We start from the raw sequence: 71530 nt of genomic DNA on the forward strand, positions 1-71530 counted from the left end.
CCACAGCCGAGGTCTGCTGTGCTGAACCCATGTAGGCTCCCTATCAGCTCATGCCGTGCTGAACTCGGGACAGGCAAAAGCAACACTCAAGGGAAGCACCACACTAGGGACGGCATGAGGCTCGGCTTCAAACCCATGGTGGTCTGCTGGGAAGCAGTCCAGGGTGGGAGTTGGAAAGGTTTCAGACTGACCGCCAGTGATGATGATGGGCAGTAGGGCCTGACTTGAAGAATCCGGGTACACAGCTGCACTCGAGTCACGCTCCCCTGACCGCGGTCAGGACTCAAAGACTGTGGCATCCTTTCATGTACCCACAGTAACCACCAGCATCGCTTTCTTAGATGACAAATAACGATTAAGGATCAAGTAAGTTGCTCCGATGAGAGACAGCTTGATCATCCACAAAGGCCTAATTCTTCCCTCCCACCCGAGCCCCGGAGCTGGCTCCTGGCCAGTGGAACTCTGAGAGAGGCAGGGTGCAAGGAAGAAGTGCTCTAGAGTAGAAATTAGAAAACACGGATCCTACTCCCCCATCTGCCTCTGACCAGCTATGTAAACTGGGCAAGTAACTCTCCCTGTCTGGGCTGAGATTCCTCATCTATAAAATGATGGGGTTAGCATGTAATACTATGGTCCCTCAACATCAAATCTTCAGTGTTTTCTGGATTCCATGAAATTAGCTAAAGAGGCCGGTTTGCTGGAAATGTAAAGTACAGAGTTGCCTCTCAGGAAAAACTTTAAGTTCAAAATGAAAGCAAAGAAGGAAAAGAAAGAAATGAAAGCAGGAGAGTCATGTCAACTTGAAACTCTCTTTGGTCATAAGAATAGCAAAGCAATGAGTTCAGATAGTTTGGGAGGAATAGAAAAGTACAAACTGCAAAACAGGAAACCCATTCTTGGCTGGCTGTCAAAGAGCCATGAGCTGGTGAAAATTTAGATCCATTTTCATTTTAAATTTCTTAAAACTAATAAAGCCCCCAAGTTAGTGAATCATTGAGATGCCTGCTACCGAAACACAGAATTATTGTTCCCGTCCCAGGCTTTTTAACCACTTGATTTTTCAGTCCTATTTCTGATAGTGAGGTGGTACAAGGAACTGCTGGTTCCGGCTTGTCCCTGTGGCTGGCACCAGCCCTCTACCTGCTTAGCAGCATGACCACGTGTTTATGGTCAATGGTCAAACGGGGCCTTGAATTATAAACCCCCCCAAATAGCATTCCAGCTCTTGAATTTGCAGGGACCCAATTTCCACATCTTTGATTCCTCCAGTGGCTACAGTAAGCACTCAGGTGTTTACCAGATGATTAAGAACAGTACTTACCAGACTCCTCAGGTATCTCAAACTACATAGCCAGGTTAATCCATCCAAGCTATGTTTGGACTACAAAATCATTTTTCAGAAAGCCATTATCCAGAGACAGAAGAGCTTACAGAAATGAGTTTAACAAACACCGAAACCAGATTTCCACAGAGAGCAGAAAAATAATTTATTCCAAAGGAGGGCAGAAATAAGAAACTCATCCTGAAAATATACTTTGGTATAATTCTGGTGGGACAGATTTTCCCTCTGAACATGTTCTTCTACTGACTGCCCCACTGGAGTCTTACTGTCATGTAATAGTTTTTAAACACTTCGCTGATTCTCATGTTGTGAGCAGGCAGGAGCCATCTTCAAATCCACAGTTTCCCAGGAGAGAGTAATGTTATTTCTTAGAAGAACAGCACTTTCTATCTCCGAACAGTACATAAACATTTTATAGAGGCAACACAGTTTAGATTCAATAGGCACATCATTCATCAAAGTGTAAAAAAGGTGACAGGAAAAAATACTGCATTGTAGAATAAGATATTCAAATGTGGTGGGAACGTTTAAGGCAGCTGACAGCCAAAGTGGGCGAGTCAAGGAAGGTGGTCTGGGTATGGAGGTGATTTTGCATCTAGAGGAGTTCTCTTCGTGACCTGCAAAACAAAACTGTTCCAGTAACTGGGCCTTTCCACCAACCTCAGGAGGGCAAAAGGGTAACACCGAGAAAGTCAACCAGGCCAATAATTTTAAATACACAGAGGCTCCCTAAATGAAAGTGGGCTCAGTTAACGTGCAAGTTCAGGCAGGTTTTGCAGGGCTGTGACAATAAGTCCAGTTACCAAGGACAATGCTAAACTGAGGATCCCAAGTCCCAGTTTGACCGTGTCATAGAAAGCAGGAAGAGTGGAGCTGACTAAGACCCGTTGCACTGGGACCTGACAAGTTCCCTTGGGCTTCAAGAATCTGTATTTGTACTTCCGCTCCCACAGGCGGGCAAGCTGGTCCCTGCGTCAGACTCCTAAAGAGCAGGCTCCTTGCTACTCGAGATGGCTCACCGTTCTGGCCACCCCAAGTGTAGGTGACAAATGAGGATTTCTTCTAGAAGCTTAAAGCTGCAACACCACCTTTGCAGAGCTGGCAAACATTTAAAATAGGTATCTTCACACATCAGACTGCTAACAGCGGTCACAAAACTCCTTCACGCAAGGCTTATTGTATAACGTCTTTATAAGTAAAGCCATATGTGCTACTTTTGAAGTTAAAGAGAAAAGATAAAGAGAAAATAAAAGTTAAATAGTGTCTTTAAGAGGTGATTTCCATACAAGCCTCGAGTTAGTGGATAAGAAAACAAGCTGGTTGTGGCCCACCATTTTCCAGGGTGTTAAGGGAGGTGCAGGCGGAGTGAGGGGCTAGTTAAGTGGGGATGAGGCACGGCTGCAGCAGGCAGGTCTGGAAGGCTGGAGGTCGCAAAGCCCACAGGGAGACCACACGGGCCCTTGCAATTTCCCAAGCCAGTGGGCACACACCCTGGAGAATCCCCAGTGCCGGGTGATTAAATGGCGGGTTTCCCAAGGCTCCGGGGCCATGGTGCCCAGAAGCAGACATGAGACTGCTTGCTGGTAGCTCTTACTGGAGCAAGCTGGGTAGGCCAGCCGCCCTCCATGGTGGAATGCACCGGACTGCCGGGGACCCACTAGGGCAGGACAGTGCAAACAGTCAACTGAAGATGTAATTTGAGGACCATTTTTACCACGTACTAAGGAAAATAACCGTAGCAGGCTAGGTAGGGGCAATGACCAGAGCTACCGGTTTCTTCCATGGCTTCATGAAAGCTCTCCTCTAATCTCACGATCATTTTCTCTTCTCTTCCTTAGGCCAGCAGAACAGCCCTCTGCACAGACCTGAGTTCCAGGCAGATTATTAATTTACTTGAGAATATGTGAAGCAGTGAATCCAAATGTTTCGTGTGTCAAGTTCCTATGAAGAGCATATGGTCAGGGGACTTGCCTGCTGGCGCAGTGGTTAAGAATCCGCCTGCTAATGCAAGGGACACAGGTTTGAGCCCTGGTCCAGTTAGATCCCACAAGTCACGGAGCAACTAAGCCCGTGCGCCACAACTACTGAGCCTGCACTAGAGTCCGCACGCCACAACTACTGAAGCCTGCTCACTCTAGGGCCCGCGTGCCGCAACTACTGAGCCCACCTGCTGCAACTGCTGAAGCCTGTGCACCTAGAGCCCACGCTCCACAACACGAGAGGCTACCACAGTGAGAAGCCCGCAAACTGCATTGAAGAGTAGCCCCTGCTAGTCGCAACTAGAGAAAGCCTGCGCGCAGCAATGAAGACCCAACGCAGCCAAAAATAATAAATTAATTAATTTTTTAAAAAGAGCACATGGGGGCTTCCCTGGTGGTGCAGTGGTTGGGAGTCTGCCTGCCGATGCAGGGGACACGGGTTCGAGCCCTGGTCCGGGAAGGTCCCACATGCCGCGGAGCAACTGGGCCCGTGAGCCACAACTACTGAGCCTGCGCGTCTGGAGCCTGTGCTCTGCAACAAGAGAGACCGCAACAGTGAGAGGCCCGCGCACCGCGATGAAGAGTGGCCCCCGCTCGCTGCAACTAGAGAAAGCCCTCGCACAGAAATGAAGACCCAACACAGCCAAAAATAAATTAAATAAATAAACAAATAAATAAATTTATTTTTTAAAAAAAGAGCATATGGTCAGACTTCCTCACTGTTTAGGCCTTTCTGGATGAATGAACAATCAATCACAGAAGGGGAAAACAGGTCTTCACTTTTGGAAAACCACACAGAAAGAGGGAATAATCTTCCCTCAAGCTCAGTGATACCAGTTTAAGATTAATGTGAACGAGCATTATGCTCTATGGCATAGACTTGTGGTTTGATTCTGGAGTGAATTAAAGAAGCACATATATATTCTAATCATCTCTCTGATATGAAATAGCCATTCTGGGGTGGAGGTGGGGAACTCAACCAAAGGGTCCATGTTCTCATTTTGTAAAATAAAGGAATCACAAGGCTACTTTCAGATAAAACTGAGAATGAAGACAACATAAAAATATTAAGGCTAGAATCAAGAAATCTGTTCAGGGAAGGATGATGAGTGAATATATCTATTTTTTAAACAAAAAAGAAGAGGTCTCATTTTTATCTTTATTTTTTCGTTTCAGATAACTTCGTAAAATAATTCCTTCTTTACTCTCATGGTAAGGTATGTATTTATTGTAGGAAATTAACTACAAGAGGTATTTAAGCAACCTATAAAGGCCTGAGTGTTTCACAATTCAAGGCAAAAACAGCAGAGCTAAATACATTTAGGAAAGAAGAGATCTCTGGGAAGCCAAGTGGCCAGGAAAGGAAGTGCAAAAGGATTTGCAAGCTGGACACTCAGAGAAAACATCAGAAAGAATTAAGAGAGAATGGGCGAGTGGAGACAAGAAACCAGAATGTTCGCTGAATAGTGTGTTTACTAACCTGCCTTCTACATTGATGACTGCGGTAGGGTAGTGAGGCAGGAAAAGCTAAGTAAAGCTAATTAGGTCAAGAGCATGAAAATGGTATGGCTGGAACCAGTAGGTCACGGAAGAAAGTTGTGCAGAGAGCAGCGAAGGTGGTTGGAAGGCAAACTAGGCAGGCCTTGACCACCAAGTTAGAAAGTGGGACAGAATCTGCAGACTAGTCATTCTTATCTTTTGTGGCTCATGGGACCTTTGGTGACCCTGACAAGCTGTGCTGACAACACGTTACATACAGCATTCCAAGCGGCACGTACCCATTAAAATCAGGGACCTTGGGTTTAAGAAAAAGCCCTGCTGTAGCCCACGGAGAGCTACTCAGAGTTTCTGGGGCAAGCAGGATGTGTTTCAGGAAGTACTATGTCAGGAAGATAAACAGGGTGGTGGTTTGTAGATACCTTGAGTGTAGAGGCCGGCAGACGTGATGAGGAGCCACTGCAGTAATTCAGAGCCGCAGTGACTGGGTCAGATAGTAGGGTCCCCAACAGAGGAACAGAGTAGAGAGGCAGACACAAGTGACATAACAGGCTCAACTGGATTCAAGGAAGAGGAGAAAGAAGCGATCGAATGGGTCCTAGGTGACAGGGAAAACTGTGACAGGCTTTTTAACCATAAAACACCTTCCACTGTTCTAACGTTTCACAAGTATGGCTTAATTCCAACCTCTCAACAGATCACAAACCCCTTCAGAGTCCACAGCCTCCTCTGAAATCCCCACTCAGTGCTATGTACCTCGTGACGCTCAAATATTTTTGGAATGCATAGAAAAACAGCTTCCTCGGGGCAGAGGCCTAATTACCAATAGTCTATTCCTCTCCGGTCCAGACTTTGAATAAAATAGAACGCCAGCCCTTTCAGGACTGCGGTAAACCATATAGGCTTATCTCAACTTATCACCATGAAGCGGTTAACCAACTAACTTACAGAACACTGGTCTGAAGCCATTCCAAGGAGATTCTGTACAAGCATCACACCCCCAAAGCTGCAGGAAAATGGAACATTGGAAAAACAGCAACCTTGACGGGATAGTTCCATAAGCATCTCAGGAATCGAGGCTCTAGAGGCAGCTGAGGTTGGCAGGGGGCAGAGATGGTGTGAACATAGTTCTTCGAAGTACTGGGTAAGATTTCCAGCCAGTAAACATAATGTGCTATAACTCAGCCTATCAACATATGAAAGAAAATCACGGCAATTCAAGTGTTTAGAGTAGCAAAGGACCGGCTAGCTGTTCAACCGTGTTGTTCAGGATCAATTCCATTTCATCTGTATAGAATTATTGTCTGAAAGCTTTCATGACTGCTCCTCATTTTTCTCTGCTGAGTACCATGCCTGGCTTACACCTCCTACTTTCCAAATCTGGCCTCTTAAAGAATCACATACAGAACTGAACACTTTTCCTTACCAGCTGAGGACAGGCCTAAATCTGGTTTCTGCGCTCCTTTATCATCCCACAGTTGTGTAAAAGTTCAAAGTTCTGAAGGGAATTTAGCTCATTCTTTGAATTTTACCACCAAGAAAAGTGAGGTCCTGTCTTAAGAGTTCTGTTTATGGGCTTCCCTGGTGGTGCAGTGGTTAAGAATCTGCCTGCCAATGCAGGGGACATGGGTTCGAGCCCTGGTCCGGGAAGATCCCACATGCTACGGAGCAACTACACCCGTGCGCCACAACTACTGAGCCTGTGCTCTAGAGCCCGCGAGCCACAACTACTGAAGCCTGCGCGCCTAGAGCCCGTGCTCCGCAACAAGAGAAGCCACCACAATGAGAAGCCCGTGCACCACAGTGAAGAGTAGCCCCTACTCGCCACAACTAGAGGAAAGCCCACGCGCAGCAACGAAGACCCTACACAGCCAAAAATAAATAAATAAATAAATAAATATTTTTTAAAAAGAGAGTTCTGTTTGCTCCAATGTTAGGATTAGATTAGATTAGATCTCCTGATGTGGTAACTCCATAGGACTAGAGGTACAGTACTACCACAATCACTACCTCAAACATGGAATCAATGTGACATGATGCTCATAACTAGGGCTGCCTGGCTGTGCTCTATTTCCTGCCATTCTGCTTTTAAAGGAACAACCGTTAACATAAGGGTTTCAAGCAGTCCTAGTTTGTGCTGTGGACCAGAGTGCAAACATTAGGAATTCATCATTTAGGTTACAGACAACATGAAACTGAAAAGAATGGGCAAATGACACCAGATCCACACACACAGTGTTATTCACTGTGGGCCCCATTTACTTATGGTAAGAGATGGAAATGAGGCTCAGAGAAGGTAAGTGAAAGGCAATGCTAGAATGAAGATCTCACTCTGAGAGGCCTGAGGTTCTCAGCTTTAAACCCCAATCAATACCACCACCTAACATTCACTATAGTTAAGAGGAAGGACAGAAAACAGAACTTGATGGGGAAAAAAGGTGGGGGGGAGGTTTTATATATATATATAAATCAGATTTTTTTAAAAAATATCTATATAAAAGGGAATCAAAATCCCTTTAGGCAGACAGAACTCTAAGGGAAAAAGAAGGCTGCCTACCTATCAGGCTGGCAAAAATCCAGGCTGTGAGGAAATAGAAATTCACATACATTGTTGGTAGAAATGCAAAAATAGTACAATCCCTATAGAGGGGCATGTAGTAATACCTGGAAAAAGTATTATACCTTTAACACAGAGTTCTATTTTCAAGGACTCTAATCTAAAGAAAACTGGTAAAAATACAAAATGTCATACACACAGGATGGCACTGTGGCTTTATCAATAATAACAAAAGACTGGAAATAATGCAAAAGGATATCAATGGCTATAAAAAGAATTAAGGAAGATCTCTATACACTGATAGGATATATTGTCCAGTGAAAAAGAGCAAGGTACAGAATAGCTATGTAATATGATATCTCTTCTGTAACAGCTGTGTGTGTCAGGGAAGGATGGATACACACACACACACACACTAAGTATTTGCTTATCTCTGCACAATGAAACACTGGAAGGATATAGACTTCTATGAATATATCTTACTTAAAATTTTGACTCTGGAAATGTTTTACATATTCCAAAAAATGTAGCCAAAAAAAGAAAAAATTACTATAAATTGAACACAAAATAAATAATTTTAATCTAACTGTATAACAAATTGATAACCACCAGAGGAAATAATTTCAAGTGACCACAGAAAACAGCATGTTGTTCTTTATTTGTTCTAAGAACAAATAAAGCAGCAAAGAAATCCTAAACTGCATTCAATAACCTTATAGTTAGTAGTTACATTGGTGTAATTTTGAAACTATTTTATATATATTATATGATAATCAAATTAAGTAATTAAGTTACTGTCTTTAGGAGCCAAGATTTTCAGCATATGTGAATGATATTCAAGTATAAAACTGAAGAAGTCAAATAAAAACCCTGTAATGTTAAATCTGAATTAGAAATACTGACATGAACCCGTGATTTTTTTTTCTTTTTAAAAATCCATACTTCCTGGCTTTGTCCACTGTAAAGGCTTAGAAGCAACAACACCCCAACAGAAATGAATGCACCTAGCAATCAGATCATGGTTTATAAATACCACTTCCACTGAAAGAAAAACAGGGCCAACTGGGCTTGAGGACTGACTAGTGAACCAGGGAATCCTTTCAGTGGGAAATTTATTAGAGAAACAGCTGATTCCAAGTCAAGAAACATACAAAAGAGGTCTGGGACACCCTGATGTTGCCAGAAAGAATACTATCAGAGACTAATATCAAAGGGACATAGAAGCCAGTCTAGACAGGTGCCCACAGGGCCAAAGAAAGAACAACTGAATATAAAAAGGATAATAAACATTTAATTGATTAAAATTGAAAAGGAAAGAAAACCTCATTGAATACCCCAGAAGTAACTTGGGCACCAAGTTACTCACTTTGAAAACTAAAAGAGGGACTTCCCTGGTGGCACAGTAGTTAAGAGTCCGCCTGCCAATGCAGGGGACACGGGTTCAAGCCCCGGTCTGGGAAGATCCCACATGCCGTGGAGCAACTAAGCCCATGCGCCACAACTACTGAGCCCATGTGCCAGAACTACTGAAGCCCACATGCTCTAGGGCCCATGCTCTGCAACAAGAGAAGACATCGCAACAAGAAGCCCGCACACCGCAACGAAGAGTAGCCCCTGCTAGCCGCAACTAGAGAAAGCCCACATGCAGCAACAAAGATCCAACGCAGCCAAATTAAAGTAAAAAAGAAAGAAAAGAAAATTAAAAGAAAAAGATTAAGTGTGTATCCCACCTTTCTTACATGATCTACATTTCAAGGTTAGTAAATAACTCTAGTTGATAAGGAAAAGTTCATTTTTAAAAAATTTATTTATTTGTTTGTTTATTTATTTATTTATTTATTTATGGCTGTGTTGGGTCTTTGTTGCTACGTGCAGGCTTTCTCTAGTTGTGGTGAGCAGGGGCTTCTCTTCATTGTGGTGTGCGGGCTTCTCATTGTGATGGCTTCTCTTGTTGCAGAGCACGGGCTCTAGGCATGAGGGCTTCAGTAGTTGTGGCACATGGGCTCAGTAGTTGTGGCACGCAGGCTCTAGAGCACAGGTTCAGTAGTTGTGGCGCAAGGGCTTAGCTGCTCTGTGGCATGTGGGATCTTCCCAGACCAGGGCTGGAACCCATGTCCCTTGCATTGGCAGGAGGATTCTTAACCACTGGGCCACCAGGGAAGTCCAGGAAAAGTTCATTTTTATAGAAATATTTCACCTAATCAAATATGGAAGTAATAACAAAAACTAGAAAGTCACCATTTTTGCAATTTCTACTGCAATGCTTCATTCAGGCTAAGATCATCAGTGGATAAAATCACTGGATAAAGGTTGACAGAGGCCTTTACACCTGGAGGGACCAGAACCCACTGATCACCTTGGCATCTCTAACGACCAGACAGCCAGACATCACGTCTCTCCTGACAGAAGGCAATGTGAAGTTCACAGAACCACTGAAATACCCTTGCCAAAAAAGCTGAACGTGAATCTAGTCAAACATTTAGCACTAACCTCCAGTTAACATAGTAATGGAGACTGAAGAACCAATGAAATGACAGGCTTTCTGACTCTTGGCCAGTGAATAAATCACTCCACTACACCACTCCTTACTTCCCTGATCCTCAGAAGCAAACGAAACCTGCAATTTTGAGACCAATTTTCAAAAAGCATCTGTCTCTCTCTGTCCAAAGCATTCACAGATGCCCTTCATCTAAAATCTGTCAGCCACGTAAAGTTGCTAAATCTCAAAATACCAAGTACAAATAGTCACATTCCTGATCTGTGTCTGAAAGACCACATGCAAACGTAATTTATTTAACTGGCTGGGTAAGAATACAATTTAAAAGAATCTTATGGATAAATCCTTTGGTAAAAGTGAATGGCCTAAGTTCCAAATCTATTTCTGCAATTCAGATTGTGTTTGCTTTCAGCAGCCTGCCCTTGCCAAGTGTTAAAATGAGGAAAAGTCCAGGTAAACTCTAGCTGACCAATTGACAACACTGATGTGAAAGGTCAAGGGCATAGTCACCTCAATGACTGAGCACTGGCGAGCAGGTCTTCTTACTCAAGGCCAATGATGCTTGAGGTACCAGATGGTTTCATTTTTCAACTGCGGTCCAAAGAGAGGGTTGAGTTGGGCCAGAATTGCAATCAGCCAACTAAAAAAATAACGGGGGAGGAAGGACAACAGAGAGTGGTGAAATCATGTTGGAACGGGACCATTTTACATTAGGATGAGAAAAGTGCTTTAGTAGAATTTAAATCTATTCTGTTCAGACCAAACCTTCAATACACTTAAAAGTTCATAAAGCACATTGTGCTAATGGAAGCATGTCTTGTAAGGAAAGCCTTCACAGAACACACCCTCCCTTCCTTTGATACATTATTGACAAAGCAGTGAGGCTTCATCATAGTATGTCTCTTTTCTCTCTTTCTTAATTCCCTTTCCAAGTAGTCAAGATTTCCTGAATTCATATGATATCGTCACCTCAGAGTGTTTTTGCCTAATCTCAGCTTATCATCATCACAACTTCTGGGCTCAGGAAAAATCAGTTTACTTTACTTTATCCATTCTCCAAATGCTAAGACCCACAACCAAAACGACACATCCATTTTTACTGGTGTAGCCAAGGTTAAATTTCAGCCCACTGTCTCCCAATTAGACTATATCACTTGAGCACCCCTTCTCTCATCACCATCACCACTAAAACGTGTTACATATCTTTTGGGCAGTAGTGGAGCTGAACCAAATGGGCATCTAACTCCCCCTGCTTCCTTCAGATCTAAGTAACAAGGTATTCCTCTGTATCACAGACCGATTATGGAGGAAGTGTGATGGTGTTACATATTTACCTCAGGGTTGGAAGTGCAAAACAGCACATAGCCAAAATTGTCTTTAAAGTTTTCTTCTACTGTTCACAAAGTTCTGAATAAATGGTTTTGTATCTGATATAGGAATTCATATACTCAGTGAAGTTTGAGAATCACTGAACTAAGACCAAAGCAAAGAACAAAAAGAAAGACAGTAAAAGATTTGCAAATCATGTATCTGATAAGGGGCTAATATCCAAAATATACAAAGAACTCGTACGACTCAACAGAAAGACAGCAAATAAACAGCTGGCTATTCAAACCATTCCATGTTTTACTTTATTAAACAAATATTTAATGTGCACCTGCTGGGCTCCAGGCCCCAGCAATACAAAGGAGAAAATGAAATGCTACTGCCCTCACAAAGCTTAACGGGACGGAACGTCAGGAAGGAAATAAAGTGAGGCGAAGGAACACAGCACGATGGAGGTGGTACTCCTTTGATGGGGTGGTCAGGAAGGCCTTTCCAAGAAGGTACTGCTGCAGGCGAGCACAGAATGAAGCAGAACACACAGTGCCTTTAATTCCTATTCAAAATACATGAGTTTTTGTTTAAATTAGAAATTAGAATTGCTCTCGTCTGGGGGGGAGGGGGTCTGGTAAACAGGCCCAGACTCCAACCACTACTGATCTTGGAGGATGGATTTTAGCATCATAATCTGATACCGCTGTCCTCTCTGCATGGGATACAGGGACCTGCTTTCTAAGGGAAAGGAGCTATCCTGCCTCAGCTATCCTGTAGTCTCCTTCTACAATTTTAGGACTTTAAATTCCCCTAGAAGAGGGGAGCCAGCCAAACGCACCATTGTCTGGCTGGATCTCTTTTCTTCCATTTGCTGTAATTTTTAGAACTCTTCCAATAAAAGGATCAAAAAGCTGATTCTGATCAGCAATGATCAGACTGCTGGAGAATCTACCAGCGCCAGCAGCTTCACCTACAGAAGCAATGTCCCCGCCCTCCCCACCCCAGCCCAACAGAAGGTGGTTCTGTGACAGGAAACGTGACACCTGAGGACATCCAGCCAAGACAGCTATCTCAAGCTGACTCACTTTATAAACAAAAAATTCAGATGAGACTCTCTGATCCGTCCTTAGAACTACAATATTTGACGCAAACAAAATACTCATACTTGTAGTTGAGGTTTAACATCTACCTGAAAAAAAGAAAGAGGAGGGTAGCATAGGCAGACACACTGAAGAGCTGTGACTGCAGTGAACAGTAATGGTGCGGAGCTGAGAGGCATGGAAAATTCCACACAGACCCAGGACTTTCCCGATCCCAGCAGGCAATGGAAGCAGACAGTACAGACAGTCGTCCGTCCTTTCAGGACAGACTGAAATACTGGCCAGTGCTTAGAAATGCTGAATAAAAAATACGTTAGAGCCTTGCCTCTGTCGCCTCTCTTTACCAAAAATGTATGATACTGAATAAAAACACCATCTCCCAGTACTTTGTACGATGTGGGATAGCGATGCTTCTGAATTCTGACTTCACATTATAATCACCCAGGGAGCTTTAAAAAAAAAAAAAATGATGGTCTACTTCACAAATCATCTTTCTTTTAATTCTCCCACCACATGGTTAAGGAAATTGAGGCAGAGAGAGGTGAAATGATTCGCCTGTGGTCACAACACTGATTAGGTGGTAGCAGCTCCTGAACCCAAAACCAGGTCAGACCAATGTTCTTACACAAGTTACCTTCTGTACAAAAGTTACCTTCTGAAATAGTTTAACTGACAACAGTTCTGAAAGCATCAATCAGTTTAGCTAAATCTAAACTGTCTGGGAGTTAAGGAAACAAAGAATCCATCTGCTAACTATAGATGAAGCCCATCATGATTGGTACCTGAGGTAAAGAAGAAATATCCAGAAGCAAGAACAAAGTCCACTCTGCTTGCTCAGATCAGTATTCGGAAACTTTTTTGAATTTAATTTTACGCCCTATTTTTAATGTTTCAAATCAAGTAAAACATCTTACTTAAAACAACAACAACAACAGCAAACCAAAGTTCAAGAAAATTCCTTGGGAAACAGCCCAGGTCAGTTCATTTGAAATTTCCTGGAGGAAATTCCCCCCTCTGACCAGATGAGCTCTGTGTCTGCCCTTCTGATTACTGCCTGACTTCAGATTTTTCTTTAAAGCTGATAAACACAGTGGTGAGAACTGGAAGGAGAAAAAAAAAAAAAAATCCACTCTGAATTGATGGAAGTGGGTGGAGAAAGAGATCATATTCCAATGAATCTGTTACTTCACGTGTCCAAGAAAATAGAACTAAATGTACTCTTCATATTTGCCCAAACTGTTCCACATGTCTCCACAACCTGAAGTCCAGCCCAATAACTAACCTTCTGAGCTTATTCAAACTACCAAGGCGGCTATGGCAGGGTAACATCTTTCAGAGAACTGAAGAGCTGGAATGCACCAGAGGTCAAGTTCACCGTCCTCATTTTAACAGCAAAGAAACTATGTCCTAGGGAGCTTAATACTCCCACAGCGAATCAGGGATAGAGCTGGAAAGGGAACCCAGGACTTCTGAGTCCCGTGATACCAGACTGCTTCCACGGGGTATTAAGGATGAAACAGATCAGGCAGCCTAGGAGTTCCTCTTTTATTCCATGTTCATTTACCAATGCCATGCTCCATCGTCAGGCCCTAAGGATGCCCAGAGGAATCAGTGAGGGGCCAACCCCCCAACCCTGCCCCCAGGGGCTCATGAGCTTGTGAGAGACAAACCAAGGGTGGGGGCAGAGTATGCTCTGGAAGAGCGAGGCAGAGGGTACTTCATCTACAAACACTCCTGGCCACTTATCTTGAGCTCAGCTCTTGATTATTAGAATTCTTCAAGCACAAAATACGTCCTCCCCACAGAAAAGGCTATATACTGAGCTTTCTCAAATCCTGCTTTGTTCTTTTGTTCCACATTCAGATATGAGAACAGAGAACAGAGGCATGGTTACTTCTCAGTGATGCACAGGTCAAGCGGATAACTGCTCAGCTTCCCTGCTGGAATAGGGAAGTCCAGCTAGGACCTCTCTTCTGATCTGCTGTCCCTCCAGCGAGGGTCATGATAGGAGTAACCTCTACCACCTCCTTAAGAAACAGCAGAGAAGTGACTTGCCCTGTCTCTACCGAGATGACCTCTGTCAAATATCCTTATCCCAATCCAATGACGCAAATTCTTTCAAGGGCAGCAGTGTTATTATACACTATTAGAAAATATGGGATTCAGTATTAGACAGGGTTGGATTTTAATTTTAACTACATCAAATATTAGTGGAGTGACTCCAAGCAAGTGAGCTTACAACCCCGAGCCTCAGCTTCCCCTTTTGTAAAATGAAGATAATAATTCCTGCCTCAAGATATTAAGAATTAAAGGAGGGACATCCCTGGTGGTCCAGCGGTTAAGACTCCACCCTCCCAATGCAGGGGGCCTGGGTTTGATCCCTGGTCAGGGAACTAGATCCCGCATGCTGCAACTAAGATCCGATACGCGGCAATGAAGATCCCGCGTGCCACAACTAAGACCTGGCACAGCCAAATAAATAAGTAAATATAAAAAAAACAAAAAGGGCTTCCCTGGTGGCGCAGTGGTTAAGAATCCGCCTGCCAATGCAGGGGACACGAGTTCGAGCCCTGGTCCAGTTAGATCCCACATGCCGCGGAGCAACTAAGCCTGTGCGCCACAACTACTGAGCCTGTGTGCCACAACTACTGAAGCCTGTGCACCTAGAGCCCATGCTCTGCAACAAGAGAAGCCACCACAATGAGAATCCCACGCACCGCAACAAAGAATAGCCCCACTCGCCACAACTAGAGAAAGCCCAGGCACAGCAACAAAGACCCAACGCAGCCAAAAATAAATAAATAAATTTATATTAAAAAAAAAAGAATTAAAGGAATAATATATGAAAGTGCTCCGTGTAGTAGCTGACAAATAGGTGTTCAATAAATACTACTTATTCCTTCTCTTTCTCTGTGAGACAGCTAAAAATGCATTCAAGCCACAGAATGAAATACAACCTATTTTACTTTACAAAGGAGTTTCTCATGCTGCACTGAGTCATGCTCATCTCCACCTCCTCTCCCGCACCCACCTGCTCTGCAGTAGGCAGAATTCTAAGATGTTGCCCAAAATTCCCATCCCCTTGCGTACACACCCTGTATAAACAGGGGATGGTGGATATGTAGGGACAGTCACTGCCGTGATTAGATTATAAGATACAGCTGGCTTGACAGAGAAAGACAAATACTGTATATCACATGTGAAATTTAAAAAATAAAACAAACTAGTGAATATAACAAAATAGAAACAGACTCACAGATATAGAGAACAAACTAGTGGTTACCAATGGGGAGAGGAAGCGGGGAGGGGCAATATAAGGGTAGGGAATTAAGAGATACAAACTATTATGTATAAAATTAGCTACAAGGATGTACTATACAACACAGGGAATACAGCCAATATTTTATAATAACTATAAATGGAATATAACCTTTAAACATTGTGAATCACCATGTTGTACACCTGAAACTTATATAATATTATACATCAACTATACCTAAAAAAAAAAAAAAAAGATACAGCTGGCTTTAAGGGAAATTTCTATCAACAGATGTATGGATAAAGAAGATGTGCACATGCACGCGCACACACACACACAAATGGAATATTACTCTGCCATAAAAAAGAATGAAATAATGCCATTTGCAGCAATATGGATGGACCTAGAGATTACTATACAAAGTAAGTCAGACGGAGAAAGACAAATATCATATGATATCACTCATATGTGGAATCTTAAAAAAATGATACAAAGGAACTTATTTATAAAACAAAAACAGATTCACAGACATAGAAAACAAACTTATGGTTACCATAGGGAGAAGGGGAGGGATAAATCAGGAGCTTGAGGTTAACAGATACACATTACTATATATGAAATAGATAACCAGCAAAGACCTACTGTACAGTAGAGGGAACTATATTCAATATCCTGTAATAACCTATAATGGAAAAAAATCTGAAAAAGTATATATATGTGTGTGTATATATATATGTATATGTATAACTGAATCACTTTGCTGTACACCTGAAACACGGTAAAGCAACTATACTTCAATTTAAAAAAAAAAGAAAGAGAAATTACCTTGAGTGAGCATGACCTAATCAGGTGAGCTCCTAAAAGGGACAGGACTCTTCCTGATGAAGGACATTTGGAGTGTGTGAATCACTTATTAATTCATTGCCAACCATCTTGCAACGCACCCTTTAATATGTGCTCTGTAATAAAAAACGGAATCCCTTTTTCTCCTTTAAAGTGAGCACGATGTTAAGCTTTCTCAGCAGGGGTAGCTGGAGGGACACAGCATGGGCTAGAAGTTGGGGGAGTGGGTATGAGGACATTTGGTGGAATCTGCACAGGCTCTGGCCCAGAACACGGCTGCTCTTTGATCTAGAGACTTGGCCTGGAAATAACCTTTCTGCAGCCCTCTCGACATGAAAACCAGAGCCCCTGCTTGGCCTACATGCTTTGAAGTCCTCCTGCTCACACTGGCACAAGAATTCCCACTACACACCCAGGCCACTGATCTCTCCAGCCTGCTCTGCTACCTGCACTCAGAGGGTGGCCAACTGCTTGCCCAGCAACTCCAGACCAACTCCAGCCTGGCCAAACTAATGAACTTCTCTGCTATCTGGTCGGCTGAACTACACCTTCTCCAACAAGGTCTGAATTCTTTCCAAGTTTGTCCTTGCTTGGGTACTCTCCCTGAGCCCTAGGGTACCATATGGAGTTTCCTTCTATCTTATAGTTACTCTTCTGCCATAGTGAATAATTACATTAAACTTCCTGTGTTTAACCTACTGTGTGGTTGCTACCTCCTTATTGGACCCAGACAGCTACAGGATGAGGAGGATTTGACACAAAGGAAGATTCTCTCTTGCTAGCTTTGAAGATGGAGGAGCTACATGGCAAGGAATGTGACTGTCATCTAGGAGCTGAGAGCAGCCCCCAACTAATACCCAAGCCAAGGAAATGGGACCTCAGTCCTACAACCACAAGGAGCTTAATTCTGCCATAGCCATGGGAGTTCGGAAGAGGACCCTAAGTTCCAGATGAGAAGGCATAAACTTACTTTCCATTAACCTGATGCTAACTGTATCTCTGCTATGGCCCTTTCACTACTACAATACAAAAATAGGAATATGCCCTATTTTTGCCAGCTCTAAAGTTGAATTATCTTTTCCTTTCTATTCTCCATACTTTCTTTTTTTTTTTTTTTTTTTTTTTTTTTTTTGGTGTGGTACGCGGGCCTCTCACTGTTGTGGCCTCTCCCGTTGCAGAGAACAGGCTCCGGACGCGCAGCCTCAGCGGCCATGGCTCACGGGCCCAGCCGCTCTGCGGCATGTGGGATCTTCCTGGACCAGAGCACGAACCCGTGTCCCCTGCATTGGCAGGCGGACTCTCAACCACTACGCCACCAGGGAAGCCCCATACTTTCTATACTAGGCCTTTCAGTTCAAATTCTCTTATCTGCCAAATTATAAATAAAAAGATTATATGGTCAGAGTAAGAAAAATAAACCTTTTAATATAGTAGATAATAATATGCTGGGCCAGGTACCTAGATTTCCTTTCCACTATTAACAATCAAGACATCCAAATATTTTACATGAATACATGAGAGAAATGTAAGCAAGTCTCAGACCAAAAAACTAAGTGAAGGCAAGTACCCAGAGAGGAAAATTAAGTGACTACAGGTTGCGTTCCATACTTTGAGAGCATACACTAAACCAGATTAACTTCAGCTTTTATTTTCAGACATCACAGGGCATGAAAAACAGTAGACAAAGCCTAGGGCCCATTGAAGGTAGAAAGTCTAATGAAAGTTTCACCCACACACCCCAAAAAAGCTAAGACCCCAAAGGATTCTGTCTCAAGATAAGGAAAAAATCAAACAACCCCCTTAAGTGGAATGCTAGGAGAATCAACTGTCTCAAATACAAACACCAAGAAGGAAGGAGAAAAACACTGCCACTGAGAACTGGTCTTCATGAAGGCTGGCCAACTATATGGTTTTAAAAAAGAACATACCAAGAATTTTACTTAATTTAATGCCACACTCGTGATGGCCTTAGGCGCCTGGCAGAAGCAATGTAAATACTTTCTGGAAGAGCCCACCCTCGTAACAGGCCCCAAAGAAGTCATACATATAAAACTATAAGGAAAACAGAGAATTCCCTGGTGGTCCAGTGGTTAGGACTCTGCACTTTCATTGCCGAGGGCCCAGGTTCAATTCCTGGTAAGGGAACTAAGATCCTGCAAGCCGTGTGGCACAGTCAAAAGAAAAAACCCAAAAAAACACTATGGGGAAAATGGACAGATGGCAGTCAAATATAACTAAATGCATATGGAAACAAGACACCATGAGTGAGAGATAGAAAAGAGCAGACACAAACCTAAAGGGACTTCAGAAAATGGAATTATCAGATATGCACTAAAAATAAACTGTCTACTATGTTTTAAGAAATAAGATTCACTTAAAACACGTGCAGGGAGAAAGAAAGAAGGAGGAAAGGGAGGGAGAGGGGGAAGGAGGGGATAGGGAGGGAGGGAAAACAAAACTATAAAAGCAGCAAAAAGAACTCCTATAGAAATGAAAAATATAATACCTGAAAATAAAAAAAGTCAACAGGTAAAGTTCTGGTTCTGGTAATAGCAGAGTAGCTTGTATCAGACTCATTCTATAGATGGCAATTATAAACTCTGAACAAAATATGAAAAACAACTAACTGATGGTACTAAAGAGTGTCCAAAGCAGGTAGAGACTAGAAGGGATTCAATCCTTGAAAGAAGGAAGGAAGCTTTATACAGCATTTCCCCTGAGGACACTGTCCAGTCCGTGTGAAGCTCAAGCAAAACCCTGCAGTCTTATTGGCTTGAGGTATCAACAGATGAAGTTCAGAGCTGCGAGAGCAGTTAGAAATTAAGAGGGGAAACCACACAAAAAGATGTGTCACAAAGGGGAGCCCCAAAACCTGTGTATAAATTCCCCTTAACTCCTTGGCTCATCCCTGAACCATGAATGCAAATGCCAAGGAGTGGTGGAAAACACCCAGAAGGCCGAAAAAACAGAGCAGAGATTTCCACTGCTGCGTACAACAGCGAAAGAGGGAGTCTGAAGTTAGAGGGGCTTTGGTAAACACCTCAGACTTTCCACTGAAACCTCAGAAGGGCCACATCTTAATGGAGAACTCACTCTAAGGGCAAAAACTGAAATAGATCCGCCCAACAAAGTGTAAAACCAACCCTCCACAGGTTTAAGGTGATCAATTAATAATTTAACTGTTTGTTAGAAAAAATTTAACGTTTTTCAGAGGAACAAAGTAGAATCCAGAATGTCTATCATCTACAATATCTAGCATTTAGTAAAAAACACACATGCAAAAAACCCAAGAAATGTAATCAACAATCAAGGACAAAGGAATCAACAGAAGCTGAGTCCAAAATGACACAGATGATGCAGTTAAAAGGTAATGTCTCTAAAGTAGGTGTGGTCTGCAAATGGCTATGTACTAGAGGGCAAGGAGCTGGAGTTCTGAGGAAAATCAAGGCCCAGAAAAGCAAAGAAATCCTCCTCCTTCCTATGTTAGCTCATGTAATAAAGGTGTTTATTGATCTAAAACAACCTCAAAACAAAACAGCATTATAAGTATGTTTAAGGACTTAAAAGAAAAATTGGCTATAAAGAATGAACAGGGGCTTCCCTGGTGGCGCAGTGGTTGAGAGTCCGCCTGCCGATGCAGGGGACGCGGGTTCGTGCCCCGGTCTGGGAGGATCCCACGTGCCGCGGAGCGGCTGGGCCCGTGAGCCATGGCTGCTGAGCCTGCGCATCCGGAGCCTGTTCTCTGCAAGGGGAGAGGCCACAGCAGTGACAGGCCCGCCTACCGCAAAAAAAAAAAAAAAAAAAAAAAAAAAAAAAAAAAAAAAAAAGAATGAACAGATTGGGAATCTCAGAAAATAAGTTAAAACTTTAAAAAAGAACCAAATGGAAATTCTAGAACTAAAAAGTGTAACATATGAACTGAAAAATATTTGGATGGGTTTACCAGAAGATTGGAGATGATAGAAATAGTGAACCTGATGAGAAAAACAGAACCTATCCAATCTGAAGAAAAGGGAAAAAATATTGGAAAAAAAATCCAAACAGTCTAACATAGGTGGAACTGTAGTCTCAGAAGGAGAATGAACAGAGCAAAAAGAAAAAAAAGTAGACTATAGGCTGAAATTTTCTCAAATTTGGTGGAAAACATTAACTTAAAGATCCAATAGCTCAGCAAACCCAATCAGAATAAATTCAAAGAAAACCACACCTATGCACATCACAGTAAAACTATGCTGAAAAGCAAAGATAAAAGTGAAAATCTTGATAACATCCAGAAGACAAAGAATGCATAAAGAACAATTATTCAAATTACAGCCGAGTCCTCAACAGAAACAATGGAGGCCAGAAGATAATGGAAGAGCACCTTTAAAGTTGTCTGAAAGAAAGAAAAAAAAAATCTTGTCAGCCCAGAAAAAAATCCTTCAAAAATGAAAGTGAAATAAAGACATTTTCAGAAAAACAAAACTGAGGGAATTTGTAGTCAGACCTAACCTGTAACAAATACTAAAGGACATTCTTCAGGCTGGAAACTCCAATCCACAAAAAGAAATGGCAAATTTTAAAAATGATAAGTATGTGGGCAAATACAAAAGACTTTTTTCTCTTAATTTCTTTATAAGACATATGATTCTTTAAAAATTGTAGCACTGTAGTATGGGTTTTACAACATATAAAGATGTAAAATATATGATAATAGCACAAGGATGGGGAGTAAATGGAATCACATTGTTGCAAGACTGTTACATTTTACCTGAAATGGTTCAATATTAACTCTAAATAGATTGTGAAAAGTTAAGAATGCATGTTGTAATCTCTAGAGCAACATTAAAAAAGAAAAATACAAAAAATAAAGGAAAAAAAAGAAAAATACAAAAGTATAGCTAAATGCCATTGGAGGAATTAAAACAGAATACTCAAAATATTCAATTAACCTAAAAAAGGCATAAAAGGACAGAGGAACAAAAAAGAGCTGAGACAAACAGAAAACAATTAACAAAATAGTGAACCCAAACCTAGCTATATCAATAGTTACATTAATTGTATAAGGAATCTCCATTTGGCAAAAGGCAAAGACAGTCAGAATGGATAAAAAAGTAAAAACAAGCCACCTACTGTCTTCGAAAAGGCACATTCTAAATACAAAGACACAGATACAGTGAGCATAGGAAAGGTGGTATGGTTATTGATCAAAGTAAAAACTGGGTTAAGGAGTATTACCAAGGATAAAGATTGATATCGTATTAATATAATGACAGAAATGTCAATTCATCAAGAAGACATGACAATCATATATATGCATGCTTCTAATAACAGAGCTTCAAAACATATGAAGTAAAAAAAAGGATCTTTCTTTTAAGAAGAGAAATAGAAAAATCCACAATCATAGCTGGTGATTTTAACACCCTCTCTCAGAAATTAATAAAAGCAGACCAAGAAAAATCAGTAAGGACAAAGAAGATTCGAACTACCTTGACCTGATGTCTACAGAACACTCTACCCAACAACTGGAGAATACACATTCTTTTCAAGTGCACATGGAATGGTTATCAAGATAAGACCATATGCTGGGCCATAAAATATGTCCCAATTTCAAAAGACTGAAATCTTACATAATATACCTTCTGATAAGATATCCAGAAAGGTGCCAAATATGTGGAAATTAAACACCACAATTCTGAAAATGAAAATACAGCATCATCAAAATGTGTAGGGTCTAGGTAAAGTGATGCTTAAAGGGAATTTTATGGTATTAAACACTTACATTTAAAAAGAAGGAGGGACGGACTTCCCTGGTGGCGCAGTGGTTAAGAATCTGCCTGCCAATGCAGGGGACATGAGTTCAATCCCTGGTCTGGGAAGATCCCACATGACATGGAACAACTAAGCCCACGCGCCACAACTACTGAGCCTGTGCTCTAGAGCCCGCGAGCCACAACTACTGGGCCCACACACCACAACTGCTGAAGCCTGCATGCTCTAGGGCCCATGTGCCGCAACTACTGAGCCCACGTGCTGCAACTACTGAAGCCCATGTGCCTAGAGCCTGTGCTCCGCAACAAGAAGTCACCGCACCGCAACGAAGAGTAGCCCCCGCTTGCCACAACTAGAGTGAAAAGCCCACACACAGCAACGAAGACCCAACGCAGCCAAAAAATTGAATTAATTTAATTAAAAAAAATAAAAATAAAACAAAAATGAAATAAGAATAAAAATGATAAAAAGAAGGAGGGACTTCCTTAGTGGCAAAGTGGTTAAGACTCCGTGCTCCCAATGTAGGGGGCCCGGGTCCGATCCCTGGTCAGGGAATGAAATCCCACATGCATGCCACAACTAAGAGTTCACACGCCACAACTAAGAGTTACCATGACACAACTAAGGAGCCCACGAGCTGCAACTAAGGAGCCCGCCTGCCACAACTAAGACCAGGCACAACCAAATAAATAAATTTTTTTTAAAAAAGGTAAGTTTAAATCAATGCTCTTAGTTTCCACTTTAACAGGCTAGAAAAAAGAGCAAATTAAACCCAAAGTAAGGAGAAGGAAAAAAAGAAAAGAGAACTGAAATAAATGAAGAGATATACCATGTTCATTATCAGAAGACTCAATATTGTTTGCTCTCTCCAAACTGATCTACAGATTCAACACAACCCCAATTAAAATCTCAACAGGTTTTTTTGTTGTTGTTGAAACTGACAAGTTGATTCTAAAATGTATATGGCTATTTTAGAATAGCCAAAATAAACTTGAAGAACAAACAGAGGACTTACATTTCCTGAGTTCAATTTAAAGCTATAGTAATCAAAAGAGTGTGGTATTATCATAAGGCTGGACAAACAGATCAATGAACAGAATAGACAGTCTGTAAACAGACTCACACATATATGGTCAAACCATTTTGAACAAAGATGCCAAAGCAATTTAATGGAGAAGGGAAAGTCTTTTCAACAAATGGCGCAGCGACCACTAGATATCTGTATTGGGAAAACAAAACAAAACAACAGCAACAAAAACAAAGCTTAACCCCACCATTTTAGTGCCTGTGGCCCGTGGAAGCAGTCTTGCCTAACTGCCGAACCCTGTCCAAGGTCAGACTATAGCAGAAAGCCTTTAGGTCCAAGTCCTTGCTTAATAAGATAAATGATAAGAAGAAGTTCAACAGGTCTCATATCTTTGTTTACCTGAATTTTTGCCGGGGGGGAAAAAAATTTCCAGACCTCCCAGGACCATCTAATATGACCCAAATCCCATTCCCAGACTGCTCTTCTCAACACTCGATCCAACTTCGCTCCCTTTCGTTTCTCCCAAACCCTTGCACTGTGTTCTCTGTAACTTGGTCAGTGATCTGCCACTCATACCTTCTACTCTCGCACTTCCCCAACTCCAGCATCACTGAAGCCGGGCTCCCCACTGAGGCTCTCTCAAGCTGAGAAGGCTGCTTATTCTTACAACAGACAGCTCAGGCTTTGGCAATGGCGTCAATAACTTCTTTGCTCCCTCTGCTGCCTGCAGACAATTCTCTTCCACTCTCATGAAGAACTGCCTTCTGCTTGGGTATGCGTGCCTACTGACTTTACTACCCTCTCATTTGTCCCAGTCACTCCCCCTTATTTGACAGAGAAGGCTTGAGTTTGCCCTTTGCTGGATCTTCCTCATCTCTACAACACCTAAATGTTGGCATTCCTCAGGTTTGGCCCTAACCTCTCTTCTCTTCTCTCGCCATCCCTTCCCTTTGGTCAGGTTTCTCCACCTTAGCACTACTGACATCTGGGGCTGCATAATTCTGCACTGGGGGGAGGAGGGCTGCACTGTGCGGTGTAGGATGTTCAGCAGCATCCCTGGCCTCTACCTACTGGATGCCAGCCTCATGGAAAACCACTGTCTTAGGCACTCGTATGGCCTCCAATCTCTCTTCTTATATCCAGTTTCCTATTTGATATTTCTTAGAAGGCTCACAGGCATCTCAATCTTCACACGACCTCAACTGAAGTTTTGTTTTGAAATTTGTCCTGTCCCAAGTCTTCACCATCTTGGTAAATGGCCCAATCTAGAAACCAAGGACCCATCGCTGATTCCTCTCACCTCCTCCACCTACAGGACCAATAAATTCTACTCCCAAATTAGTTCTCAAATCTGTGCACCCCTTTTATCTTCACTATCACCACCTCAGACCAAACCACAAAGATTCCTCACCTGAATGAATGCTGTAACCTCCTAACTTGTGGCCCTGCTTCCACTCGGGCCTCCAAGCAGTCTACTCTCCACAGAGCAGCCAAAGTGGTTGTCCGACCAAATCACTCCGTTATTTAAAATCTGAAAAGATTTCCTATCCACTTAAAATAAAACCTAAACCCCAAGCCCATAAAATCCTACATGACCTAGCCCTCACCTAAATCCCAAACCTACCACTCCTCGCCTCACTATTTTTTTTTTTTTCGGTATGCAGGCCTCTCACTGTTGTGGCCTCTCCCGTTGCGGAGCACAGGCTCCGGACACGCAGACTCAACGGCCATGGCTCACGGGCCCAGCCGCTCCGCGGCATGTGGGATCTTCCCGGACCGGGGCACGAACCCATGTCCCCTGCATCGGCAGGCGGACTCTCAACCACTGCACCACCAGGGAAGCCCCCTCACCTCACTGTTAAACCCCATCACACTACCCTCCCAGAACATTCCAAGCTCCTTACCTCTCAGTGCCTTCGTGTTTGCAGAAGACCCTGCCTCCAGCTGCCCCCATGGCTGACTCCTCCTCCAACAGGCTTTCTGTGAGCGCTCTCAGTAAACCCTCCCTCCCTCCCACCCCTTCACTGTTCTCTATCACAGTACCCTGTTTGGCTCCTTAAAGCACCTTCTTACTTTGTCTATGACAAATCAAGAACAGTTTTGCTACTGCTGTTGTTAACCTGCTTGTCTGACTCCCCTCACTGGAGTGTCACCTCTAGGAGGGCAGGGACGTGGTTCTGTATCATAAACCCAGGAACTGGCACAGAGTAGGTATTCTATGAAATGCTTACTGGTTGAATTCTAGGGGAAGATGGGTAACAAAGCTGTGGAACAAACAGACAACTATAAACGAGAGATACAAACAAAAAAACCCACGAAGGCAACAAGCAAATTAGCTAAAACAGAACATGGCTTCCTCTGGCTATCCACCTGAGTTCCAAGCTGAAAGGAGCAAGGGCAGGAGGACTTCATAGCTCAGGAACAAATTGAATTTTAATTACCCACTGTTTTCCAGGACTGACGCCACTATTTCCTTTTATTAGCAGACATCACCAAACAAGACAGGAGAGAGACACACAAAAATTACCAATCTATGGAGAGACAAGACAGACATTTCACCTATGCCAAACACATGTCCTGTCTGAAGGAGCTTCAAAGCTGGAGGTGAAGACAGAACCCACCAACCAGCTAACAGAAGGTCATATACAGGTGCTTCTACTGGCCAAAGGTGAGACAATTGGAACACCAAAGGGATATTAATTATCCTGGATTGAAATACATCAAATATGTTTAATTGTATCAGATCATAATGATACTAACACAAAACAAAAATCATTATTCACCACTGGAAGATGCAAAGGAAACAATTTATTATTTTGAAACAGGTAAGCAGAGAGAACAGCACACATATATCCTAGCTTTTCTTTGTGAACTGTTTTTCAGTTATTTGAATAACAAAATAGTTGATGAAGTAAATCTTTATGGACGTATTCTAGCTAATGAATAAATAAGAAGTTATAGAAATAGAACATCATCAGTGATGCCAACAACACAAAGAAAAATCAGATGTGATGTACCCCTGATGAAAATATCAACACCATTTATAAAACAGACTTAACAAAAAATTGAACCTGAAGTGATCTAGCCCCTAAGTATGACTACCAACTTACAGGAAATACAGAAGAAGGAGGATTATGTTAAATGACACCATGGGCAGGCAGTTAATAAGGAACAGACTCTGGAAAACTATAGGGCAAACAATCTGGGGTTTTTTCTATTAAAATATCCCAGGAAAAAAAGAGATTTGGAGAAGAAATTAATAAAGAGAGACTTGAAAGACACATCCGCTAATCGCAATGCAGGGTCTTTATGAGCATCTTCATTCAAACAAACTGTAAAATAAATATATAAATAAAGTATATGAGACAACTAGAGAAATTTAAATGATATTTGATGATATAAAGGAATGAACTTTTTTGTGTGATAATGGTTTGGGACTATACTTGAAAAAAGAATGATTACCTTTTAGAGGTATACATATATTGAAATATTCACAGATAAACTGATGCCTGGGATTTGCTTCAAAAAAATCTGGGGTGGAACGGGAAAGTGTGTGGGGATGTAACAAGACTGGCCATGAGTTGATAATTTTTCAACATGGATGACAGGCATGTGAAGGTTCGTTCATTACATTATTTTACTTTTGTAGAGAGCATACAGTAAGTTTTAGAAGTCCAAAAACAGAAAGTTTAAAGAACAAAACAAAGCATTCTATAGTAAAGAACATTCTAGAAACTGACTAGCTGTGGGTACTTGGTGGGAAATCAAAGTGAAGAACCCTGGCCCTGGGAGGTCATCATGTCATGTCCCCAAACTGGCTCTAGAGCCAGGACCAAAGCAAGGCTGGGCTCAACTGTGGATCTGCAAATTCCTGGACACGTAGGGGAAAGTGTCTGAAGGCTGTGCAGGTCCTCTGTGATGGGCAGTATTAGGGGGCTGGAGAAGTGAGTGAGGGGGACTCGTTTGGGGGCCACAGAGTAGGGGTTTGGGGGAATGAGTAGATGAGGAAACCTCTTTGGGAAGTGATTGGCAGCTTCACTGGCTCTGTTTGCTGTCTGTCTTCCCTCCCTAAAGAGGGCAGGGAGGGGACTTCCCTGGTGGCACTGTGGTTAAGAATCCGCCTACCAATGCAGGGGACACGGGTTTGAGCTCTGGTCTGGGAAGATCCCACATGCCGCAGAGCAACTAAGCCTGTACACCACAACTACTGAGCCCGCGAGCCACAACTACTGAGCCCGTGTGCAGCAACTACTGAAGCCTGCGTGCCTAGAGCCCACACTCCACCACAAGAGAAACCACCTCAATGAGAAGCCTGCGCACCGCAACGAAGAGTAGCCCCCTGCTCACCACAACTAGAGAGAGCCCACGCGCAGCAACGAAGATCCAATGCAGCCAAAAATAAATTTAAAATATAAATAAATTTATTTAAAAAGAAAGAGGGCAGGCAGAATATTTCTGCTATATATACAGTGCCTGGCACACAGTAGGTTCATTATGGTACTATTAGTATATATTATTATTAAAATAAATAAGTTGAGTGAATGAACTCTAATAAGGCCCAATAAAATAAATGTTACAAAGGCAATGTAAGCAAACTGCGCTTACAAGTAACATATAGTTCTTTGAATTAAAATAATTTATTTTTTTAAATCACTGATAATACTACATTTTTCTTATCCTTTGTTATAAGTTTTCACACACAGCATCTTATTTAAAAATTCACCAAACCACACTACAACATAATCAGGCCAAATATTATTCAGCCTAGCAGAACCAAGGTCTCCTGGTCTCCTAGTCAACACTTCTTTTCCTATATCACTCTGCTGGTAAGATTTACAATTAGTCAAGTGCTAAAGATACAGCATGTTTTCCAAGAAGCAATTGTACCTCCACAATACAACACTAAATTTCTAATTTACCCCTAGGATATGAGTTTTGTAACTCTGGGTAAGCTACAACATAACCCGACATTAACAACTAACCAAAGGCCAAGAGAAAGTATAGAGTAGTAACTAAAAGGCCTGTATGCTTAAGAAACAAAAGTGATCTTGTGCCTTAGAGAGGAAACCAGATGTAGAGCATTCAGACTTTACTCTGCTGAACTAGCAACACAAGCTGGTTGTACTGGCAGAGATCCTGATTTATTCAGAGCTCAAACAAGGTTCGGCTGGCGGAATCTAACCTTGAACTAGAACAAACTGGAAGGAGGGAAAAAATGCCACAAAGAGAAGGCAATTCAAAAGTCTATGAATGTATTTCAAAACATGACTTTGTTTAGGAAATCTAGTTTCTTTGGGGGTATCTTAATTGCAAATGAGGTATTTTCAAGAAACTATATGTACTAGTGCCAAACAGTAAAGTGTCCTTTGAATTTCAAATTAAATTTGTTACAGAAATCCCACCCCTTTGTGGAATAAGGTATGTAAACTACTTGGGATTTGAAATCCACCTGTATGCTTCAGGCAGATATTTTGCTAAATAGGATATATGATCAGGTTTCAAAGAAACAAAAGAAAAAAACAATTGCATAAAGTCTATACCACCCAGCTCATTTCCCCATAAAATGGCCTCCAGAAGCATTTAATGTTGGAACACTGTGTACTAACTAACTTTATTAATACATCGATGACAGTACTGACCCACTGTCAATAGAGCAGTCACCAGCACATTGGGACAAAGGAAAAAAGCTAGACAGCAAGAGGTAAGGGCTCACAGACTGTCCTCAACTAAGTCACTAAGACTCAAAGTGACATAATTTCCAACCAAGTCCAATTATTTTATTTTATACTTGAAAATGAAGATAGGAGGCATGTGACTGACAGGTCTTCTGCCTGTTTTAAAGACAGTATCAGGGGCTTCCCTGGTGGAGCAGTGGTTATGAATCCGCCTGCCAATGTAGGGGACACGGGTTTGAGCCCTGGTCCGGGAAGATCCCACATGCCGCAGAGCAACTAAGCCCATGTGCCGCGACTACTGAATCTGCGCTCTAGAGCCCGCAAGCCACAACTACTGAGCCCACGTGCCACAACTACTGAAGCCCGCGTGCCTAGAGCCCGTGCTCTGCAACAAGAGAAGCCATGACAATGAGAAGCCCGTGCACCGCAACGAAGAGTAGCCCCCGCTCACCACAACTAGAGAAAGCCCGCACACAGCAACGAAGACCCAACACAGCCATAAATAAATAAATAAGTTTATTAAAAAAAAAAAAAAAGAGAATAACAGGAAAATTAACCAGATTTCAAAGATGATGGAGGACCAGAAAGTCACAAAACATTTTAACCTCATCTTGGTTTAATCTCAAGTCATTCCTCTGCTCAATAATTTTGTCTTTTTTTTTTTTTTTTTAAGACCCCACCACTAACCTTACTGCTCATGCAGCAGAGATCAAAGGAATGAAAACAAAGGCTTTTTCAATTACAGGACCACTCCTTGGCTCCTGGATTGATTAAGAGCTCCCTTGTTGGAATTTCTAGAGGAGATTCAGTAGGATAGGCTGGTACTCAGTCACCCCTACTTAAACGAGGAACTCTTAATGATGCATGTACTTCTTCTCATTTAGTCTTTAGAGCTAAACACAGCTAGGATAAGAATGCCCTCTATTCGCTACCTGTCAGACTTCCATTCTGGTGGCTGAGCTATGACCTGAAAAGGCCTCTTTTTTGCCTTTCTAACTAAAACGAAAAGACTAAACGAGCCAACTGCATAAAGTCTCATCACATAAGCACTCGTATCAAAGCAGTCAAACAACATCATCATCATTTAGCCAAACTTCTGTAGTGCTATATGATTCAGCTTTAAACACTTCAAGTTGCACTGAAGCAAGTGACCGAAGGGGCAGATTTTGATCTATGACAACAACCAGAATTGGCTCATACCCACAAACCTCTTTGAAAAACCTTAGTGCAAAAGTCCCAGGATAGGGGCTTCCCTGGTGGCGCAGTGGTTGAGAGTCCGCCTGCCAAAGCAGGGGACACGGGTTCGTGCCCCGGTCCGGGAAGATCCCACATGCCACGGAGCGGCTGGGCCCATGAGCCATGGCTGCTGAGCCTGCACATCTGGAGCCTGTGCTCCGCAACGGGAGAGGCCACAACAGTGAGAGGCCCACGTATTGCAAAAAAAAAAAGAAGAAGTCCCAGGATACAAGAAATTCATAGATTCAGAGCCACGGCCTTTCATCACAGGATTAGAATGCTGCTTCCTACCACGGCACTAAGCAAGAGTTGGCCATCACCAATACTTTCCATATAAGGAAGTCTCAGGAAGCTAGCAAGCTCTCTTTAAGAAAAGAGAATTGCTGGTTCTAAACTCTTAACAAGCAATCCCTAAAAGGATAAATTCTATGGTATGTGAAATATATCTCAATTAAAAAAAAAAGAAAAGAATAGTTCAACTGGGACTTCCTTGGCAGCACAGTGGTTAAGAATCCACCTGCCAATGCAGGGGACACGGGTTTGAGCCCTGGTCCAGGAAGATCCCACATGCCACGGAGCAACTAAGCCTGTGCGCCACAACTACTGAGCCTGCACTCTAGAGCCCACGAGCCACAACTACTGAGGCCTGCGTGCCTAGAGCCTGTGCTCTGCAACAAGAGAAGTCCCCGCACACCACAACTAGAGAAAGCCCGTGCAGTAATGAAGACCCAATGCAGCCAAAAATAAATTAATTAATCAATTAAAAAAAATAATAGTTCAAATGCAGTTTTGCCATTTTTAACAGTATTCCAAAATATATGTTGAGAAATGACCTCACATATCCTAAAGCTTTCATTCAAGTTTATATAATCTATTCGAACAGATGCCAATTATTATCATACTTTGATACAGTGTATAATGAATTCTTTAAAAAAATTACCCTTACTCTACTCAATCACAATTCTAGCTCAACTTCTATTCATGAGATAAAACAAAAGTTATAATAAAGAATGGCGGGACTTTGCCTGGTGGCGCAGTGGTTAAGAATCCGCCTGCCAATGCAGGGGACATGGGTTCGAGCCCTGGTTCAGGAAGATCCCACATGCCGCGGAGCAACTAAGCCCGTGCACCACAACTACTGAGCCTGCACTCTACAGCCCATGAGCCACAACTACTGAGCCCATGTACCACAACTACGGAAGCCCACACGCCTAGAGCCTGTGCTCTGCAACAAGAGAAGCCCCGACTCGCCACAACTAGAGAAAGCCCACGCACAGCAATGAAGACCCAACGCAGACAAAAATAAATAAATAAATAATAAAGAATGGCTTTATTGGCTTCATAGTGAGATATTTAAGTGAAATGAGTAGGCTCAAATACTTCACAGTAGTAAAATATAAAGCAGTACGATGACAATTTCTGGCTAATTGTATGATTGAAATTTGTGCCAAATAAATTACACCTGTATCGCCAGAAGAACTGAGCATCTGTACAGTTCTCAGGTAAATATACTGAACATAGGAAAAGTGTTCTTGTCAACCTTAGGATACTATTTCTAGGTGTTACACCAGGAACAAGCCCCAGTGAAACAAAAACGTAAAGTTTCATGACAATCATGCTCCACTTATTTAACTTTTATTCACACATATGATAAATACCAGGAATAACTGCTTATTGTTTTAGGAAAAAACTACTTACAAGAGATAGCAGCAAACGGAACAGGTCACCAACATGGTGATGATAACTCTGGAGAAAAAAAAAAGTGCAAGCATTAGACAACTAGCGAACCATGCAGACTTTGCAGGAGGTTTAAGTTCCCTTCCCAGGTGATGAAACCTGGCAAGGATTGCACAACCAGGAAAATGCATCTGAATCTGTTTAAACACCAGAGACAGCAGGGTGCCCTGGGGTGCACACAGCAGAATTCTACGGAAGTCATTAACATTTGTATTTAAGGGAATGTGTACTGATGCCACAGTTTAGGGGTCTAATCCAAACCCATCTGAAACTGAACACAAAAGGCTGTAGTGGTAATTAGCTTTGACATCCAAGTAACTGCCCTATTTGGTAATATTCTCTGCAATGAAATGACACTATACTGCTAAAAATGTTACTGAGTCCAAGCTCGCTCTGCTCGCCGCACGACAGGCCAATGAATCACAGACGAGGTGTTGAGGCAAGGGATACAACTTTATTGGGAAAGCCAGCAGACCGAGAAGATGGCAGACTGGTGTCTCCGAAAAACCATCTTCTCTGGGTCTGGATGCCAGTTTCTTTTATAGAATCAGAGAGGGAGAGGCGGTGAGGAAGTAAAGTAAAAGGGCCATCAGTCTTGCAAAACACCTCCTGGAGTGACCAGCCTCCGGGAGGGGATGTGTTAGTTTCTTCTTTTTTGCAGCCATTCACAGGTGAGCAGGGCTAGCAGAGGGACAGGGTTCCCTGAGGCAGGCCATTATGTATGATTATAATAACTAAAGCAATGAAAAGCAAAGGTTAAAGTCAAAGAAACAGATCCAACGTGGAGTCCGATTTAAGCTCTTCCCTGTTACCAAAATATGACTTTCTAGCCTTGACCTCTCCCCATCTCCATTCCTGTCTGAAAAATAGTTAAACCTGGATCTCTGATCAGCTGAATTTCAACGTTTAAAAAATTAAATTCATGGGCTTCCCTGGTGGCGCAGTGGTTGAGAGTCCGCCTGCCTGTCCGAGCCCTGGTCTGGGAAGATCCCACATGCCACGGAGCAACTAGGCCCGTGAGCCACAACTACTGAGCCTGCGCATCTGGAGCCTGTGCTCCACAACAAGAGAGGCCGCGACAGTGAGAGGCCCGCGCACCGCGATAAAGAGTGGCCCCCGCTCGCCGCAACTAGAGAAAGCCCACGCACAGAAATGAAGACCCAACACAGCCAAAAAATAAAAATAAATTAAAAAATAAAAAATTGAATTCATGATATTCTTTTCCCATTTCTCTTTCCCAATCTAAATCTCCTGCTCCAGAGAAGCTCTGCCATTTCCACCCATCTGACCCACCCCTGCAATCTGCCATCTTTTTACTCATGCCTCCCCTGCACCTTCAGTCACCAAATGCTGTGGGTTAGTCCTTTGGAGAAGCTCTCCTTATGTGCATTTCTTTCCTTTCTATTCCCATCGTTAAACTCAAAATGGACCAGGTTTACCTGGCTAACTGCTGGCAGATTCACAACTGTCTTCCTTCCCTTTCATTCTACCCATACAATCTTTCATTCCTACAATCACCTTGGGTTCATCTTTCTAAAATATTCCTTTCATGACATCACTCTGCAGCTTATCACCTTTCAATGCCCCCCCCATCATCCACAGGCGTGATTTCCAAAGTGGGGGTCTCCACACCCTATAGAGTAAGAAAGACTATCTACTAGAAGGCAGGGAGCAGATATCTGAACTCCTATATATATTATGTTTAACTCATCCTTTAGAAATTCTGTGTGTGTGCATATATTTTCTGTGGTTAATACACTGGCTTGTCCATTCATTCATTCGACAGATTCAGAGTGACTTGTATGCACCAGACTCTGGGGAGAGAGGAGTGAACAGAAGGGATGAAAACCCCTGAATTTAGCAAAGCAAAGGTTCCTGGTGAGAGGGTATCAGGCATTCAAAGAGGCCAGAGGCCAGTGTGGCTGAGCTGAGCAAGTACAGCTTGGTAGGAAGTGAGGTCAGAGGTATCTGGTAGCCTCTGAAAGGAAAAGGGAAGCTATTTTGGAGGGATCTGAGGAGAGGACTGACAAAATCTGACCCAAATTCTAATAGGATCTCTCTGCAGGGTGGAAATAGACTAGGGAAGAGAAAGCAAAAGGAAAAGCAGAAAAACCAGTTAGTGGGGAATTGCACCAATGGACCAGTCTGGTAGCAGTGCCTGTAGTGAGAACTGGTCAGACTCTGGATATATCCTGAAGGCACATTCTTCAAAACATGTACCTTACAGTACCTATATACATAGGTATTGGGGGTTGCATATCATGTTTATTATTCTCCATCCCAAGCTTCTGCGCATCTTCTTCCATTCCCCTGCCCCAACCTGGAATCCCTCCCTCAGTCTTTCTCTTCCCCAAAAGACCAACTCAGAGAACGGAAACAGCTGAGGCCCCTTTGTACTATGTGATTAATAGTTCAATATCAAACACTCCCTCATGGGAATTCCCTGGTGGTCCAGTGACTAGGACTCCACGCTTCCACTGTGCAGGTTCGACCCCTGGTCAGGGAACTAAGATCCTGCAAGCCGCGCGGCGCAAAGCAGCCAAGAAGAAAAGAAAAACAAATTTTTAATTAAGATATCAGTTCCTAATGTGCTTCATTAAAATATCAGTTCCCAATGTGCTTACTCTAAGTTATTGCCTGCTGAAGAGTTTAGGGTGAAGTGTCATGATGACTGCAATTTATCTTCAAATGATTCAGCAAAATTATGTATGTATGCGTGCACACCTGGATTCACAGACGAAGCAAATATAAAGCAAATATGAATACGCTAGCATTACTGAATCTAGGTGGTGTTATACAACACCTGTGCTACTCTACTTTTCTGAATGTTCAAAAATGTTATGTCTGAAAAAATGGGAGCTGACTGAACTGTAACACTAATCCCTGGGCTCTGTCCCCACTCCCTCCCCCACAACTACTGCTAAGGGAGCCACTGTGAAAAAACCTGAAGCTTTTAGAGAATCTGTGGATTCCTAAAGAGGAAAATGGGAAATCATGAAAATAGGAATGGTCAGGAACCAGTACTCCAGGTACAGACTTCATTTTATCCAGCCCTTTTTCAGTTTAGAAAAGATGAGAGTAAGAGGCTTGCTTTAGGTTATACATAGATCCAGAAGAGTTTTTTCCCTTTTGCTCCCTTTTTCCCCCAGCTTCATGAGGTCCTGAAAACCTCCTAATCACCCAGGTTTCTGCATTCTGATGTGCAGGGGTCTCAGGGAAGAGGATTTAACAGCAAAGTCTCCTTTCTTCCCTTCTCACACAGCATCTTTACTTATCTCCTTAATGAAGATGTTTTTAATCCTTCAAATCAGAAATGCTCTCCCATGTTAAAAATTCACCGTAGTCCTTGAATCAATTCAGCTCCTTCGTGTACTTAAAAAAAAAAAAAAATCACCTGCAGTCTTTTCAGAAGGTAAAGGGGAACTAATACTAATTCAGTACTAACATTTCCATTTTACAATGAGGAAACAGGAACATGGAAAAGTTAACTAAACTATCCAAGGTCATAGGGATCATCCAGCTGGGAGCAGTGTTTCTCAAAGTGTAATACAGTAACTCCTAGGAGACACCTAGTGTTTTAAGACCTGCTCAATCCTGCCAAGAGCAGGAAATACAAGGACTGAGGTGGAGGCTATGAATTAGATCCAGATAACATATCACTAGCAGGTCAAACCTGAATAGTGACACTAGGGCTAGAAACTGAGTAGCCCATGGACCATTGGAGGCGTTTCATTACCCTGGGTAACAGCAGTGGCATCAAGACCCAAGGCTGGGCCTGATGGGCCCCAAATGGGGGTCTTCAAGAAAGGAGTGGTCAACACTACCAGAACATTAATAAATGCTTTCTGAGTATGAAGGCTGGAAAGGCAGACAGTGGGCAATGAAACAGCTGAAGACAGAAACACAACAAAGGAGTACTATGTTGTTCTCTAATTCCAATAGGAGAAACAAGTCCAAGGAATTAAATTTGGTTAATACAAATTGTTTTAATAACCCCAGAATTCTGACACTGAATCATCTATTACAGGCTGGAAAGATGACCCTATATAACTGATGCTAGGGGTGGGGTGGGAGAGAGGAACCTAATACAACGAAATGATAGAAATTCATCTACCATTTTTCCTTTTTAAACAAATTATGACTTACTTGTAAGCTCGATGGAAGTAACAGGTCTAATACAGTTTATTCCAGAGAGCAAAAGGGGTTCAGGTCACAAAACATTAAGGAAGTAATAGCATTTTCTTTCCTTTAATAAAGGAAATAGACTTATCCACTCAATAACTCTTTACTGAATGCCTACTCTGCATGCAGAGCACCGTGAAGCCATCAATTCGTTTCAAAGAATAAAACAAGAGATGGTGTTCCCCCAAATCTGTGACTTCAGTCTAAGTTTCACCCCACATGATCTTGCCGCTGAGAAAAAATGACTAAAAGGCAAAGAGGAACCAGAAAGAGGGTGTTCCAAAGCCCTTTTGAAGATAAGACTGTTTCATACTACAAAAAAAAAAAAAAAGTTTACTTACAAAACAGATAAAGCTCTATTTAACAAAGAAGTCTGGGGGGAAAAAGTCTTTCTTAACCAATCATTCTAAGAGCTTGTTACACTCATCTACAAGGGCTGAAGAGCCCTTGGAAAGGTATGACGCAGGGGTTTCTAAACAATACCTCCGACTCTTTGATAATTAATCTCGCTCTAGATCAAGCCCCAGCTAGATCCTGGCGCCCACTAGATGCAAGGCCTGGGCTCAACGTTGTTGCACAAGCTTGTCCTGTGCAACTGCGACAGCCTGTGAGGCAGAGAGATCAATTTCTGTTTTATTTATTTGATCCGTTCCTTTAAAGTTCAGGCAAACGAGGCCTCATTTGGGTGGACGGCAGGGCTAAAGGGGCGACAGCCGTCTAGGGACGAACCCCAACTTCTCCTTGAGTCGGTATAGACCCATTTCCGACTGCACCCTCCCCACACAGAGACGTGATGAGAAAAAATTCCCCTACAACTCCTTCCCAAGGAGGGTCCGCCGGAAGTCACCCTCCTCACGCTCAGGCCGGGAGACACTGAGGCTGCTGCGATAAGGAAGTCGGGGGGCTGCACGGGGGTCGGGGCCTGACTGGAGGGCAGGATCACCCGGGCAAGGTCTCCGACCGGTGCGGAATCGCCCCCTCCCCCGCCCGGCTCTGCGGGTCCTCACCGCGCGTCCCTCCCCAGGCAGGCCTGGCGCACTTACCCCCGGTTGGGACCCTTAGGGATGAACCAGGGCACCAGAAAGCCGACGAAGCCCCAGAACACGCTCATCACGATGAGAGGCACGGTGAGGCCGGTATACGCCATGGTTGCTGCGGGAGGTGCCAGCCCCTGCCCCGCCGCCGCACTGTGGTCCCACCCGGAAGTGTCAACACCGGCCGCGTGACCTGCGCGCGCAAAGACCTGCCTCCCGCACCCACGTGACCTCGCGCCGGACTCCGCCCCGCCGGGGACCGGGAGACAGAGCCCCGCCCTCCCCAAGACTCCTTGGAGGGACATCAGTCACCCCAGAGCCCCAGAGGTAGGGGTGAGTCACCAGGGGCTCAGCAAAGTTTTCTGATACGAAGGTGACCCTTTTAGGAAAAGAGTGTAGGTATTTACAGCTTTATCTTCTTAGGCAACAAACATATAAAGAACTTAATAGTAAGTTTCTGTTCAGAATTCCTGTGTGCCAGGCACTGGGCCATGAGCTTTAAGTGCTTGAGTTTGTTTTGAACACCTCACGACAGTCTATGAAGTCGTTTTCATTATTATCCCCACTTTGCCGTTGAAGAAACTGAGGCCCAGGGAGGAGGTTAAGGATCTTGGCCAGAGTCACATAGCTACTAAGTGGCAGAGCCAGGATTTAACCTTTGACGGTGTGATTTTCAAGCCCAGTGCTCTTAGCTACTTACCTACTGAATGACTTGTGCACTGTGCCAAGTTTGGGGGTTACAGAAATCAAACAGACACCGCCTCCCCTCAGGGAGTTCACAGGCTGGTGAGATGGACTTGTGAGCAGGCCACTCAGTGCAGTGTGAAGGCAGAGAGGACCATAGTGCACAACTTTTCCATCCCAGCCAGTCCTGAGCTGAGCCTTGAAAGAGTAGAAATTAGCCAGAGTAGTAAGGAGAAGGTAACATGGAGTTTCAAATGCTTGCCAAGGATTTTCACATATGTTCATTGTAGTATGTGACAACCTTGGAACAGAGGAACCCAGTTCTCAGAGAGGTTGACAGAGCTCTCAGGCAGAAGCAAGATGGAAAGCAAATCTATAAACCAATCCAATGTGCTTTACCCTGGTCCATGGTTTCCCTGCAATAGTCACATTTCCTTACCTGGAATTGCCTCCTGATTTATGTCTTCATTCAACTAGAATGGATTCCTGGATTAAATGAGAAATTGGACCAAAGATCTTTAATATCTCTTGAAACACGATTCCAAGCCTTTACCTGAAGGACAAGGCAGGAAACTAGTTGGTCTCCTTTGTGCTCATCCTGCCCCCCGCAACAACTCAGTCTCAACAGAAATTCTATTGTCCTTAAGTTCCAGTCCAGGCATCACCTTCACCAAGACCTATTTCATTCTGTTATTGCATGTCTTGTAGCCTCCTACTTGTTTGTGTGTATAAATTAACCAACCCCCTACTAGAGGGTAAACTCCTTGATTATGGGCACTGCTTAACTGATCTTTGTTCCTTAGAAGCACTTTATACGTAGAATGTGCTCAATAAACACTTGTACAACTGAATTGAATAGTTAAGAAAGGGTGAAATCAGCCAGAACTAAATTCGAGAAAACAGTTTGCTCTTTCTTCCCATTTCTTTTTTTAAAAACTTATTTCTGGGCTTCCCTGGTGGCGCAGTGGTTGAGAGTCTGCCTGCCAATGCAGGGGACACAGGTTCGAGCCCTGGTCTGGGAAGATCCCACATGCCGCGGAGCAACTGGGCTTGTGAGCCACAATTGCTGAGCCTGCGCGTCTGGAGCCTGTGCTCTGCAACAAGAGAGGCCGCAATAGTGAGAGGCCCGCGCACCGCAATGAAGAGTGGCCCCCGCTTGCCACAACTAGAGAAAGCCCTCGCACAGAAACGAAGACCCAACACAGCCATAAATAAATAAAGCAAACTGTCAACAAGTAAAAGTAAACACTATAAAATAAATAAATAAATAAAAACACATTGCTTTATAAAAAAAAAAACTTATTTCTAATCGTGGCAAAATAAATATACATAACATAAAATTTACCTTCTTTACCATTTTTAAGTGTACAGTCCAATAGTGTTAAGTATTCACTTGTGCACCTGATCTCCAGAACATTTTCATACCCACTAAACAAATCCCCATTCTCTCCTTCCCCCGCCCCTGGCAACCACCATCCTACTTTCTGTTTCTATAAGCTTGACTACTCAAGATACCTGATATAACTGGAATCATAGAACATTTGTCTTTCTGTGACTGGCTTATTTCACTTAGCATAATGTCCTCTAGATTCATCCATGTTGTAGCATGTATCAGAATTTCCATCCTTTTTTTTTTTTTTTGCGGTATGTGGGCCTCTCATTGTTGTGGTCTCTCCCATTGCGAAGCACAGGCTCCGGACGCGCAGGCTCAGCAGCCATGGCTCACGGGCCCAGCCGCTCCGCGGCATGTGGGATCTTCCCGGACTGGGGCACGAACCCGTGTCCCCTGCATCGTCAGGCGGACTCTCAACCACTGCGCCACCAGGGAAGCCCAGAATTTCCATCCTTTTTAAGGATGAATACTATTCAACTGTATGTATATACCACATTTTGTTTCTCCATTCATCCGTGGTTGGATAGTTGGGTTGCTTCCACTTTTTTGGCTTTTGTAAATTTTTTTCCCCTTTTAAAAATAAATGCAGATATTCTTAAGTTGATCTTGGTAAGTCTAACTTATGCCTTGCCTTCTTGGCAGCCTCTCTGAGAAGCAGATGTTGGGGAGCACAGGGATGTGCCTGTTCAGACACCAGTTCTGTCGAAATCTGTTTCAGCCTCTGTGAAAGAGAAAAATCTTTAATCTCGGTATTATATTTGTGGGCTAGTATTGGCCAATAGCTCCCTCTATCAGTCAGTCTGTCCAAAACATTTTATCACATGTTCCAAGTGAAAACTGGAGAAGGCCAGGAACTAGGATTCAGTGACCCTCTGAATGAAGAAATATTCTCTGCTTTCAAGGCATTTAAAGTCTCCTGCAGGAAATAAACCAGTCTTTGGGCAGCGGTCCCAGGACTGCTGGGGAGTCCCTGAGACTCTCCCAAGGGGTCCACCAAGTCCTCTCTTTTCTAACTACCAATCTGTGTGAGGTTGAATTTTCTTCCTTTGCTTCCTTTTCTTCCAAAACATCATATTGCAACAGACTGAATGCAGAAGCATCGTAAGAATCCATTTGCCTTCTACTAAACCAGACATTAAGGAATTTTGAAAAAATGTAACACAATGTCACTCTTTTTGCAACATTTTTTTTGTTTTGTATTGGAAAAGATAGTTATTTTCCTTAAAAATGTTATTTCTGTTAACATGTTTTGGGTTTATTATTTTTTTAATGATTTTAAAATAAATCTTAAAATTTTAATGTCTAATATGGTAAATTATATCGATAGATATAACCCTCATAAATAAGGTCTTTGGGTCCTCAATAATTTTTAAATTAGAGGAAAATTCTGGGAGGCAACTTCAGTAGGATGAAATAAACAAGGGTAGACTATAAAACATTACAGCGCAAACCCCAAGGAACCCCTAAACAGGCATGCAGGGTTACAAAGCCACGGAGTCATAAAGCTCCTTTCCAAGTTGATTGAGAACGTTGGAAGTTAGTGGAGAAGCTGAAATTCCAGCATAATTCACTACTTGTTTGCTCTGCACATATGTAGGGAACATGGACTGCCGGCAGACACCACTGATAATTGCAGCTACCATTTCTCGATGGCCACGTGCCAGTCATTAAACAAGGTACTTTGAATTACCTGTCTCATTCAGTGCTCACAACAGCTAATATAGATGTTATTAAATCCATTTTACATATTAAGAAAGAGAAGCTCAGATTCGTAACTTGCCCAAAGTCTAGCTGTTTTAAGCGACAAAACTGGCATCTGAATGTAGGTCTTTGTAGCTCCTGTTCTTCCCACTAAGCCACGCTACCTCTATTTCAAATAGTAAGTCAACCAAAACAAAAAACAAAAAAACCTTAAATTATACACTACTTAACAAGATAGAGACATCTACGGCCTAAGAGGAGACCTTTAAAAACCTGTTGCAGGGCTCCCCTGGTGGCGCAGTGGTTGAGAGTCCGCCTGCTCAATGCAGGGGACACGGGTTCGTGCCCTGGTCCGGGAAGATCCCACATGCTGCAGAGCGGCTGGGCCCGTGAGCCATGGCCACTGAGCCTGCGCGTCTGGAGCCTGTGCTCTGCAAAGGGAGAGGCCACAGCAGTGAGAGGCCTGTGTACTGCAAAACAAAACAAAACAAAAACAAAAACAAAAACCTGTTGCAGAATTAGCTGCCCTCCTACTAGGGATAGGCTAGGATGTGGTTGATTTAATTATTTCTGGTGGACAAAGAATATTTTATTTATTACTGGTGCATGTTTATATTGTAATTATGGTGTTCAGGCAATACATCAACCTCATATAGTTATTTAAATTTGGATGACCTGCTGTTCTCATGAAGACTTCTTTACGGATCAAACTTTGAGTAAAAACCCAATCATATATGCACAGAATATTTCTAGAAGGATACAAAAGACTGGAAACAGTGACTGCTTCTGGGGAGAACTTAGTGACTGAGAGTCAGCATGACAAGGAAACTTAACTTTTTTTTTTTTTTTTTGGCCATGCTGAGTGGCTTGTGGGATCTTAGTCTTAGTTCCCCAACCATCCCTGACAAAGGATTGAACCCATGCCCCCTGCAATGGAAGTGCGGAGTCCTAACCACTGGACCACCAGGGAATTCTCAGGAAACTTACTTTTCACTGTATACCTTTTGTACCTTTTTTTTAAAACTTTATTTATTTATTTTTGGCTGCACTGGGGCTCCGTTGCTGAGTGTGGGCCTTCTCCAGTTGCAGAGAGTGGGGGCTACTCTTCGTTGCGGTGCACGAGCACCTCATTGCCATGGCTTCTCCTGCTGCAGAGCATGGGCTCTAGGCACGTGGGATCCAGTAGTGGTGGCTTGTGGGCTCTAGAGTGCAGGCTCAGCAGTTGTGGCACACGGGCCTAGTTGCTCCGTGGCATGTGGGATCCTCCCGGACCAGGGCTTGAACCCGTGTCCCCTGCATTGGCAGGCGGATTCTTAACCACTGTGCCACCAGGGAAGCCCGTTTTGTACCTTTTTAAGTTGTACTATATATATAAGTATTACTTCTCAAAAAAAACCAAAACTAATTTAAAAGAACAATGAACAGGGCTTCCCTGGTGGCACAGTGGTTGAGAGTCCGCCTGCCGACGCAGGGGACGCGGGTTCGTGCCCCGGTCCGGGAGGATCCCACATGCCACGGAGCGGCTGGGCCCGTGAGCCATGGCTGCTGGGCCTGCGCGTCCGGAGCCAGTGCTCCGCGGCGGGAGAGGCCGCAACAGTGGGAGGCCCGCATAACGCCAAAAAAAAAAGAACAATGAACAAAGACCCAAGCCATTACCAGATTGGAACTGCTCAAAGTCTGTAGCATCAGCAGAGTATGAATGACTCTTGGTTAGTACAGTTCTGCCGGGTTCCCAGAAGATTTGGTTACTTATTTGCCTACCCAACTCACATGGAAACCTCTGTAGCTGAACATCTCAACCCAAGTGCACTATGAAAGCAGACATTCAGAATCAGTTATGTGAAGTTTAAAAGTTTGGAGTCTTCCCAAAATAGCACAAGGGGACTCACTCAAGTAAATGGACATCTGCAAATTTGATGAAAAGGTCAGTAGGAAACTGCTTAATTCAAACTCATTCCAGGAAACAAGCTAAAAACCCCCAGGCCAAAACCTTGATAAGCAGGCCCACCCAGCTGGCATTCTTTAGTCTCCATTTCCTGCAGCAGCCCAAACGCGATACTGCTGCCTTTAAACCCTCCCCCTTTGTTCAAGAACCAGCATTTACCCAAACTCCCTGGAGAAAAACTTTCCCCTCTTCTCCTTCAGACAAACGCACTGCCAATCTCCTCGGAAAGACAATAGCTAACATTTGCTGAGTTCTCTATGCTTTACACGCAGTATCTCAAGTAGTAAGTCTGACAACTCTGTGAAGTAGGTACTCTTCTCTTCCTTTCTTTCTCTTCCTTTTTCTTTTTCTTTCCTCTTTCTCTTTCTTTCTCTTTCTCCTTCCTTCCTTCCTTCCTTCCTTCGTTCTTCTTAATAAATTTGTTTACTTATTTTTGGCTGCGTTGGGTCTTCGCTGCTGCACGCCGTCTTTCTCTAGTTGTGGCGAGCGGGGACTACTCTTCATTGCAGTGCACGGGCTTCTCATTGCGGTGGCTTCTCTTGCTGCAGAGCACGGGCTCTAGGCGCGCAGGCTTCAGTATTTGTGGCACACGGGCTCAGTAGTTGTGGCTCACAGGCTCTAGAGCGCAGGCTCAGTAGTTGTGGCGCATGGGCTTAGTTGCGCTGCAGCATGTGGGATCTTCCCAGACCAGGGCTCAAACCCGTGTCCCCTACGTTGGCAGGCAGATTCTTAACCACTGCGCCACCAGGGACGTCCCAGAGGTAGGTATGGGGCCCAGAGAGGTTTGGCCATTTGCCCAGGGTCACACAGCTAGGAGCTGAGCTGGGATTAGAGCTCTCAGTTGATGTCAAATTCCCACTCTTGATCATGCACTATTATTCACATGGCCGATGATAGAAAGCCTGGTGTGACTTGGGGGAGATTACAGCTCTCAAAGCTCTTATCTATCACTTGTATTGAACAAAGTTGCTGAAAAGAAACCAAATCTAAAAAAAAAAAAAAAGAAAAGAAAAAGAAACCAAATCTAACTCTTACGAAATATAAGTTTCATGGTGAGCGTAATGGCTGGGGCCTAGGGCCCAGACCAGGCATCAGAAGATGTCATCCTACTACAAATATAATCTAGTTTGAAATCTGACTTTTATGCAAATTTGGGGCCCTGAAACATGTGTTGTTCGAGAATGAAGACAAAACCTCAAATTAGAAAAATAAACCACAGCCCTTGCTGGTTGACCTACTTGTTATGCTCCCTAGACATACGGTTCAGTGTGCTAACATAGCCACCATGTTTTGGGCACCTGCTCTATTTTATGTGCTCTGTGTATGTATACATCCTAATCCACAATTTCCCAAATTTACCTAGTCATAAGCATCATACAAGGGCCACATGAAAAATACAGATGCACACGAGACCTGAAGAGTTCTCTCTTCAGACGTACTGTATCACAGAATCTCCAGGCAAGACTATTTTAGCAACCACCCACGTGACTCCTAAAATCAGGGGGATCTGGTGGGCTGCTACTTTAATTTTCAGCCTTGAAGATCAGCATTTCCAGCTTCTTACATAGACTGGAGAAACAGAGGGTCATAAAAACGGCTGTCTGAAGACCATAGCAGGACTTGAATCAAGATCCGTCTGGCTACAGAGCCAGTATCATTCCGCCTACTCTTAAATCAATGCCACAGTCAGAGCATGCATATTGAGTTCTGTGGTTTGTGATCTTAGCAATCTTTTGTGAAAAATCATTCCTTCTTTGAGTGCAAAGTGAATGTCAGAATTTGAAATAGAAGTTAATTGAACAATAATAGCGATATTAGAATTTATACACTCACAATTTCGAAGTGTGCTCAGAAATAGCCCATTTGATCATGGCATTTTATTTCTGCATTTAACGTGAGACAGGAAGGCAATGAAGGTATTACCATCTTTTTACTACTGAGAAAATGGAAGCTCAGAGATGAGCTGTTTGCTCAAAGGCCTTTGACTGTCCAGTGGTAGAGCTGGGATTGGAGCTTGACGACTGGTGACACCTTCCCACTAAGCACTAATGCTTTTACTGCTACAAACACGTAAATTCTTCTGTTCCATATAAATGTGTAGGCTCTTGTCAGACTCCAGTAAAAGGCTGACAAGAGCAGGAGGAGGGGCTTCCCTGGTGGCGCAGTGGTTGAGAGTCCACCTGCCAATGCAGGGGACATGGGTTCGTGCCCTGGTCCGGGAAGATCCCACATGCCGTGGAGCAGCTGGGCCCGTGAGCCATGGCCGCTGGGCCTGCGCATCCGGAGCCTGTGCTCCGCAGCGGGAGAGGCCGCAACAGTGAGAGGCCCGCGTACCGCAAAAAAAAAAAAAAAAAAGCCAGACCCTTAAAAAAAAAGAGCAGGAGGAACACCAGAGGCAGATGGCTGTGGGAGGTGAATGTCCTTTGATGCACCGAGGCCTGGGTTCAAATCCCAGCTCTATCTCTTATGTTCTCTGGGATTTGGACAATTAACCTAAACTCATTTTCTTCACCAGTCAAAATGGGAAATAACTGATTCAATCAACATTTATTAAGAAACACCAGAGTGTCAGATAAACCCTGTGTTACTAGAGAGCCATAAAAGGCTGTTTAATGCGTTCATCAATAGATTACTTATCCCAGGGGCAAGGGAGGATTTTATATGTGGCTCTGAAGCTAATCTTAAAGAATGACTAGAAGTTAGACCTGGAGTCTAAAACTCAGATGCCACTGGGGGTAGACAACAGGGTACCCTGGCTCCACACAACCGATGCTGTGCAGGATCAGGGCCTCATGCAGCTAGATGAAGCACAAGATCTGGATTTCTCTGTGATCTCATAAGTTTTAAATGTTGGAAATTAATTTTAAGTTATGAAAACAATAGAAGGAAAAACAAAATCTATTTGTAAACCAAGTCTTGCCTGTAGGCTGTCAGTTTTCTGAGTTAGCCCCAGGAAAGAGGAGGGCATTTCAGTCACATGGAAATAGCACTAGCAATGTCAAGACTTGGGCAGGGCAGCTGGGTCAGCGAGCTGCATGCTCTTGGGTTTGGCTGGGGTGTGGAGAGGAAGCTGGCCAGAGAGCAGACTGGCAGGCCTGAGTGTGAGTGCTGAGCAGCACTGCTTTCTGTGCGTGCCAGTTCACAGCCGGACCTACACTGAGTGGGACAACCTCTGCCTCAGGGACCAGAGCCCTGTCCTGTCCGCCCCATCAGCGTGAGGGTCCAGGCAGGAGCAGGGTTGTCTTAACCTCATTGCTGCTATTGTGCTGCCCTGTAGATTAAACATGTGAAAGACTGGCAATGGGGAATTGAAAGTAAGATGGATTTTATCTAAAAGGCAATAAATACGTTTTGGAACAAGAAAACGTGTCCAATTTTTATTCATCAAATTATTAATCGAAACAGCAAAAGTAGATATACAGAGCCACATATCAATAACGAAACAGGAAGGAAATGAAACGTTCCAGAGACACCTTGAAAAGTTTCAAAGGAATACACACCAGGCAAAAGAATCTACAGCTAAACCGTGGTTGCACAAAAGGTTATATTCATTCCTGCAGTTTCTCAATAAGTTCTTCCTTATATTTGCCTTTCTCTTTTCCAACTTGTCGAGATTTGGCTTTGCGTTCAAGAATTTTTTTCCGATCTTTGTCCAGTTTTAGCCTGGTGATAACCACCTGTTAGCATGAGAGAACAAACAGATATTGAAAAAAAAATTTTTTTTTTTTAAGGAGAAAGGACTTATAACCACAATTAATCTTATACAGCAGATCTTCCCTCGACAACAGTAGCTTGGGTTCCTTCTTCTGCTACCCAATGCCCAGCTCCTAACTCTTGAGGACCTAGAAGACCATTTAGATAATTTAGTGGTATGAAGTATCATTTAGCTTGTGAAACATTATACTACCAACATGGATGGTTTGTCTATCCATGTTGGCAGTAAAATTTGCCCTTGGCTGGCAAAATGCATTGTTTTAAAAATACCTGCATTCCCACCAGCTACTGGGCAATACAGAGATCATAAAGATGAGTGAGAACCAACCATTCTGCCCTTAAGGATCTGAAACTCTGGAGGAGAGACCCTACAATACAACATATAAAATGGGAGGTTAAAGGAGGAACAGCATATTCCACCAGGTGGGTGTGAGGGCCGAAGGAAGAGGTGTTCTCTCTTCTCCCTCTGGACATTCTCTAGTGGGAAAAGTGATGCCTGGAATGCCTGGAACACTCTTGCTACCAGCTTGCAGACGGGGCCTTCACCAAGGATGACACAACAGACAGGGAAAGGAACTGGATCCCTCATGATATCACTAAGCCAGTGAACCAACCAAGCCTTCCTCCCAAGGAAGTCCTTACCATGGCCGCCTGTGCAAAAAGTACCGACAGCCAACAACTCTAGTAGGAATGCTATGCTACACGCCCACTACCACTGTGCAGTCCCAGGCCATACCTTGCTTGGGTGAATGCCCACGTGGACAGTTGTGCCATTAGCCTTCTCACGCTGCACCCGCTCGATGTAGATGACATATTTCTTTCTGTACACCTGGACTACCTTGCCAATTTGCTGACCTTTGTAGTGTCCTCGAACCACCTGAGAGAAAATACAAAGAGAATTCTCCCCATTTCTAATGCTTGAACATCATAGTGAGGAAACTAATTATCAGGAACACACAGGCTAAAAATAGAACTTTTTGTATTCAGTCAAATTTTGAATTTTGATTCAACCAAAATCAGCTGGTTTTTTTTTTTTTTTTGGTATAAATCTGCTTTGTATTATTCTAAGTCAGGTATAAATTCTTTGCCTGTATTTTTTTCTTCTCTTACCTGAACAAAACATTCCTTGAACTAAGATGGTCATCACATGACTAGTCCTGAGAGTAAAAAAATACAATCGCTGTACATCTAAAACTAATACATGTTAGGGACTTTCCTAGTGGTCCAGTGGTTAAGAATCCACCTGCCAGTGCAGGGGACATGGGTTCGATCCCTGGTCCAAGAAGATCCCACATGCCGTGGAGCAACTAAGCCTGTGCACCATAACTACTAAGCCCACATGCCACAACTACTGAAGTCCCTGCGCTCTAGGGCCCGTGTGCCACAACTACGGAAGCCCATGTGTCTAGAGCCCATGCTCCACAACAAGAGAAGCCACCACAATGAGAAGCCCATGCACTTCAACGAAGAGTAGCCCCCGCTCGCCACAACTAGAGAAAGCCCACGCACAACTATGAAGATCCAGTGCAGCCAAAAATAAATATTAAAAATAAGTAAATAGGGCTTCCCTGGTGGCGCAGTGGTTGAGAGTCTGCCTGCCGATGCAGGGGACACGGGTTCGTGCCCCGGTCCGGGAAGATCCCACATGCCGCGGAGCGGCTGGGCCCGTGAGCCATGGCCGCTGAGCCTGCGCGTCCGGAGCCTGTGCTCCGCAACGGGAGAGGCCACAACAGTGAGAGGCCCACGTACCGCAAAAAAAAAAAAAAAAAAAAAAGTAAATAAATAAAACTAATACGTGTTATATGTCAATTATAGCTCAATTTTTTACAAAAAGTAAAAAAAATATATATATAATCACTCTCAAGATCTAAACAGAGAATGGTTAAAGAAATTATACTTAGTAACTGAATCACTTTGCTGTACACCAGAAACTAACACAACATTGTAAATCAACTATACTTCAATTAAAAAAAAATTATATTGAGATTCTCAGGCAACCATCTAAAACCCATGTTTTCAAAAAACAATTTATGACCAAGGAAAATGCTCAAGATTTGACCTTTAGAGAAAAAAGAATACAAGGCTATATATATAGTCTGAATCTTATGTGTATATGCTTCATATATGTATATGGCATGTAACATGAGATGAAGATATATCCAAATGTCAATAATGGTTGCCATTAGGAAGGAAGGATAATTACTGATGACTATTTTTTAATTTTACGTTCTTCTAAATTTCAAGATTTCTACAATTAATACAAACATTTTATAGTCAGAAAAAAAAATAAAACATTAAATTAAAATCTTGTGGGCTATTTTTGCAATTAAAAATCAGCTCATACTCCAATTCTGTTCAAAAACCAACTCGATTATGGTTTCCCTAAAGGCAGGAGCCTATTAAACAGTAGCCATACAAGCACAGAGGAAATACCACATGTAAAGAATTGGCGAATCTCAATACTCCTAAAATGTCTACCTACATTGTTCAGCTTACTCACCAAGGTGATTTTCAGGTTGAAAAGACAACAGCCATGCATGCCTCACTGAAAATCCACCACAGTCTACGTGACCAGAGACCCTCACATGGAAAAAGTAGGTGAAAAAGCCCCTATTAACTATCATCCTGATTGAAGAAAGATGTTAATAAAAGGAGTCAAAGCAACACCAGTGATAAAGAGAAGTGGACAAACGCTAGACCCAGCGAGGAGGGAGATGGGATAAGACTCAATCGACTGTGGAAAGGTGAGGGAGAGGAGGCGAGGATGACATCCAGAGTCTGGCTGGGCAACTGGATGGATGGATGTGCCTTTCCCGGAGGCATGGAACATGAAAATTCCATACACAGCGGGAAGGCCAACTGGGCTGGTGACAAAGACCTGCGCCTCATCCAAAGAGATGGCAACTCAAAGCCTGATTTTACTTAGGGAGCTGGTGGTACGAGAATGTAGAAATCTAAGAAAAGCCAACATTTTGGAAGAGCTTACAAAAGAGACTGAAGTGGCCAGGAAGAATGGCAAACCAGGAAGTGTGGTGTTAGAGTAGTCAAGACAAGAAGGTCAAATGCCCTAGCATGGTCAACTACTGGAAGGATAAAGTAACAGATGACAACAAGCTGGTCACTGGTGGTCATGGCTACAGTGCTTTCGGTGGAGCGGTGGGATGGAAGCCCTTACGATAAGGCAATGAGTTCACCGGAGGCGAGAAGACGAAGGTGAAAAAAGACTGACCCAAGGAGCCTGGATCTGAAGAGGATGAGAGAGGACACACGTTCAACATGGATGTGAAGTTAAGCGATAATTTTCTATTTTTAAAGAGGGGGAAACATGAATATGTTTAAATGCTGATGAGAAGGAACAAGTATGGAGGAAGAGGTAAAGGAAACTGTAGAGAAAGGGGATAATGGATAGAAGGATCTCAAGAGGGCAGAAGAGAGTGGTGGATGTCACATGCAGTGGCAGCAGGATAGCTTACACAGAAACAGGGATTTCTCTTTCACTGTAACAGGAGAGAATGAAGATGGGAGGGGTGCAACTGCAGGTAAGTCAGAGGGTGTGGAGCCGGGAGTTCTGCAAGATCCTGGACAATAGTTCTAATTTCCTCTGTAAAACAGGAGGCATAGTCAACTGCTCAGAGAAAGAGGTAGGTGAGATTTAGAAGATCCCAAGAGAGAAAAGGCAGTTTTAACAAACCTAATTGGGACGATTTTATTCTCCTGGTCAGAGAAGTGCTTACCCAGTATGGCCTTTGGAGTTAAGAGACCTGGATTCCTGGCTCAGACACTCATTTTCTATATTATTCTTTATTACTTTACCTGAGTTTCATTTTCTTCATATCTAAAAAGGAAGCCATTCATAACCCCACAGGCATTAAAAAAATGGCAGCTCCTTCTCCCCTGCCCTCCTTTTCTTTTTTTTTTTTTTTCTTTTTTTTTTGCGGTACGCGGGCCTCTCACTGTTGTGGCCTCTCCCGTTGCGGAGCACAGGCTCCGGATGCGCAGGCTCAGCGGCCATGGCTCACGGGCCCAGCCGCTCCGTGGCATATGGGATCCTCCCAGACCGGGGCACGAACCCATATCCCCTGCATCGGCAGGCGGACTCTCAACCACTGCGCCACCAGGGAGGCCCCCTCCTTTTCTTTTTTACACATTTTTAAAAATTTTTATTTATTTAATTTATTTATTTTTGGCTGTGTTGGGTCTTCATCGCTGCGCGCGGGCTTTCTCTAGTTGTAGTGAGCGGGAGCTACTCTTCGTTGCAGTGCGCGGGCTTCCCATTGCAGTGGCCTCTCGTTTCGGAGCACGGGCTCTAGGCGCATGGGCTTCAGTAGTTGTGACACGTGGGCTCAGTAGTTGTGACACGTGGGCTCAGTAGTTGTGGCTCACAGGCTCTAGAGCGCAGACTCAGTAGTTGTGGTACATGGGCTTAGTTGCTCCGTGGCATGTGGGACCTTCCCGGACCAGGGCTCGAACCCATGTCGCCTGTGTTGGCAGGTGGATTCTTAACCACTGTACCACCAGGGAAACCCCTGCCCTCCTTTTCTTTATCTCATCTTCCAATTCCATCCAGTCAACAGTTTTCATCCATTCAGTAAATATTGATTGTGCCCCTGTTGTGTGCCAGGCTCTGCACTGAGGTCAGGTAACAAAAAAGAAAAGTTCTCTGGCCTCACGGAGCTTAGTCTGATGGGGAGTAGGCAGTTGAGAGGTAAACATGCAAATATATAATCCTAACTGGAATAGGGCACATGGGAAGATACTGAGATGATAAAAAATGGTCTACGTCATATTAGGGTGATGCTACATGGTTTTACATCTGCCAAAACTCACCTGTGCATTTCACAGTATGTAAATTATGCCTCAGTGTTTTTAAAAAAATGATCTCAAATTGTGTTCATTGCTATGAAAAAAGAATAAAGGATGCTATACTAAAATACTGAGTAAAGTATCTGGGAAGGCTTTTCTGAGGAACTGACATTAATATAAGAGCTGCAACAGGAGGAGTTAGCCAGGTAAAGGGGAGGAGAGTACACCAGGCAGAGGGAGCACTCTGGACAGAGACGCAGAGGGAGAAACGATGTAAGTGCATTTAAGGGCCTGAAAAGACCAATGTGTTTGAAGTACAGAGCATGTGGGGGGTAATAAGATGAGATGAGGCCAGAGAATTAGACCTGGACTGGCTCACACAGGGCCTTGTCAGTGATTTAGATTTTACAGTAAGCACATCGAGCACCACTGATAGGTTTTAAGCAGGATCTGATTTGCAAACAATGCCACTCTGTGGAGAATGGACTACAGTAACGGTGGAAGCTACAGATGCTTTGAACTAAAATGGAAATATAAAGAAGTGGTCAGATTCAAGACGTATTGTGGAGGTAAAATCAACAAGGCTTAGTGATAGATCAGAAGAGAGGGGTTAGGGAAAGTTAATAATAATTTAAAGGTTTATGATATACCTAAGTGGGGAGATAGAAGTGTCACTTATTGAGGTGTGAAAGACGGGACGAGAATCAGATTTTAGAGGCAGTGGGAATATCAGGATCTCGTGCATAAGAAGCTTGAGATGTCTGTGACATATCCAAATACAGATGTTCAGCAGGCAGTTAGATCTACAGCTCTGTGGTCAGAAAAGTAGCTTGGACTGGGATGTAAAGGAGGAAGGTGTTAGCACAGAGAAGACATTTAAAACTTTAGGAATAAATATTACCACCTAGGTAGACCATGTAGGCCAGCCAGTGGAAGATCAGGTGCAGGCCCTGTGACAAACTCCAGCATTTAGGGACCAGGCAGAGGAGAAATAGCCAGCAAAGGAGTCTGAGAAGTTGCAAGTAAATTGTGAGCCTGAAGTGTCACAGAAGCTAAAAAGAGAAGCTATTTCAAGAAGTAAGGTGGTGCAACCTATGCCAAATGCTGCTGAAAAGTCAAGGATGGGGCTTCCCTGGTGGCGCAGTGGTTAAGAATCTGCCTGCCAATGCAAGGGACACGGGTTCAATCCCTGGTCCGGGAAGATCCCACATGCCACAGAGCAACTAAGCCCGTGCGCCACAACTGCTCAGCTTGCACTCTAGGGCCCATGAGCCACAACTCCTGAGCTCGCGTGCTACAACTACTGAAGCTCACGCACCGAGAGCCCGTGATCCGCAACAAGAGAAGCCACGGCAATGAGAAGCCCGTGCACCGCAATGAAGAGTAGACCCACTCGCCGCAACTAGAGAAAGCCCATGTGCAGCAACAAAGACTCAACGCAGCCAGAAAAAAACCAAAAACAAAAGTCAAGGACAGTGAGACCAAGATGTGACCACTGAATTTAGTCATAAAGAGGTTGGTGGGGACTTCCCTGGTGGCACAGTGGTTAAGAATCTGCCTGCCAATTCAGGGGACACAGGTTCAAGCCCTGGTCCGGGAAGATCCCACATGCTGTGGAACAACTAAGCCCATGCGCCACAACTACTGAGGCTGCACTCTACACCCTGCGAGCTGCAACTAGTAAGCCCACGTGCCACAACTACTGAAGCCCATGCGCCTAGAGCCCGTGCCCCGCAACAAGAGAAGCCTGCGCACCGCAAGAAAGAGAAAGCCCCGCGCAGCAACAAAGACCCAATGCAGCCATAAATAAATACATACGTACATAAATAAATAAATAAGAGGTTATTGGTGATCTCAGCCAAAAGCAGGTTCTATAAAGTAAAGAATCCAGATTTTCCAGGTCTCTTGCAAAACTGAAGAATCTGACAACAACTGAATGTAACTTAAGACTCTTCATTTCCCTATCGCAGCAATGGGCTGAGGGTATATGACTATCTCCCTTAAAAGAGCCCACTTCCTTTAATTTGCCTAACTAGACCCTAGAGGCATTTGCAATGCCCCCTATTCTAGAACATGCCTGATGGGAAGGATCCAGGAGAGAAGAGGTTGAACCATACTTCTGAATTATTTTTTTCTATGCTATTCCTGTCACAATCTCAGCCTAACTTATCCCCTGCTTCCAGTCTTTTCCTCCTCAAAGCTTCAGAGTCCCAGTGCCTTAGGTGATCCACCAAATCCCTTACTTCATTCTCTAAAACAATGGTTCTCATCTGGGGGAGGGTGGCAGGGGTGATTGTGCTCCCCAGAGACACTGGGCAATACCAGGAGATATCTCTGCTTGTCGTAACTGTGAGGAGGTGCTACTGGCATCTAGTGGGGAGAGACCAGGGATGCTGCTAAACATCCTACAGTGCACAGGAGAGCTCAGCACAACAAAGAATTATCCAGCCCAAGAAGTCAATAGTGCTGAGGTTTTAAGAGGGGCCTGTAGGTCTTGTGCACTGTTAGTGTTCTAGGGAACACTGCCTGGTAAGTGCTCAATAAATATTCCCTCAAGGAATGAACATAGCCCCTGCCTATTTTACTCACCCTCACTTCCCCTCTCTACTACACATCCTAATCCTAAGCTCCAGTCACAGAGAACAGAGGGCTTATACTTTCTCACATGGGCCGTACTCTCACAATTTCAGGCCTCTGACTTGCTGCTGCTTCTCTATTCTCCCTGCCAAGTCCAGCACCATCAAATGCCCAGCTTCCACTAAACTCAATGATAACCAAGACCTTACTCTTATTGCAAAACATTCCCCTGCAAAGTCTGGTTCAAATAGCCACCCTGGGTAATGCCTGGCAAACTAGCAGCCTCTGCAGACAAAATAAGAAAACAAGAGTTTTGCTTGGCTGGGACAGTATATTTCTCAAATTATTATTATTAAAGAATTGAGTAGGAATGCTCTAAATTAGGCTGGACAGGCGCTCTCTGGTGACTCTGGGCCCCATCTCCGGTCTAACACATCTGCAGGGTCACATTACCTGCCAGTCCTCCACGTCCAAGCACACTCGACGTTCTCAGGCAAAGGCGGCGCCCGAGCGCCACGCAGCTGGGTAACTAGAGCCCGGAGGACACGTAACTGGACCTCGTCGTCCTTGCGGATGGGCATGGAGCGAACGTTGTACTTCTGCCGCAGCTCCTTGGAGAGTGGAGACGACATGATCTTCCTGCGCACGTGGGAGGGGGCATTGAAGTGACGTTTGCGGTTTTTGCTGCGGTCCGAGGTCACGAAGGGGTTGAACTTCATGGTGACAGTCTGCAAAGAAAGGCAAGGGAGAGAGCGAAGGGACGCTCAGTGGGGTACCGGGGCATTCTCTCCATCCGGGACACTTCTCCCATCCCCGCGCAAGGGCTCTAGGGAGGTGGCCTCGGAAGAAGGCGACTGAAGGAAAATGAAGGATGTGAGGGGTCTGGGTGTTACACAGAGCAAGGCGTGGGTGGGGAGCACATGCTTGACTAAACGGATCTGGGCCGAAGGTGGCACTGGGACCTTGAGGCTGACTGAGGGAGGAGGGCTCGGACTGCACGGTTGGGGGTCACGCAGAGAGATCTCCAGGGAGACAGGCAGCCCCTGCACTCACCTACCTGGCGACCGCAAGTTTCAGACCCTGGGCGCGCAAGGCCGGAAGTGAGGCTTCCTTGCCGCGCAAGCGCAGAAAGAAAGCAATGCTCCATTCCTATCGGAACGAAACTGAATAGCGTCCCCTCAGGCATGGGGTGGGATCGCAGTGCCTCGTTTTCGGGGGCCACGGGAGCGCTAGGCGGCTCCGGGAGTCATGCCTGGAACCCGGTGACTTGGTGCCGCTGGGGAGAAGGGGCACTTTTGTAGGGCCTGCAATAAAGGCTTGTTGATGTTCTTTTAATAGGTACATTATCAGTAGTCTCTCTCCTACCCCAGACTATTTGCCCCTGTTACCCTCCGCAGAGGTCGTCTAGACGTATGGTAGGGGTGATTTAACATCATGATTTAACATTGCTGTAAATGCAATCGGCTAACTTGCTTCTTCAAAATCACCGAGGAGCCTGTTCAAAATGCAGATTTTTGTGTTCCACCACAGCCCTGCAAAATCAGACAGCGTTAGGTCGGGGTCAGGGGCTCTGAATTTAGAGCAAGCACTTCCCCTCACCAAAGATTTTGAGGCGCACCCATGTTTGAACGTCATTACAAACCAACCACTTGGCTTTGCAAAACTTCACCCCAGTCTTTTAGCTCTTTTTAGAAGAGCTGGAGTTGTAGTGAGACCTGAACCCAAGTGCCTCTTCACGTTGCTGGACCTTGGCTTCTTATCTGTGAAATGGGGATGATCGAGTTGTTACGAGGACTAAATGGGTTAATCCGTTTCATGTGTTTAGAACAGTGTCTGGCGCATAGCGCTAATTACAGCCAGCTATTATTTCTAAGGAGAGCGGAGGCCTTGCTCCAGGACAGCCCTCACCAGAGTAAAACTTTTGCCATTAACTCCGAATGACGCAAACTGTAAGCTTTCCGTGTTTGATGTAAACACGTGCAATGCGCCATGCTAACTGAAGCTGTGCTCTGACTCCCCTTTTAACTCCGTTGAGAGTCTTCTTTAAAAGCCGGCTAGGGCAGCCGGGATTCTGCGGACTAGCGCGCCTGCGGGTTTGTAGCCATTGCCCCGCCCCACTCATTCCGGCCCCGCCCACCCCGCCCTGCCCACCTTGTCCCCGCCTCGCCCCGCCTGGTGGTGCCCGAGCTCCGCCTCCCGCCTGGGGTAGGCAACCCAGTGTCGCGGGCACCACCCCTCTCGTCAGACTGAGAGTCCCTCCGCGCGGCCTCTGGGAATGAGAGGTCTCCAATCCCGGCTCCGCTGTGCGGGAGACTCTCAGTGATTGGTTGATTCATTCATTGAATGGATTGACTCATTCAATTCATATCTGTTGAGCGCCTACTTTGTGCCAGACGCCAGATAGAAAGATAGAAGAGATGGGACTTCTCTGGCGGTCCAGTGGTTAAGACACCGTGCTTCCACTGCAGGGGACACAAGTTCGATGATCCCTGGTGGGGGAACTAAGTTCCTGCATGCCCGCGGTGGAGCCAAAAAAAAAAAAAGAAAGAAAGAAAGAAAGAAGACTTGCCTGACTCAGGCAGGTCCCCTGTTCTCTCCCTGTTTATGGGTGTTCCCTAACATATGGTGATGAAATTATGAAATACCAGCATTTACTCATACTCATGATCAACAATGGCATCTGGCTTGATCTCTAGACTTGCTGGGTGCTGTTTAAGGTTTAATTCCAGATCCCCTGAGGTCAGTGTTGGAGCCCTCTGGCCTTCAGACTCAGGGAGGATGGCTACACCTGGGCTGTCTGCAGAAGCCAGGGCAGCAGCAGTAAGCGGGGTGAAATTTGTTGGGGCAATAGCAACTGAAAGACCACCCATTATAGGCTCCAAGAGTAAGGACGTGGGGGAAGAGTCATAAGAAAGGAAGATCTTAAATGTCCTCACAACACACACACACACACACACAAAAGAAATGGTAATTATGTGAGGTGCTGGAAGTGATAACTAATGCTGTGGTAATCATGATGCAGTATGTAAGTGTATCAAATCAACACGTTGCACACCTTAAACTTACAGAATATTATAGGTCAGTTATATCTCAATAAATCTGGGGGGAGAAAAGGAAGTCACTTCTCATGGGCAAGGCAGGGGCAGACGCCATTTGACCGAGTGCACATAGATGGTCATAGAGGGCTTCTCAGAGCAGCCCTCACAGTGTTCATCAGACCAAAGCCCCCTGATGAATTCATTCATTCATGCATTCATTCACTTGCTCACTGGCTCCTTCTCTGCTCATTCGTTACTTCCCTATCACATTCATTCAGCCATTTACCCACACATTCATCCATTTGCTCATTAATTTATTCACCATTTATTTGGTACCCACGTGGAGCCACAGGTACAGGGCTAGATCAAAGAGATCTGGGGAGGAGTGAGGTCCCGTCCCTGCTCCCAAGGAGCGCAGGGCCTCACTGGTGAGGGGCAGGCATGTGAGGGTAGATCATTACAACCCAAAATTATCAAGATGTGTTCACTCTCCACCAGGGCGGCAAGGCTTTTCTTTACCCCCACCCTCTGCCCCCTGTGGCTCAACAGAATTAAGACAGCTACAAGGACATGGCCAGATAAGATGGTGAGAGAACCTCAGCCCGGGTTTCTGTCATTCTAATAAAGATTTAGTAGAATTGGCTACTATCCTGCTTCATGCCTACCTTGGAAATATGCACAGGGACTGGTGTAGAAGCCCCAGGGCCTAGCACAGTGCCTGGCTCAGAGGATAGGCCAGGAGAATATTTTTATGTCTCCAAGGCAGAGGGTGATGTGGTGGGAAAGTGTGAGAGCCCCCTGGATTCTGGCTGCCTGGGTTTGGATATCCACCACTTCCTGGCTCTGGAGCTTTTGGATAAGATATTTAGCCTCTTGGTCACTCACTTTCCTCATCTGTGATATGGGAATAATGAGAGTACCCACCTCAACAGTTTGGTGCCAGGATTCAATGAACCCTCAGCACAACGTCTGGCACAAAGTAAGCACTTAATACATGGTAGAAATTATTTCTTTAAAAAAGAAAATGTTTATTTATTTATTTAAGCCACACTGCGCGGCTTGTGGGATCTCAGTTCCCTGACCAGAGATTGAACCCCGGGCCCTTGGCAATGAAAGCACGGAGTCTTAACCGCTGGATCACCAGGGAATTCCCAGAAATTATTATTTCTTAAATGAGTGAATAATAATGGCTAGTTGTATTAGGCTGAGCATTTTACTGTCACACATTGTGCTAACAGCTTTACGAACATTACCTTATTTATTCTGGTAAACAACCCTTTAAATTGTCCTTTTTACAGGTGAGAAAAGAGATTCTGAATGAGGTGGGAGCAGAGGCTGAATGTGATCCACCATGAGATATTCAATAGGATTATTGTTATCTGGCAGCCAATAAGATAATGAGGAGATCCACTGTTATTAACACTGGAAGGCGTCCATTATGTGAGGAAAAAAGTAAACTACAAAATAATGTTAACAGCATGATCCGATTTTGTTTACGGAAGAATATCACTAAAACATTAACAATGATGATCCCTGATTAGTGGGATTATGGGTGACTTCAATTTTCCTTTTTGCTCTTTTCCTTCAGTGGACCTATGAGCATGTATTATTTGTGTAATTAAAACCATGTTGTAAGGGTGTTAAATTTTTGCTTAAGAAGATCCCCAATGTTCAACTTGGCTTTCTTTTGTAGGCTGTTTATTTATTTTTTATTTTTAAATTTTATTTATTTATTTATTTGCTGCGTTGGGTCTTCATTGCTGTGCGTGGGCTTTCTCTAGTTGCGGCGAGCGGGGGCTACTCTTCATTGCGGTGCACAGGCCTCTCATTGCACTGGCTTCTCTTGTTGTGGAGCACGGGTTCTAGGCACATGGGCTTCAGTAGTTGCGGTGCATGAGCTCAGCAGTTGTGGCTCGCGGGCTCTAGAGCGCAGGCTCAGTAGTTGTGGCGCATGAGCTTAGTTGCTCCAAGGCATGTGGGATCTTCCCGGACCAGGGATCGAACCCCTGTCCCCTGCATTAGCAGGCGGATTATTAACCACTGTGCCACCAGGGAAGTCCTGCAGGCTGTTTAAAAGGAAGAAAACAGAAAACAAAAGTACCCTCACTACTTTCAATTCTCACCCACCCCCTTTTTTTTGGGGGGGTAGGGGGGTCGGTTTAGCCTTCTGACAGAGATGACTGTGGCGAGTAAGCCAGAACCATAAAATTCTTCATAACCCTGGAGTCAGGCGGACGTGGGTTTGAATTCCAGCTTCACCACGTGCTAGCTCTGTGACTAAGTCACTTAAATCTCTGTTTTCTTCTTCCTAAAAACGCGGTAACAGCCACCTTGCAGGATTGCTGTGAGGATTAAAAAAGACAAGACCTGAACAAGCACTCCTTGCCTGGCACCTGGAGAATGCCTAACCCTTGGTAGCTATTACTACCAGAGTTGAGATAAAAATAAGTTATTTTGGTCAGAATAAAGTGCATGACCTCATCACCACAAAACTGACAGAAGACAACTGCTGGGGGGCAGGGGAGGGGAGGGTCTTGGGTGAATATTCTCCACACAGGCCCCCTCACATTTCTGGACCGTGACATCTATCTGCTGGAGCAGCTAAGGAACCAGCTTCTTAAAAAGGGATTAGGACCACCAGTGCCCTGGCACATTGAGAAAATGTGTACCTTTGTTTCGGGCAAGAACCAAAAACAAATTTGTGACTTTTAGTTATAAAAATTATACAGCTGCCACTCATGAGGCGCACTGCCACACCCCACTTCTTCCCAAGGTTCACAGCCCCACCTCGACCCCAAGCAGTGTGAGCTGAGCATGTGAGGGTCGCTCCCCACCGAAGCACCTCTACGACTTCACCTCTCCTGCAGCTGTAACACCTCCCCAGGAGAAGTCTTTTTCTGCCTGAACCACCACAGCCCCCAAACCGTCACCTACACCTCTCTGGGTTTGCACCATAAGCCCTGAATGAGAAATCCTCTTGCACGAAAACACTATAGTCTGCACTTGGTTAGGTAATTGAAAGAACTGGTTCAAGGGAGAAATCATAAAAATGACACACATATACCTTAAAGGTTTTACATCAACTTAAAACACATTGGCTCGGGACTTCCCTGGTGGTCCAGCAGTCAAGACTGCGCTCCCAGTGTAACAGGGAAGAGCCAATTTTGACTCCATGTTGGATCTGTTTCTTTGACTTTAGCCTTTGCTTTTCGTTGCTTTTATTATAATCATCCATAATGGCCTGCCTCAGGGAACCCTACCCTGTGAATGGCTGCAAGAAAAAAGAAACTAACACATCCCCTCCAGGAGGCTGGCCACTCCAGGAGATGTTCTGCAAGACCCATGGCCCTTTTACTTGACTTCCTCCTCGCCTCTCCCTCTCTTTGTGCCTTTTTACTTTACTTCCCTCTCTGATTCTATAAAAGAAACTGGCATCCAGACCCCAATAAGATGGTTTTTGGGGAGACTCTAGTCCACCATCTTCTCGGTCTGCTGGCTTTCTGAATAAAGTTGTATTCCTTGCCTCAACACGTTGTCTCCCTAGTTATTGGCCTGTCGTGCGGCGAGCAGAGTGAGCTTGGACTCGGTAACACCAATGCAGGGGGCCCAGGTTCTATCCCTGGTCAGGGAACTAGAGCCCGCATGCCGCAACTAAAGATCCCGCATGCAGCAACAAAGATCCCTCGTGCCACAACAAAGACCGGTGCAGCCAAATAAATAAATAAATATTTTAAAAAAAGAAAAAGAAAAAAAACCCCGAAAAACCCCACATTAGCCCATCTTTTGGCCCTGAGCAAGGCTTTTCATTGAGAAACCTCTGCTGGAGTTCTTCATTTTCCTTCCATAAACTATGTCCTTACATAAACCAACCGCAGACCAACCGCAGGGCTCCAGGTTTCGTTTTCTTTAACATGGTGGGAGAACTTACTTTCAATGTGAATGCAGAATCCTCAAGGACTCCCCCACCCCAACTCTTTTCAGTTGCCTTATTCACATTGAATTCGTGGGGTTTTTTTTCGGCGGGGGGCGGGTAGGGGCTCAGTACCCCCTGCAGTGGAAGCGCAGAGTCCTAACCAATGGACGGCCAGGGAATTCCCTGAATTCGGTAGCATTTTGAGGAGGGCGTGGCAACTCACCTTTATCAGGTCTCTCCAAAGTATTCAACTTAGTTTTACTAGACTCTTTCATTTTTCAGTCATATTTCATTGGTTAACTAAGTCACGTCACATCACTACAGCATAAAGCACAGCTGGTACAAACAGGGTTGGGAGCGCACCTCATTGACTGCCGGTGGGCATATGCTACCCATCACTAGCTTTGAGTGTCACAGTAATTCAAGTATCGCACAGAATGTTAAAGAGAGAATGGGGAGGGTCAGTGAAGAGTTTCTCGCAGACTGGTTTGCTCTCACATTCATCTCTGACGTGCTTATCCACGTCCGTGCTGTTCCAGTGAAGGCCTTGAAGGACTGAGCAGCAGGAGGGCAAATGTCCATGGAAGTCCCTTTCTCACAGCTGATGGTGGATCTCCCTTATTCTATTTGGGAATACCTATACGGAACAACTACCATTTTTGAAAATCCACTATGTACCACTTTCCTGCATACATGAGCTTGTTCTGATCCAGTATAACTTATTTGCACCCATTAAAGACTTAATTTCTGCAACAGCACCATGAGGTTAAGGACCTGGCCTGAGGCTACACAACTGGAAAGCGAGCAGATCAAGTTAACACAAGGTTGTAAATCAACTATACTTCAATAAAATAAATTAAAAAGAAAATCGCAAGTAGCAGATCAGGGGACATTCTGTAGGGATTCAATAAAGGAAGGACTGAATCCAAGGGGTCCTGACTTCCTGATCATGCTCACAGATCTTCTCCACATTTCCCAGTTTCTCTCCTCTAGAATGAAATTCTCCTCTAGAATGTTCTGACTGTGATCCCAGCCTCCGGGCTACCCAGTCACAATCAAGTCGAAAGCAACACACAGCAATATTTCTGAAAATCAGCCTTTTAATCTATTTGAACCCAATGAGTGGAGAAAGAACTAAAACATTTTTTTCCCTTGAGATTTTGTTTATAAGAATAATGGGTCAGAGGTGTCTCTTCCATAGGAAACTGACATCCCCATGTCCTCAAGAGTTGTTTTTTTTTTAAATGCATAAACATGGGATTTCAATTCACTTGCATGCCACACATTTCCCCACCCTGCCCTGCCCACCCTCTACAGCCACACGTATTCACACACCCAAGGGGCTCCTTTCTGTAACTGGGGAAGAGAATGCAAAAAAAAAAAAAAAAAAAAAAAAATCCATCTGAGTGGCCACAGATACCAGAAATACCCAAATGCAGTTTACACTCACATTCGTCAATTCATATGCAAAAGGGGAAGCTTTTCTAATTGGAATCTAGAGTCAAAAATTACAAACGGCAGAGACTTGAACCATCCACAGAGATAATTTAAAAACGCCTTCCACTCCCCTTAATTACACGCCCCTTAATTACAAAAGTATGCAAACAATCTTGATATAAATGGAAAACAGGTGGGCGACTCTCTCCCTGGGAAGTGGGGGGCATACCTGAAATTCCCTGGGTGTAATTCATGCCTGGACCATTGCCCCTCCCTTTCAGGACTAAAGGGGAAGGATGGCGGTGGGGGGAGCAGTGGGGTAGGAACCCACCCAAGAGCAAGTGAGGAAACAGTGGAGCTGCCCCAGGAACCAGGATGGAGTTAGTCTGTGGCCAGCCAGTGGGGAGCTTGGTGGGGCAAGTGGGCCACAACTGGGTTGCAGAGAGGTCCAAGAGCTATGCACCCTTGGGAGCCCCGAGGGTGGACATGCTAAGATGGGAATAGGGCTGGTCTGCTTTGCTTCCCCCACCTAAGGCCTTGGGACCGACGGCAAGCCGCCTGGGAGAGGCTGAGACATGATTATTTTAGGGTCGCGGAAAAGGATGCTTCCCATCTGGACATAAGTGCACAAACCATGTCTGGCTCTACAAGGATGACTTCCCAGTCACAGCCAGCCCCTCCACCAAGCCATGCTGTGGCCACACAGCACGGGGGCTGAGGCACATTGGCAGGGGGTTCAGAGGAACAAGATGAAGAGAGAGGGGAAGGGGAACTCGCCACGCACCCAGGGACCAGTGGGCAGACTTGAGTCTACACAGCTGCTGCCCAACAACTGGGCATCTGCTTCTGGGGAAGAAAAGAAAGGGGTGGGGGTGAGGGCCTTGAGGCCTGGGCTCTAGGTCAGGCAGGAGGGGATGGAGCAGAAGCAAGGGCTCCATCTACAGGGCCACGTATCAGGGGCTTGCCTGGCAAGTACCATTCTTTGTTGAAGGCACCAGGTGGGAGGTACCTTTGGGCAGCCTGGTCCAAAGCCCAGAGCCCAGGTCTGCAGGCTGGCTGCCCAGGGGAGAAACCAAGTGATTAGTGGGACCAAACAGTGGGGAGATTGTCAAAGCCTGGCTGAGAGCTGGTCAACATAGATTCTGAGCTGCTCACGCAACAGGGGAAGGACTGCAGTTTTCCCAGGAGTGGTCTCCAGCATTCCCGAACCTTCCCTGCCTGACTCTGGTGTTGGGGCTCCTCAGGGAAAGAAAGGGGCACCCAGACTTCAGGCAGTGTAATTCATCTACAGTTAAACATGGGGAAAAGAGGTAGCTGCGAACCCGTGAGCCACCCCCTCCCTCCCCTCACCCCCACTTTGGGATGCAGACAGATCCTGGGCCAGATAGAGGGCAGGAGGAGACGGGGCGCTGGGGACAGGGCTGGCGGTCTCCCTGGGTCCTCGGCCATCGGGCCAGGCGGGTCGTCAATGCATCTTGCCCAGCTGGATCTTCTTCCAGGCCTCCGAGGCTGTGAAGATACACGAGTCCAGAATGCCGGCAACAGTGAAGGTCCCGCCGATGATGGCACAGATCTGAAAGGGGTGAGGGGAGGTCAGAGGTCAGCACTGGAGGGAGCACCAGGCCAGACCCCTCCCACCTCACGAGATGATGAGCTCAGCAAGTGCAGACGCTCTGCCCCATTAAGCCCACCACGTGATAACCAACAGGGGCTGGAACATACTCTGGGCTCAGAAACTCCACTTGTCGGATGATGAATGAAATAATAATACAAGTAACCATTATCAGCTCCTTTCGTTCCCATATTAACCTTCTGAAAGGAGGGGGGTTATTAGACCCATTTCAGAGGTGAGGAAACTGAGGCTTAAACAGGTAACTACGTTCACATAATAAGTAGCAGAGCTGTGACTTGAACTTGGGCATGTCTTCGATTCTGGAGCCTGTGGTCTTAACTTCTACTCTAAATTTATCAGATATTTACAATCCCATTTGCAGATGAAGGAACGGAAGTTTAGAAAGGCAGTGCCACTGGCCCAAGGTCATACAGCCAAGAAGTGGCAAAACTGGGACTTGAACCTGGGTCTGACAGGTCCAGGCCCAGTGCTGCCAGTGACTGAGGAACATCTGGGGTGGGCTGAATAGGCAGCGCTGGCCTGGATGGGCTGGAGTGAGAAACAAATCTCCTCTCACCCTCAGAAGCTTGTACTGTATCAGTGGGACGGGTAGTCATCAAATAATCTTACCGATAAATGCAAAATTACAACAAAGGCAAGTGCTACAGAGGAGAGAGGGGCCTATGTTGCTACCAGAAATCTTGTATCGGGGCACAGTTTCTTATGGCACTATTTACTTTTGGGACCAGATAATCTTGGTTGTCGGAACTGTCCTGTAGTTTGAAGGACGGTGAGCAGCACCCTGGCCCTCCACCCATGAGACGCCAGTACTACCTTCTCTTCCCTGCTGTGACAACCGAAATGTCACATGGTCGCCAAACATTGTCAGATGTCCCCTGGAGGTCAAAACTGCCCGATTAAGAACTGCTGTTGTACGGGGATGGTCACGAATGTCACCTGTATGCCTGTACTTCCTCACTTCCTGCCACTTAATAATATAAGAACTACAACCAAAGAAACAGCAGTTACACGGCACCTTTCTGTGCCAGGCACGCTTTGAAATGCTCATGCCTCCCACCTCACTGAATCCCCAGGCCAACTCTAGGAGGGAGGTACTATTCTTATAACTCTAGTACAGCCAGGGAAACTGAGGCACAGGGACACTCAGTCACCCGTCCAACGCCATGGTAATGAGTGGCTGAACTGGAGTTCAAAACTCTCAACATGGGGCTTCCCTGGTGGCACAGTGGTTGAGAGTCCGCCTGCCGATGCAGGGGACATGGGTTTGTGCCCCGGGCCGGGAAGATCCCACATGCCGCGGAGTGGCTGGGCCCGTGAGCCATGGCCGCTGAGCCTGTGCGTCTGGAGCCTGTGCTCCGCAACGGGAGAGGCCACAACAGTGAGAGGCCCGCGTACCGCAGAAAAAAAAAAAAAGAAAAAAAAAAACCTCTCAACATGGCCCTTTGCTGCTTCCCAGGCATGAAACAGCCCACCTAACGAATTATTCACTTTGCTTTGAAGTTGTCAGGACTCCACTTGTGATGCGTCAACATAATGCTATGTTTTCCTCAAAATTTTCTGGCCTACCTATGAGTTGCTTTCTGGCACCATCAAAGAACCAAAGCGCATAAAAGATTTGCAAGGAAACTTTAAATGTATTTTTCCCCTAAAGACACACTTTATGTCGTTCATAAAAACCAATACCACCCACCAGAGGAAGGCACCTCTTCTCTCATGTACCCATGGGCCCAGAGAGGGCAGTGGTCTATCCAAGGTCACACAGCAAGTGTGGGGCAGAGCCAGGTCTGTCTGCCCCGAGAGCTCTCACTCTTTCTCCCTTGCCACATTTAAGGGGCACTTAAATGACCACAGGTCTCAGAAGAAGCCAATCTGGGCAGCCCCGGAGGGCCCCTGAGGCCGCCCTAGAGGTCCCCTCGGAGGACTCTGGGAGACATCAGTGCCATACTGGGTCCTCTGGTGCCAAGCGAACAGGCCAGGAGACACAGCAGAGGCAAGAGGGAAGTGTGAATCGGACCGGCGTTTATTGTTAAAATTATATTTCCAAGAGATGAGCTAAGCGGAGGCCTGTGAGGCCCCAGACAGAGCAGGTCTGTACGGATAGGCTGTAAGTAGAGCAGCTGGCATTCCAGTAATAACAGCCCAAGAAACCAGAGCAACCCCCCAGAGAGAGAGGAGGATGGGGGGCGCTGGGGGGATTATTATGAAGTGTTTTCAGTGGGCAAGGCCTCTCCCCGCCGGCCTCAGAGCATGACGCAGGGCTACTTTTCAAGGAGGGTGACGGCAGGGGAGCCGGGTTATTTTGGTAGAGTGGATCAGATGATGGGCGATTTTATACCGCAAAATGCTTTTAGAGCTTGGATCAGAGGATAGGAAAATGTGACTTAAGTGCAATGGAGCAAATAATAAAAAAATAAAAAATAACCACACACACACACATATCTATATTCATCTACACGCTTTGGAACCTGCGTGTGCCTATGATTCACATACACCTGGCACCCAAACGGAAGCCTCCGTTCACTGGGCAGGCCTGGAACAGAAGGAGACACAACACATTCACTGAGGTACATGAGAAAACACAGAGCTGTGGGGAAACTGAGGCCCTGGGACCATGCAAGGCGCCAGGCAGCTGACCCTGTCTGAGTTACTTACAGGGTGCCTAAGGCTAAGGGGCTCTTCAGGAACCTACTGTGTGTGTCTACTGACATCACCCAATGCAGCTGCATGTCCCCCATTATTCCACGTCTATTCAAGGTGCTGGTCACTGGTCAATGGAGGGGGAATTCTGGCATATTCAGTGGGGCGGCGCGGGACTCCTCAAAAGCTGAGAGAAATCTAGCAGCCAGCTTCATGCTGCCACAGCCCCCCGTTTTATTTTGTCTTTGGCGTGCCTGACCTGCTCACATCTGCAGATGGTGACTGGTGTGAGGTGAAGCAGGGGTCGTGAGGAGAGGGTCCTGGGGTGCTCCCAGGCTGTGGCGTGCCCTGGATTTTGACAGATGGTAGCCACAGAAACTCCCAGCACCAGGCAGCTGCCACATCTGGACTCATCCCAGAAGGTGGTCAGTTGTGGCCATCCCTTATCCCGAGAAGGTCACGGTTTCTACATTCTGAAACGCAGGGAAATAAATGTAGCCACAAGGTTGCACCAGAGGGTATGTCTCTGTCTTTGGACTCAGGCTCTACCTTGGTGGTGGCAAGATGACAGGCTTCACCACATTTGGCTGTTGGGGGCGGGGGGGGGGTGATGACCAACCACAGATGTTAGGAGGCTCTTGAGAAGAGATAAAGAAAGGCCTGGTGGAAGGGAGGATGGTGACTTGGCATCTCCCTGGCGTGGGAGGAAAGGGCCCAAGATGAATATAAATGAATAAAAAGGAAAACGGAGCAAATCATGCCCACGACACTTGGTTTCCTTGCGTGTTGCTCTGTATGCAGAAGAGCTAGGAGAACCGGGCCTCCATGGTGTGCAGAGACCAGGAGGCGTGACCCTCCTCAGGGTGCACGGCCAAGGTGGGGTGTGAAGACTGGGGAGCCCACAGTGGCCTTCCTGGCTGTGGCAGCAGGAAGAGCTTGGAATTCAGAAGCCGAGTCGTGGCTGTCGCTTTCTAACTCTGGACTTGGGAGAGCCTTCCTGGGCCTCAGTTATTTGATCTGCAAAATGGGAAAACTGTCCCTACTTTGCCAACTGTCATACTGCAGGCAATGCCTCTGGAGTGCCTAGCACTTAGTAGGTGCTCAGTAAATGGTACCTAATCTCATCTTCCAGGTGACTGGAAGGCTCCAACCTTCTTGCTAAGACCTGAGATTTTCTAAACCTCTCTGAGACCCACTCTAAGGAGAACAATGGGTAAAATATCACTTATTCCCCAGACCAGGCCTTTGGGTCTCAATTTCCATTCTCTACCTGGCTCTTTAAGAAGAGGACAAGCCATTCATGGAAGGACAGGATGGCAAGGGTGTCCCAGGCACCACAGGCAGATTCTTTACAGCTGCTCAGGTCCCAAGCCCTCCGAGGGCCCATTCTACAGAGGGCGTAGCTGAGGCCCAGACAGGTGGGTTTGTCCTAAGAACATCCGTGGGGGCAAAGCACCTCAGGCCAGAGGTTGTTTCCAGTCTTCGGCCAGGCAGGGAGCGAGCCCTCACCCCCAGTCCCCTACCCCAACCCTACTGCTTAAAGCTCGCTTTCCCGACTGCCCCAGGGAGAGAAGCAAGCAGAAGAGCCCGACCCACAGCAGGCTCAGGACATGTTCACTGAGTCAAGGAGTGTGTGTGTGCGTGAGTGAGTGAGTGGGAAAGAACCGACAGAAGAGTCGGTGAGGGAGTGAGGCAGTGAATGAATGGACGAACGTCTTAGAAAAGGAGTAGAATTCCACGCCCCAGGCAGGGGGCAAAGGTGACTCACACAAGGGGTGTCAGCCCAGGAGCTGGGGGTGTGGAGGTGACTCAGGATGCTGGGCCCACTTCCATGGCTCCCTGAGCCTCAGTTTCCCAACTTTTACAAATGGGAAGGCTAATCCTCACCCCTCAGGACTGCCCCGGGATTGCCCGTGTTACACATCAGCCCTTGAATGCCTGTTCCCTTGGTCCCTGGCTGCTGCTATGCTCTTGCATCTCCCAGCTTTGAGGCAGGGGGACAACTTCCGGGGGAGAGGGTGGAGGACGGGAGAGCAGGGCCGCTGAGTCAGGAGGGGCCATCACAGCCGGGACCTGCAACCCTGCTCTGGTCAGCAGCCCCAGCTCCAGAAATGAAGACAAGGACCATTTGATATGCGGGCCCCAGTGAGTCGGGGAGAAGCACATTACTTTGCTTTCATCAGAAGTCATCAATAATGCCCCTCTGTTCTTACGGCGAGGCTTCCTCCCTGCGGCTCCCCCAGCTTCCCGACCTTCCACTGTGGGGAGAATGAAGTCAGCTCGTCTACCTTGAAAGGAAGGTGTGTGTGTGCTCCCCTGACATTTTAATCACGGCTCTTGACTCCTTATAACATGGAGAGGACAAGTTCCAACCACACCAGCTGGAGGACTGAATCCCTCTGTGTTCCACCAGGCTCTGGAGTAAACATTCCTGGGGGCGGATACCAGCTCTGCGACCCTGGCCGGGAAAACCAGTTGACCTCTCAGAGCCTCAGTTTCTCTCATCTGTGAAATGGGGTCCACTATGAGGCCCTGTCTAGCTGCCTGATGTACCACCGTTAAGTGCCCCGGCACTGCTCGCTCACTCTCCTCGTCCAGTCGGCCTTGCTTGAAAAGCTTGTGCAAAAGGCACAGTGTGAGGAAATAAATAATGAATCGGAATCCCATCAGATGCCGGCGGCAGCAGACAGGCTGGAGCCTTGGATGAGAACACCGGGGCTGTGGCTGGGCAGAGGTGGAGGCTGTCGTGGTAGGGAAGCTGATGACTGGGCCTGGGAGAGGTGGGGAGGTGGGGAGGTGGAGAGGAGAGGGTGTGGTGGTCTCCAGTCAGTGGTGTCACGCCTGCCAGACTGCCCACTTGCACCCTTTAATCCAGGAGCCTGGGTGCGGGGCCGGGGGAGAGTGGAGGCCTTTCCCTGCCATTTTTACAGTGGCTGCAGCTGCAAAATACCCACCGCCTCCTCTGAAAACACCACCTCGGTGCAGCGTCTACTATGTGCCAGGCCTGAGATGGCACTCGCTTCTGCCTCCTCATTCATTCTTTGCGAGTAAGGGCAAATGGGGTGCGCTCCATTTCACAGGTGAGGAAACAGGCTCAGAGAGGGACCCACTTGTTGAAGGTCACACAGCTACCAAGTAGGCAAGGCTGACGAGCATCCAGGTCTGGGAGGCTGCAAAGGGCCTGCTCTTTCCTGTCCCTCCACCCTGCTTCTCCCCGACCTGAAGGCTCCCCTCAGCTCCCACCTGCATGCCTGGATGGCTTCTTTATATTTTGTTTTCTCGGCTCTCTTAAGTCTTACATATCAAATGTCCTAAAGGTAAGGGGTCTCCCTCAGGGAAGTTTATGAAGTGAGACGCTGTGTGGCTGTAAAAATAAGTGTAGTTTATAAAATGGAGCCCGTGCCTTTCTAATATTCCTTATTCGTCTCAGAACCTGCCCTAGAAAAGCAAGTACCAGCAGTTCCTGTTCCAACTGTGATATCGGTGTCCAGACTCAGTTGGAGCAATCAGTCCCTGGTACACAACCTTCTGGAAGAACTAGCTTTGCTCAAACGTCCGGAAGGACCAGAACGGAAGTGTTTTTTTAACATACACATTTCCAGGCCTGAATAACAGGGCAGCTAATTTGGGTTCTGTTCTGCTCCTCAGATAATAGAATTGTCTTGTGGGGAGTGGACCAAGGTGTACACCCTCCATGTGTCTGCTCACTGTTTCACACCCAGTTATCACCTGCCCGGGCTATGCCAGGTCTGGAGAACAGAGGTGACTGAGAGCCAGCCCTCGTTCCTGGAGCTCACAGTCTTGGGAAGAGAGACACACCGAGGAAAGCCCAAGTAGGAGAGAATGGAGAGTCTGAAGTGGCTGTTGTATCAGTCCAGCTACCAAGCTGGTCTTTTCCCAACTCACACAGTCTCAGACATAAACCCTTCTCAGTTTTGTCTCCTTTCAGTTTTTTGGTTTTGTTTTTAACCATCCTATGTGCCCCCCACTCCACACACCTGCTGCCTTTTGTCAATGGAAAATCTTCACAGGTGCCCAAACAGATGAGTGAAAGGTAATCAGATAAGGGCAGGAAAACCTGCGCACCGCACCACCAGCCAACCAGTCTTAAAGATGGACAGTTTGCTTTTTTTTATGGTTTGCATGGGCGTGACTGTGATTTTATCACACATGCTCATAATATTGCCTTGTTTCCTGCTATAATATTTCTTCTTGATTCCCAGGACAGACGTCACTGTATCAAATGATCCTGGTGTTCTAACAAGGGCTCCATGGCTTCTGGGGGCTCTGTTGTTGGAACATCCTTGAGAGCCCTTGTTTTGGAAAATGAAGGCTCCCAAGCTGGTGATGGGAGGATATGGCAGAGGCAAGTCTGGGGGTCAAGTCTCAGCCTTGACTTTATTGGCTGTGAGATCTTGGAAGAGTTTCTTTACCTCTCTGGGCCTCAATTAATTCATATCTAAAACAGGAATGATATCATCTACCTTGGAGCGTTCCTGGGAGGGTTAAAGGAGAGGACTGTAAAATTACCTGGCACCTAGTAGATGCTTAATAAGTGCAGCTATATGATCACTTCTTTAAGCAGCTATCCCTTTTATATTTCTAAGCACCTACATCCAGGCCAAGTCCTGTGCCGGACGCTAGGGACACAGAGGTGAGTCAGGCCTGGAGCTCATCATAATCAGGCCTGGCAACTATGAAATGCAATCTAAACTTTGGGGGATTATTTCACTGGCAAGGAGCACCTCGAGGGCAGGGATGATGTTTAACTCAGCTATCCCTGTTATCCAAAGGGGGCATGTCATCATCATCAGCTGCTACTTTTTCGGGGACAAAAAATGTCATGGCCATACTGACCCAATTTGGTACTTGGTGACTTCTGGTTGCTCCCCCCAAACAGAATAAGACACACACAAGGAAAGTGATGTGACACCTCCAAAGCCACCCGATCTGTCACCACCACCCACTTGAAGGCCATCTCCAAAAAGGGGCTTCAGCAAGTGGCAGGGGTAGGGGACAAAT

General features: G+C 45.1%; 3 protein-coding genes across 3 annotated transcripts in view; all 3 read right to left on the reverse strand.

Annotated features, from left to right (window-relative positions):
- Positions 1–1866: 1866 nt before the first annotated feature.
- On the reverse strand, positions 1867–37232 carry ATP6V0E1 (ATPase H+ transporting V0 subunit e1). The gene is made up of 4 exons (XM_081233514.1): positions 37043–37232; positions 31779–31826; positions 10383–10512; positions 1867–1959 (listed from the first exon to the last, which is right to left on the reverse strand). Exons 1-3 carry the CDS (start codon positions 37144–37146, stop codon positions 10419–10421), a joined length of 246 nt encoding a protein of 81 aa, XP_081089640.1. The 5' UTR covers positions 37147–37232; the 3' UTR covers positions 1867–1959; positions 10383–10418.
- An 8887-nt stretch (positions 37233–46119) lies between these two features.
- On the reverse strand, positions 46120–54986 carry RPL26L1 (ribosomal protein L26 like 1). Its single transcript, XM_081232895.1, has 4 exons — positions 54908–54986; positions 54402–54578; positions 47207–47347; positions 46120–46433 (listed from the first exon to the last, which is right to left on the reverse strand). Exons 2-4 carry the CDS (start codon positions 54567–54569, stop codon positions 46305–46307), a joined length of 438 nt encoding a protein of 145 aa, XP_081089021.1. The 5' UTR covers positions 54570–54578; positions 54908–54986; the 3' UTR covers positions 46120–46304.
- A 6897-nt stretch (positions 54987–61883) lies between these two features.
- ERGIC1 (endoplasmic reticulum-golgi intermediate compartment 1) overlaps positions 61884–71530 on the reverse strand; it is a 107780-nt gene continuing 98133 nt past the window's right edge. The window contains exon 10 of the mRNA XM_081231944.1: positions 61884–63811. Coding sequence (XP_081088070.1) covers positions 63704–63811 — 108 coding nt within the window. The 3' untranslated portion in view covers positions 61884–63703. The remainder of the gene's footprint in view (positions 63812–71530) is intronic.

Source organism: Mesoplodon bidens (genome assembly GCF_964165515.1).
Source record: "Mesoplodon bidens genome assembly, chromosome: 4".
NCBI lineage: Eukaryota > Metazoa > Chordata > Mammalia > Artiodactyla > Ziphiidae > Mesoplodon > Mesoplodon bidens.

Excerpts from the sequence above, each read along its gene's own strand:
- ATP6V0E1 (XM_081233514.1), bottom strand. The coding sequence starts at position 37,146 with ATGGCGTATACCGGCCTCACCGTGCCTCTCATCGTGATGAGCGTGTTC. Across the intron at positions 31,827-37,042 it reads CCTAAGGGTCCCAACCGGGG|AGTTATCATCACCATGTTGG; the intron begins GTAAGTGCGCCA and ends TTTTTTCTCCAG. Across the intron at positions 10,513-31,778 it reads TCCGTTTGCTGCTATCTCTT|TTGGCTGATTGCAATTCTGG; the intron begins GTAAGTAGTTTT and ends TTATTTTTTTAG.
- RPL26L1 (XM_081232895.1), bottom strand. The coding sequence starts at position 54,569 with ATGAAGTTCAACCCCTTCGTGACCTCGGACCGCAGCAAAAACCGCAAA. Across the intron at positions 47,348-54,401 it reads GCAAGGACGACGAGGTCCAG|GTGGTTCGAGGACACTACAA; the intron begins TTACGTGTCCTC and ends ATTTTCTCTCAG. Across the intron at positions 46,434-47,206 it reads TGGGCATTCACCCAAGCAAG|GTGGTTATCACCAGGCTAAA; the intron begins GTATGGCCTGGG and ends TCATGCTAACAG.